Here is a 70,000-nt window from a genome sequence, read left to right on the forward strand (position 1 = left end):
CCAGACGCACCGGTCCGTCAGCGACATGGCCTCCACCAAGGTACCGCACCATCCTGTCACAGGAAACCCTACCATCATCACATTACATTTACATTACACTACATGCGTTTAGCAGAAGCTCGTATCCAAAGCGACTTCCATCGCAATAGAATATAAGTGTATCCATTCAATTTAAACAGGCAGCAGTGTCAGACGAGGCTAACAACACTCCCAGATCAATGAGTGTGAGCATAACACCATTCAAGCTCTACCACAAGTTAACGTGTGCACTCTGACATTACCTTTACATTTATATTTAATCATTTGGCAAACACTTTTATCCAAAGGGACTTACAAGTGAGGCAGAGTACAACATAAGCAAAAAACCACAAGGAGTCAACAATGATAGAAGAGCTGCATGACCAGGTTTAATTGGTTGGCCAGACATAGTTCAAGCTAGTAGGTAGAGATAACGAGTGTGTTAACCCATTAGATTACATTTTCTTCATCAGTATATAAAACTCCATAGCCATAGCTTGACCACAAACATATAACAATAAGTGGATCACAAAACTATAACCAGAACCAAACCATCACCTTATAACCATAATCCAATCACATTCTTGTCTCTCAGCACAATCTACAACCTGCAAGCTAGACAATGTGCCCTACTGTAACAGTCCCTCCACAAAACAGGTGTAGCTACAGAATCTGTGTGTGTGTGCGTGTGCTTGTGCACGTGTGCGTGTGTGTGTGTGTTTGTACATGCATGTACGGGCCTTTGTGCGTGAAAGAAAATAATGCTGACTCAAGTCTTGTGTGACTTCTCTGTGTAGACAGTGGTGCAATTAATCTTGCCAATAATAAAAACATTAATGAAAATAATTTTACAGATGTTAATGCAAATATTATTGCAAATAATGCAACAGAAAATGGTGCAAATAACTCTCAGTGGGTCCATTCTGAGACGCATTAAAGGACAGGATTGTGGAATGGAGGTTAAACTGTTGTTTTCCAATGACAGGAGATACAGAAAGGGAGGGGGTGAACAAGAGAGGCACAGCGAGAGAGAGAGAGGGAGAGAGAGGGAGATGGAGAAAGAGAAAGAGAGGGAGAGGGGTGAGGGAGAGAGAGAGAGAGAGAGGGAGAGGGAGAAGGAGAGGGGGAGAGAGAGAGAGAGAGAGAGGGAGAGGGAGAAGGAGAGAGGAAGAGAGAGAAAGAGAGAGAGGGAGAGGGAGAAGGAGAGAGGGAGAGAGAGAAAGAGAGAGAGAGAGGGACAGCGAGAAAGAGGGAGAGTGAGGCAGGAAGGGGAATTGGTCCTGATGCTGATGTCGTTGCTGTAACCTTGGTTGCTACAGTACAGAAGCAAGCTCTGCCCTTCCCTCCCAGCCATTGGCCGGCTGCTCTGACCACAAGGCATTCTGCTCAGGTATCCACCAATGGCAGCGCAGCAGCCCTCCCTTAGCTTTCTGACTTAAAGGGACAGTCTCGTATTCCTGTTGTTTTGCTGAAAAAAAGGCAACGGAGGATTGTGTCAAATTTCTTCGATCAGAGCTGTATTGTAAGATAAATTTTTCTGTAAAGCACAATTTCCGTGAGTGTGCGTCAGGAAATCATATCTCCTTGCCTGTGAGACACACAGGCAAACACATACACGAGCACACACAGACACGCTCATGCATGAGCACGCACATACACACACGCGCGCACACACACACACACACACACACACAGACACACGCGCGCGCGCGCACCCCACCGCACCACCTGATTCGCCTGCAGACTGTTTGCAGTAGCCCAGGCAGGCAGAGAGAGGACGACAACAAGGAGGAAGGAGGAGGAGGAGGAGGAAGAGGTAGACGCTGAAATATGGGAGGAGGAAGGACACAGTGAGCTCGTCAGGACACACAGCAGGCAGGCCCGGCGTAGGGATCGGAGCGTTCCGGACCCCCCCCCCGCCGAAGAGAAACACGTCGGCTGCTGACTCACGCATCGGAGAGCGGAGCGTGTTGTTGGGCAGGCGCGGATTACACGGTGCAGGCCAGCCAGGGCTTTTTTTTTTCCCCCCTGCTGTCAGGACAGAGGGGGAGGCGCTCGCCCCCCAGGCCTGCTTTGGGGGGCGTCCGTGTGGGGTTCGCGGACAGACAGGAGGGCCGATCTGAGCCGGAGCCGGAGTCGGAGGTCTGCAGAGCTACGGGTCTCCTCTGCCCGCGCTGTGTCCTTCAGACGGCCGAGCACCCCGCCGCTCTCTCTCCTCTCTCCTGCCTTTAACGTGCGCTCGATTCCGGAGGGGGGGTGCCGGGGGCGGGGGTGGGGGTGGGGGGGGTCAGAGGGATGCGGCCTCCCCGGGTGCGAGAGCGGAGGGGGCGGCGCGGCGGTCAACAATAATCACCCCCTGCCAGAAACGCAGACTCTGACTTCTGACCTCTGACCTCGTACTCCGGCCCTGCGGCCCCAAGCTCTCCACCCCCCCCGCTCCGGGCGGCCCCCCCAGCGTTCTGGAGCGCCCCGCCTTGCCCGGCCGCGCCCCCCCCCCCGCCCAGGACCCTGACCACACCCGCGTGCTGCTGGGGCTCCAGTAGCGCCTCTCCCACGCTGCAGTCCTGCTCCGCCTGCCTGTGTCACTGCGCCGCCCCACCCCCTGCCCCGCCCAACGCCACCCCGCCCAACACCGCCGCCGCCGTCAGCATGGGCATGGCGGAGGCCCCGCACCCCGCCCCCTCGCCCTGCCCCTCCCCCAGCCGCTCGCCCGGCTGCACCCCACTTTGGCCGCGGGGCAGGGGGCCCGGGATCTTGCTGGACAGGGCGGGCCGCGGGCTCGTGGAGGGAGGGGTGGGGGGAGCCCCCGACCTGTTTCTGGAGGGCGGGGGCCCGGCGGCCGAGGTGCGAAGGGCACCCCTGATGGACCTGTTCTGCGAGACCTGCTCCAAACCATGGCTGATCAGCTGGTGGGACCAGGTAGGACTGCGGGGGGGAGTGGGGGTAGGACAGGGTCAGGGGTCAGGAGGACAAGAAGAGGGGCAGTTAGAACTGAGGGGGCAATTAAGAGTCATGGAGGTAGTATATCGAACTAGTGGGGTTGAACAGAACCGGGGGAGGGGCATTTAGGACTCGGAGAAAGTGCCATGTAGGGCTGGGTGAGGGGGCAAAAGGATGAAGAGAAGGGCAATCAACACCAAAGGGGCAATTAGGAGTCGAGGAGGTGGCATATAGTACTTGTGGGGGTGATAAGAACTGGGGGAGGGGCATGTAGGACTGAAGGAAAGAGAAGTACGACTTGGGGGACAATTATGACTGGGGACAGGGTGTGTAAGACTGTGGGAGGAGCATGTTACAATGTGGGTGGGGATAGGACAAGGGGAGGGGTTAGTAGCACTTGGGGAGTGGCTTACAAGATTGAGGGGCAAGTAAAACTGGAATTGTGGCCATGAAGGACTGGTAGTTTGGCCTATAGAATGAGTAGATAGGGGGCATTTAGGATTGGGGGAGGAGTTTGTGGGACTGGAGGAGGGGCATAATAAAGTCAAGTAGGCTACTGTAAAGTTGTAAATTAAAATTTCTGAGGGTGTAAGTGTATAAGTGTATATGAAAGTCTTTTAGATTTGACAGTATGGTATGGATGAAGATGTGTACTGTTAGAAGCTGCCGTCTGTTACAGAGTACACTAAGTCTGAAGGTGCATTGTATTTGATTGGGCCTTTTGTATAAAATAGCATTTCACACAAAGGTGTATTCCTTATGAAGCACCTTCATTATATTGTAATTTCACCGCACGTTTTTTTTTAAAACAAGGCATGTTTATGTGTGTGTGTGTGTGTGTGGGTGGGTGGGTTTGTTTGGGCCCGTACATGCGTGTGTGTGCCTATGTAGAGTGTCTTCTACTGTCAGGTCCTCTCCACAGTGTACATTATGTATGGGCTCGGCAGACGCTCTGGTCCAGAGCCACTTATACAGGTCACATGGTACGGCTTGTGCATTTATCCTCATGGATGCTCACTGAAGCAATGCAGGCCAGGCACGGCGCTCAGGGATAAAACTGCAGAAACCCAGCCGGGAATCGAACCCGCAACCTTAAGGCTTCCAACCTGGCTCAAATGTATAAAAATATATACTGATACATACGTACAGAATCATGTGCATTCATGTACACAGATACGCATACTCGTGAAGACTCATTCACACAAACCCACACACACACACACACACACACACGCACACAAAATGCAGTTGCACAGATATACATGCTTATGGACAGGCAAGTACTTAAAACACACACAAATGCACACGCACACACACAAACACACATACACATACATAGAAACACACACAGAAACATGCAAACAGACACACAAAAACACACACACACAGAATAACACACTCGCATACAGAATTACACCTGCAATAAGACTGTGTGATGAGTATATATGTGTGTGTGTGAATATCTGAGTGTCTCCATGCATATGAGTAGTTTATTGTATGTGTGTCTGTGTAGTTTGTGTATCTGTGTGCGTGTTTCAGTGTGTGAGCCGGCTCTGTCTGTGTCTGTTGGGTGGCTGTTGCTGTATCTAAACTGAACGTGTGTGTATGCATTTGTGTGTGTATGATTGAATATGTTTATATGTATACTAGTGCATATATGTGTTTGTGTGTGTGTATGTTTGTACATGTATATTGTATTATTTGTGTGTGTTATTGCCCAAGTCTGTGTTCTGTGTGTAAGTGTGTGTGTGTGTATGTATGCATGCTTGTGTTTCTTTGTGTGATTGTATGTATTCATTCATGTGTGTTAGTGCCTTATTTGTGTGTGTGTGTGTGTGTGTGTGTGTGTGTGTGTGTGTGTGTGTGTGTGTGTCTGTCTGTCTGTGTATGTGTGTGTGTGTGTGTGTGTATGTGTATGTAACATTATGTGTGGGACAGTTTGCCTATGCGTTTGTAATGTTTTCTGTGTGTGTACAAGTGTGAATAGTACTTGTGTGTGTGAGAGTGTGTCTGTGTATTTGTCATTGTTTGTGCATGTGCAAGTGTGTGAGAGAGTGTGTTGTCTCTGTGTTTGTCATATTTTATGTGTGTAAGTGTGCATATAGAATGTGTGTGTGAGAGAGTGTGTTATCTGTGAATTTTCATGTTTTCTGTGCAAGTGTATGCATGGAATGTGTTTGAGAGAGTGTGTCTGCATATTTGTTGTATTTTCTGTGTGTAAGTGTGTGTGTGAGAGAGAGTGTTTTATCTATGTGTTTGCCATATTTTTTGTGTGTGTGTGTGTGTGTGTGTGTGTGAGAGAGAGAGAGAGAGAGAAAGAGAGAGAGAAAGAGAGAGAGTGTGTTTTATCTCTGTGCTCATCATGTTTTCTGCATGTAAGTGTGTGAGTAGAACGTGCATGCGAGGGAGTGTGTGTGTCTGCATATTTGTCGTGTTTTCTGCGCGTGTAAGCGTGTTTGTGTGAGTGCGTGTGAGGGAGTGTGTCGTCTGCGTGAGCTTGCAGACGCACGTCGGGCACGCAGGGTTAGGTGCACAGACGGAGGGAGTTTGACCTTGAAAAAGGTCAGGCCCCCCTGGCTCCCTGCAGGTTCCTCTTTCAGATTGTCATCTAGTCAGCCACCCCTCTCCCAGCAGGCCTCGGGACCGATTAGGAAGATGCAGTTGCTAGGGAAACCTCTCGGGTTGCCATGGAGATTACTCTGTGTGAATGGATTGGTCACTAGAACAGCAAGTCTGTGAGGGTCTGTGTACGAGTGCAATGTGTGACTGTGTGTAGAATGTTGTGCATGTGCTTGTGCAAGTGTGGATGTGTGTGTGTGTGTGTATGTGTGTGTGTGTGTGTGCGCGCGTGCGCATGTGTGAGTATGTGTGTTACGGTGTTCGTGTTTGTGTGCTTGTGTGTGTGTGTGTCTGTATGGGTGTGTGCATGTGTGTGTCATGTATTTTTGCATATCTGTGTGTTTGTGAGCACATGCCTGGTTTTGTATGATGTATGTATGTGTATGGTGTATGTTTGTGCTTGTGAGCACGTGATCAGCCTCTGTGTCAATGTGAAGATGTGTTTGTGCATGCATGAATGTTTGTGTTAGTGTGGGTGCGTGTCACTGTGTGTATGTACGTGTGTGTGTGTGTGTGTGTGTGTGTGTGTGTGTGTGTATATGTGTGTGTGTGTGCTGGTATCTGTTATCCATTGTTGCTGCAGCCAAGCATTCGTCTGACCCAGATTCAGGTACCAAGAAGATGCAGCATCACTGCATGGAGGGGGAGGGGAGGGAGAGAGCAGAAAATGCCTCTGTTCGCCTGCATGTGTGTGTCTCTTTTACTGCCAGCGTATGTGTGGTAGCCGATTGTGTATGTGTGTGTGTGTGTGTGTGTGTGTGTGTGGAGGTGACCTACAAATAGGTTTAAACTGCACGATCATCACTAACAAAACAACTTATCCACCAAAACAAATGTGATACTTTAAATTGTATTTCCATCAATAGTATCATAGCTGTGATTACTAACATTCCTAATCCCTCATGCTGTCACCTTAGCTGGCATTTTAGTACAATTTTCGTGAAATATTAAATATTTAATATTTAATGTTCACTGTTTATTGCCTCCCGGGACACACAACAGAGATTTCCTGTTCAGAAGCTGAAATAATAATTTCATAATAATTGTCTCCTTATAATTATCCAAACAAGATCAAAGCTGTACCTTAAGCCCCGAAGTCCTGCCGGCTGGTGCAGGCTGTTTTGTTCTCCAGAAACACGTCCCTGACTTTCTGAAGGACAGTTACACAAGACAGGCTACGCCCCCTTTTTAACTGCCTCTAGCTTTGTGGGCTCAGCTAGGACTGGAGTTTTCATATTGTTTGACCGCTGAATGACCGCAGAGCTGTGTTCCTGAGGTTGAATCACTGAAAGACCAGAACCAAAGTTTATAAATATATTGTTTTGGAAAAGCCTACTTGTATACTTCTACTAAAGATAAAATATATATATATATATATATATATATATATATATATATATATATATATATATATATATATATATATATATATATATATTGCCCTATCTGCAAATTGTAAGAAATTTTGCTTGCTTAATGTAATTTAAAAAGGTGTCTCTCTGACAAGGCCCCTGTGATCATTCTAAATAGGCCAAATGAGTTTTCATTTCTAAATATTGTACCTTTCACTTGAATTTATTTATTTTTATTTTATTTATTAAATTTATTTATATAAGGGACCATGTACAAAATACATTAACCTCAAAAAGAGGAAAGATGCTTTGTACCAGATTTCGCTGCTAGCTAATTTCCATCTGCAGTCCCTGGGCAGGTGGAGGAAACAATAAAACACAAAACAAAACCTAACATCACCACTACAAATAGGCCAACATCCTATTCATACCCACGCAGGCACACGCAGGCACACGCAGACACGCAGACACACACACACAGACACACCATAACACACTTCATAGGAATCATATGAGGCTACATGCCATTATAAACATAGCTTCCTGAAATACAAAATTGAGGGTTGTGCTAAAAAAATCCGTAATATATGTGAAAGCTAAATTACTTTCATAAACACAATAAAAGATTAAGCATAAATGTTCAACATAAATGCGTCTGTGCAATGTTGAAGGCCTTTGGCTCCAGAAGTGCATCTCCGAATAGATTAGTATCACATTTGTTTGTTTTTAATCTAAAATATAGATAATGCATTTATTTCCATGATCTCCATTGTAATAGTAACATCAATTAGTATACAATGCCCCTATCAGAGCATGTTTACAGCTCTGGGAATCTCTCCAAGAAGGACATATAAGATATCAAAAAAGTAAAAGGGCAATAAGACTGATTCCAGCCATGAGACATGCCAGTTGTGGAGCCAGTCTAAAGATCCTTCTTTAGACCTGGGAGAAGGAGTTGGAATTTGATTGACGTTTTTTAATAAAAAAAAAAAAAAGATTACAGATGTTTACACTGATACAAGGTATTTTTTCACAGAAAATCATGAAGGCATGGGAACAGCTAACCAGTAACAGCTAACCATCGAAAGTAGACTCTTTGAGCATGTGACATATTGGTAGATAAAATGTTATTACTGCATACGATAATCAAAACAATATTAATATGAAATAATTTTTTTGTGAAAACAAAACATCATTATCTACCACCAAGAGTGAGTAAACAGGCTCATTTGAGCTTGTTTTTGCTTGTTTGGTTGCTTTTCTGTTTTGCTTTGGATCAATGCTGCAGAGATTCTGTGCTGATCCTCTGATGTTTGCATTATCTGGAAGGATCAATGCCATTCACTGAGCCCACTATGTAGGACAATCCCTATACTATGCAGATAAGTAAATTTGCACAACATCTTCTCAACATTGCTTTGAAATCACAAGTCTCTGCATCATAACAGACTAAGAGGGCATCTCTGACTTCACATTTTAACAGGGTGGTGTTTTGGGATAATTTGCACCAAAAGTGACCATTAAGGCAAAAAAAACTCACATCACCCCCGATAGTTTATTCAGACTAAATTTTCTAAAAGCAAGAATTTCCAAGTTTACTTTTTCAGAATGCTTCTTGAAAAAGACTCACAGCCTCAATATGGTCATCGAGTTTGCCTGGCCGATTCTGCCAAGTAATTCAGGCGTCTGTGTGCTCCAGGGAATTGTAGTCCTTTTCACAGTTTAATTGTAGTTTTTTTTTTTCTGGCATGAAACCACAGCCATGTTTTAAAGGGGTTCGTCTCTTCCAAGGAGCACCTTACAGGTCACAGAACCAATGCGCTGACTAAAAAAAATTTAGAAATGTTTCATATGTTGTCAATGTTCCTGTTCTCACTTTATTGTTTTGCAAACGTTCCCCACAGATGTTAGAAACATTCTCCCGAAATGTTACAGATGTGCCATTTGCATCTAACTCTCTCCCCGTGCTTGTGTATATTTTATTGTGCGTGCCTATTCCGTTTGGTTCAGTAAGTCTTCATTTTCCCAGTGGGCAATGCACTGTGCAGACAGAGCCAAACATGGCACACGCTGTTCAGCATGATGAATTATGACACAAGATCATAAAACATAGTCAATCAGGTCATCCCCACACCCTTACTTCATAAGTACTTACATTTACACATTTACATTTATCTATTCAGCAGACGCTTTTATCCAAAGCGACTTACAAAAGTGCATGCAGTAAGTATAGCGACAGTACGGGGACGGGATGTGTATAGTTACAGTTCCAGTGTACAGTTACTTAGTACCCTTCGTAGCTCTTAGTACCCTTGTACTAAGTCCCAACTCTTGTGAGACACACGGCTGCTTAGAAGGTCCCCGTGCAGACCCTCGTCACTCACTGCGTAAATGGGAATGGCTGGGATGGAGCCTGAGGTGGCCAGCCCAGCACTTTGTTACGTTGCACCGTACTCCGATGCGCATCTACTCGGTCCCCCCCCGTCCCCCCCCCGCCGTAAATCTGGAGTTCTGGGAACAAACAGTGTGGATAAATGACTGCGTTTTGTTTACTCCGGAGGCGGCGCCAGCGTTTGGATCTAATCCTGCGCTTTTATGGCTAATGCTACCCGCTACCCTCACCCAAGGACGGGTGTGACTCACGCTCTCTCTGTCTCTCCTTTTCTCTCTCTCTCTCTCTCTCTCTCTCTCTCTCTCTCTCTTTCGCTCTCTGTCTCTCTCCCTGTCCCTCCCTGTCTGTTCTTCCTTCTGTGTCTCTCTCCTCCCTCTCCCTATATTTCCCTCTCTTCCTGACACTCTTCTGTCCCTGTCTCTCTTTGTGTTCCTCTCTCTCTCTCGCTTTCTCTATCTCTCTCTCTCGCTCTCTCTCTCCATGTCTCACCCTTTCTGTTCCTCTTTCTCTCTCTTTCTCTCACTCTCTCTATCCATGTCTGTTTCTCTTATCTCTCTGTTCCTTTCTGTCTCTCTTTGTCTTTCTCTCCCTCTCTCTTCTTTCTTCTTTTTCTTTCCCTCTCCCTCTCTCTTCTCTTCCTCTTTCTCCCCTCCAGTTTAAGAGAATGCTAAACCGTGAGCTGTCTCACCTGTCTGAGATGAGTCGCTCGGGGAACCAGGTGTCAGAGTACATCTCCAGTACTTTCCTAGGTGAGTGAGTGTCCATCTGAAGCTTCACCACACCGGTACTACAGACATGCAATTATTCCCCTACCCAGAACAGCAACCACAAATGTTCAATTATTCCACTACCTCAAACCACAACCACATGTGTTCAATTATTCCTCTAACCCAAACCACAACCACACTCATGCAATTATTCGTTTATTCCTTATACCACATGCCATACATTTAACCCACATCAGAATCCCATCACTGTACTGTACCTACACTTCTTACAAGTCCACACCTACTCTATATACCTGTATTCCACACCTGTATTCTGTACCTGTAGCTCAAATATTTACAATCTCTGTGTGTGTATGTGTGAGCTCCCATGTGTCTGACATGTGAGCTGTTAGATAGGCAGAATGAGGTGCAGATTGTTTTGTGATGTCGGACATGTATCCGCTGTTCCTCAGATAAGCAGAATGAGGTGGAGATCACTTTGTAATGCCTGATGTGTGTACTGCTCCTTAGATATGCAGAATGAGGTGGAGATCACTTGATGAAGTGGAGGTGGAGATCGTTTGGTGATGTCTGACATGTATCTGCTGCTCTTCAGATAAGCAGAAAGAGGTGTAGATCACTTGATGTCAGACATGTATCCGCTGTTCCTCAGATCAGCAGAAAGAGGTGGATATTGCTTTGTCATGTCTGATGCGTGTGCTGTTCCTCAGACAAGCAAAATGAGGTGGGGATTGTTCGGTGATGCCTGACATGCATCCACTGCTCCTCAGATAAGCAGAATGAGGTGGAGATCGTTTGATGATGCCTGCCGTGTATCCGCTGCTCCTCAGATAAGCAGAATGAGGTGGAGGTCGTTCGGTGATGCCTGACGTGTATCCGCTGCTCCTCAGATAAGCAGAATGAGGTGGAGATCGTTCGGTGATGCCTGACGTGTATCCGCTGCTCCTCAGATAAGCAGAATGAGGTGGAGATCCCTTCGCCCACTCAGAGGGAGCAGGAGAAGCCCATGTGCCACATCAGCGGGGTGAGGAAGCTGACCCACAGCTCCAGCCTCTCCAACTCCACCCTGCCGCGCTTCGGAGTGCCCACCGAGCAAGAGGAGGCGCTGAGCAGGGTGCGTCTGCCTCTCTGAACACACACACACGCACGCACACACACACACAAGCACGCACACACACAAGCACACACACACACACACACATATGCCCATCACATAATCACATATATACATGTCCATTTCTCTAAACAAATACACATGCTCACATTGACACATACACATCTGTCTCTCTCAACACACACTAACACATACACATCCATCTCTCTAAACAAACACACGCTCACTCACTGACACATACACATGTCCAACTGTTTAAACACGTACTCTCATATACCATGTCCATCTGCCTAAACACACACACATGCACGTGCGCACACACGCACGCACGCACGCACGCATGCACGCACGCACGCATGCACGCACGCACGTACGCACGCATGCACACACGCACACAAGTGCGCGCACACACACACACACACACAAGCACGCACATGCTCTGTACTTTCTTCATGTTCTTCTGTTTGTTTTGTCTGCTCTCAGGAGCTGGATAACTTGAATAAATGGGGCCTAAATATCTTCCGTGTGGCAGAATATTCCAACAGCAGACCACTCAGCTGCATCCTGTACGCCATCTTCCAGGTGTGTATGCATATATATATATGTGTGTGTGTGTGTGTGTGTGTTTGTGTGAGACTGCAGCTGTGTAAGTTGAATGTGCATGTGTGGTTCAAGTAAATGCATATAGACCCCTGTGTAAAAGTGCACATATGAGTGTAATTGTCTGTTCATGAGTGAGTGTAACTGTGTGTGTCTATTTGTCTCCATGTGCAATTATGCATGTAAGTGCAGATATTTGTGAGTGTATGTGACTATGAGTGAATGTGTGTTTCACTGTGTGGGATTGTGTTCATACCTGTGTATATTTAACTGTCTGTGTGTGTGTGTGTGTGTGTATATCTGTGTGAGTATATGTAACTGTGTGGGAGTGAGTGTGTACCTGCATGTGTTTAAGTCTACGTGTGTGTATCTGTGTGAGAGTATGTAACTGTGTGGGAGTGAGTGTGTACCTGCGTGTGTTTAAGTGTGAGTGTGTGTAACTGTGTGAGTGTATGTAACTGTGTGCATGTGTGTGTGTGTGTGTGTGTGTGTGTGTGTGTGTGTGTATATCTGTGTGAGTGTATGTAACTGTGTGGGAGTGAGTGTGTACCTGTGTGTGTTTAAGTCTGTGTTTGCACACAGGAGAGGGACCTGATGAAGACGTTCCGGATTCCGGTGGACACCTTCGTCACCTACGTGATGACCCTCGAGGACCATTACCACGCCAACGTGGCGTACCACAACAGCCTGCACGCTGCTGATGTCACACAGTCCACACACGTGCTCTTGTCCACGCCTGCCCTGGACGTGAGTCCCAACAGCAGAGCCGCGCACTGAACCTAACCGCACACCAGAGACTAACCGCGCACTGAACCTAACCGCACACTGAACCTAACCGCACACCAGAGACTAACCGCACACTGAACCTAACCGCACACTGAACCTAACCGCACACCAGAGACTAACCGCACACTGAACCTAACCACACACCAGAGACTAACCGCACACCAGAGACTAACCGCACACTGAACCTAACCGCGCACTGAACCTAACCGCACACCAGAGACTAACCGCGCACTGAACCTAACCGCACACCAGAGACTAACCGCACACTGAACCTAACCGCACACCAGAGACTAACCGCACACTGAACCTAACCACACACCAGAGACTAACCGCACACCAGAGACTAACCGCACACTGAACCTAACCGCGCACTGAACCTAACCGCACACCAGAGACTAACCGCGCACTGAACCTAACCGCACACCAGAGACTAACCGCACACTGAACCTAACCGCACACCAGAGACTAACCGCACACTGAACCTAACCGCACACCAGAGACTAACCGCACACTGAACCTAACCACACACCAGAGACTAACCGCACACCAGAGACTAACCGCACACTGAACCTAACCGCACACTGAACCTAACCGCACATCAGAGACTAACCGCACACTGAACCTAACCGCACACCAGAGACTAACCGCACACTGAACCTAACCACACACCAGAGACTAACCGCACACTGAACCTAACCACACACCAGAGACTAACCGCACACTGAACCTAACCGCACACCAGAGACTAACCGCACACTGAACCTAACCGCACACCAGAGACTAACCGCACACTGAACCTAACCGCACACTGAACCTAACCACACACCAGAGACTAACCGCACACTGAACCTAACCACACATCAGAGACTAACCGCACACCAGAGACTAACCGCACACTGAACCTAACCGCACACTGAACCTAACCACACACCAGAGACTAACCGCACACTGAACCTAACCGCACACCAGAGACTAACCGCACACTGAACCTAACCGCACACCAGAGACTAACCGCACACTGAACCTAACCGCACACCAGAAACTAACAGCACACTGAACCTAACCACAAACCAGAGACTAACCGCACACCAGAGACTAACCGCACACTGAACCTAACCACAAACCAGAGACTAACCGCACACTGAACCTAACCGCACACCAGAGACTAACCGCACACTGAACCTAACCACAAACCAGAGACTAACCGCACACTGAACCTAACCGCACACCAGAGACTAACCGCACACTGAACCTAACCACACACCAGAGACTAACCGCACTCTGAACCTAACCGCACACCAGAGACTAACCGCACACTGAACCTAACTGCAAACTGGGCACACTCAGTGGCTCACACACTGCCTATATTATTAGCAGTAGTAGTGTATGGTTGTAGCAACAGTTGTTGTTGCTGCTGTTGTTGTTACTAAGAGGGCCACTTAAAATATAAAAATAGAGGAAACGGCCACTATGTCCATAAAGATGAGAGCTATTCAGTTTTATAGAGGTGCTAGACCTTGGAAAGTTGAAGGTTCAGGAGAATCAAACGTTTCTAGTCTAAATGTGCTTTGTGTTAAATGTATTAAATGTACTTTTAGTACAGCAACATTGGGCTAACCACCACACACGGCAACATGTGCGTGCTGTGTGACAGAAGAAAAATGTTTCCTTATCTTTCTCACTATACGTCAGTTTCCCCGAATTTGACTTTGAAAGAACATTTTCAAGGTCGAAATGCTTTATTGCTGTGGTGTGTTACATATTCCCAAACATAAACATTAACAAAACAGTAGATCATAAAGTACAGCAATCAAATAAAATATTGAACATTTATAACTAAGCATACATATGTATATATATATGATTAAATGGATCTCCCTTCTGTTTCTCTGCCCCTCTCTCTCTCAGGCTGTCTTCACTGACCTGGAGATTTTGGCTGCTCTGTTTGCAGCTGCCATTCATGATGTGGATCACCCAGGGGTCTCCAATCAGTTCCTTATTAATACCAGTGAGTCAACTGCATCTAGCATAGCGTGGCTTAGCTCAGCTCAGCTCAGCTCAGTTCAGCTCAGTCCATCATACCTTACCATAGCATGGTTCAGCTCAGCTCAGGCCAGCTCAGGCCAGCTCTACACAGCATAGCTTAGTTCAGAGTATCTTGGCTCAGCTCAGTTAAGTAAAGATCAAGAACCCACAGTTTAGTACAGCATGGCTCAGCTTAGCTTAGCTCAGTCCAGCTCAGCACATCACAGCTTAGTACAGTGTGGCTTGGCTCAGCTCAGTTCAGCATGTTACGTCTTAGTACAGCATGGCTCAGCTCAGCTTAGCTCAGTCCAGCTCAGCACATCACAGCTTAGTACAGTGTGGCTTGGCTCAGCTCAGTTCAGCATGTTACGTCTTAGTACAGCATGGCTCAGCTCAGCTTAGCTCAGTCCAGCTCAGCACATCACAGCTTAGTACAGTGTGGCTTGGCTCAGCTCAGTTCAGCATGTTATGTCTTAGTACAACATGGCTCAACTCAGCTCGGCTCAGCTCAGCTTAGGATCAGGATCTGAGTTCTGCCCTCTCCCTCAGACTCAGAGCTGGCGCTGATGTACAACGATGAGTCGGTCCTGGAGAACCACCACCTGGCTGTGGGCTTCAAGCTGCTGCACGAGGAGAACTGCGACATCTTCCAGAACCTGACCAAGCGGCAGCGGCAGAGCCTGCGCAGGATGGTCATCGACATGGTGAGCACCTGTCCGTCAGGCTGACCCTCCAATGGGCATCCCTGCCACAGAAAGAGGGGGTGGGCCCAGCTGGTGATGGACAGTATCTGTCCATCAGGCCAGTCTACAGAGATACGTGCCTTTCAGCATAGATATGATTTTCTTGAGCTTCTTTTGTCTACTGCTTGTATTACTTCTATTTGCTTGTACTTGCTGTTCATTTCACATGTAGTATGGCAATGTGTTTTGGTGTCTTGTGATCTAGTGACTATGATGTATGGTAGCTTGTGTCCTTGGCTTCCCTTAGTTTCTAGGCTGTCTAGTCGAGTTGCACAAGTTAACTTGTGGTAGGGCTTGAATGGCGTTATGCTCATATTTACTGGTCTGGGAGTCCCGTTAGCCTGGTCTGACACTGTTGCTCTTTCAACTTGAATGAATACACCTCTGTTCTTTTGAGCTGGAAGTTATTCTGGATAAGAGCGTCTGCTAAGTGAATGTAACACAATGTAATGTAATGATAATTAGTTCAGGTGTGAATTGGGTGGAGCCCTTCCTTTGGTAATTAGATAAGGTGTTATATAGATGCAGTCTGCCCCTTTTTAATTAGGGGTGTCAATTTGAACTTATTATTAATTACCTTATTATTACAAGTAGACAGACTTATGTTTAGTAAGACCTGAGAGGCCATTGCTTATCATGAATTTTGGCCAGGATTTTTTGTGCGTTATTAAGGTAACTGCAGAACATTGCTAAGTAAGTTACGCACTGCAGTAACATTTCGTTAAAATATGTCAGACAATGCAGCAGACAATGCATTTGAATTCATTTTTAATTTGTTTTCTTATTTGTAAAAAGAGAAATTCCCCCTCACCTGTTTCTCAATCTGTCCTTATCCCTGTCTCCATCTCCCTCCCATTCCATCACCCTCTCACTCTCTTTTTCCATCTTTCCTCATTCCCCTCTCTCTCCCTCTCTGTCTCTCTGTAGGTGTTGGCGACAGACATGTCGAAACACATGAGTTTGCTGGCTGATCTGAAGACCATGGTAGAGACAAAGAAGGTTACAAGCTCAGGAGTGCTACTGCTGGACCACTACACTGATCGCATCCAGGTGAGCTCTGAATCTAACACTGGCCATGAAAAGGTGAGCTCTGAATCTAACACTGGCCATGAAAAGGTGAGCTCTGAATCTAACACTGGCCATGAAAAGGTGAGCTCTGAATCTAACACTGGCCATGAAAAGGTGAGCTCTGAATCTGTCACTGATGATGCACAGGTCATATATGTGTGTGTGTGAGAGAGAGAGAGAGATAGAGATAGTGAGAATATGAAAGGGAAAGGGAGAAAGAGAAATCGGCATGTTGGTATACGTGTGTGTGTGTGTGCGTGTGTGTGTGTGCGTGCGTGTGTGTGTCCGTGTCCGTGCTGTCTAATTGCAGGTGCTAAGGGACATGCCACACTTTGCTGACCTTAGTAACCTGCAGGTGTGTGGGGGTGAAAGGGAAATACAGACATCGGTGTGTGTGTGTGTGTGCGTGCGTGCGTGTGTGTGCGTGCATGCGTGTGTGTGTGCGTGTGTGTGCGTGTGTGCGTGCGGGCGTGTGTGTGTGTGCGTGTGTGTGTGCGTGCGTGTGTGTGCGTGTGCGTGCGCGCGCGCGCGTGCGTGCGTGCGTGCGTGTGTGTGTGCGCGTGTGTGCGTGCAGCAGACAGAGACAGCAGCAGCTGTGTGAGTGACGGTGAGGGCTGTCCGACCGCAGGTGCTGAGGAACATGGTGCACTGTGCGGACCTCAGTAACCCCACCAAGCCGCTGGCAGTGTACAGGCAGTGGACGGAGCGCATCATGGAGGAGTTCTTCCGCCAGGGTGACAAAGAGCGAGAGAGAGGCATGGAGATCAGCCCCATGTGCGACAAACACACTGCGTCTGTGGAGAAAAGCCAGGTACACACACACACACACACTACTTACTCACCAGCACACACACACACACACACACACACACACACACTACTTACTCACCAGCACACACACACACACACACACACACACACACACTACTTACTCACCAGCACACACACACACACACACACACACACACACACACACACACTACTTACTCACCAGCACACACACACACACACACACACTACTTACTCACCAGCACACACACACACACACCCGTCCATCTGCTGATGTTTGTGTGTCTCTGCTCTTACAGGTGGGCTTTATTGACTACATCGTGCACCCCCTGTGGGAGACATGGGGGGACCTGGTGCACCCGGACGCACAGGAAATTCTGGACACGCTGGAGGACAACCGGGACTGGTACCAGAGCACCATCCCCCAGAGTCCCTCTCCTCCCCCAGACATCCCGGATAGGGAGCTGGGGGCCTGTGTGGACAAGTTCCAGTTCGAGCTGACCCTGGAGGACGACGGAGAGGGGGGGCCCGAGGAGGAGGACGAGCAGGAACCAAGTCAGAACCATGTGGCGGATGGCTGCCCCCGTGAGGAGGAGGAAGAAGAGGAGGAGGAGGAAAACAAAGAGGAAGAGGAAGAGAAGGAGGAAGATCAGATGGAGCTGGAGGAAAAAGAAGAGGAGGAGAAAGCTGAGGAAGAGGAAGAAGAGGGAGAAGAAGAAGAAGAGGGCAAAGAGAAGGAAGAGGAACAAGAAGAAGAGGGAGATGGACAGGAAGCGGAGGGAGAGGAACAGGAAGAGGAAGGAGAGGAACAGGAAGCAGAAGGAGAGACAGAGGACACAGAGCAGGCGGTTGGAGAGAACGGACTCTCAGAAGGAGGCCCAGAGGCTGAGGAGGAGACAGATACATGAGGAAGGATCAGACTTACTAACTCCCTACCCCCCCACTGCCACAAGCCTCCCCCCCTGCAAAATTCCCCACTGCCACAGACTCCTCCCCCCTTCCCTTTCTCCTCCCTCCTCTGACTGCCATTGATGGGGTAGACTGCCTCTAAATGGGGACTGCATAACGGGCGTGTAGGGTGTGGGCTAAGTGTGTTAGGATGGGTGTGTGTGGATGCATAAACCATGTGCGGTTTGTAGACTGGATATGTAGTTTGTGGGTATATGGGAGTCTAAGCAGAGTGTGCTTGGGGGAAGGGGGTATAAACTGTGTGTGTGGATGTGTAGGCTGAGTGTTTTGGCAATAGAAGACTGGGTGTGGAGGGTGGAGTAAGGGTGTATATGACAGTGTAGACTGGATGCTAATGGGGGTATGGTCCCTGTGTATGGTGGTGAGGAAAGCGGGGGGGGGGGGGGGGGGGGGGGTGAAGGCCTGGGTCTTTTGGGTGTAGACTACGTTTTTATGTGGGTTGTAGATTGGATATGCATGAGGTGATACTGAGTGTCTGTCGGGGTTGCAGACTGAGAGTGTTTGTAGGGTGTGGACAGAGTGTGTTTTGGGGGGGGATAGAGGCAAATCCATCCCCACACCTTTATGGATGACAAACCAAGAAGAAATCTGACATGAAATAATAAGACAGAAGAACATTCATGTTTATTTTTTAAAAAAGGGAACAAAAAATAAGGACACAACTATATACACGGCAACTGTAGATTTGGATTATGGTGGTGCCATCCAGTGGTATTTTTGAGGAATTGCGCACAGAGAAGAACTTAAAAACCTTATTTTATCTGCCATTGAAGACAATGTAGCACTCTGGACTTAACACATGCATTCAGCACTTACAGTCACAATTACTCTCTCTCACACACACGCACGCACACACACACACACACACACACACACACACACACACACACAAACACAACTGCACACACACGCACATACATTTGTGCACACACTCACTTTGTACACATATATGTACACTCTCACACACTCATACACATATATTTGTGTGTCTGTATGTATATTTGGGGGATTGGGAAAAAGCCATCTCTATACTGAGTATTATTGTGTAGGATCAATACATCTTTCTTCACCTGGATCACAATTATCCTAAGCAGTTGTGTGCCGAACAGTGTTTGAATTGAATTTTCCATTTTTGTCGGAAAGTAGAAGCTACAGGGACATTTCAAAATGAGGAAGAGGAGATGAGAGGAGGAGTACTTTGGGCACCGTCCCCTCTTTTCCATTTACCAGCAGTGCTACCAGTGCAATATGGCGGCGTGCCTTTCTGAAAGACTGGCTTGGACTCGGAGCTGTGGGGACTCAGTGACCGGTGAAAAGAGAAGTTCATGTGGTTTGCTGTCGTCTGTTTTATTTTCTGATTGTGGCGTTTTAAAAAAGCTCTCCCTGTGTTGTCTGTTAGTCCTGTCACATGCTCTCACCGTGAGAAGAGCTCAGCAGTAAGTCTTCCTCTGCCCCCTAGGGGGCGCTGGTGTCAAACACAGCTACCATGGGCAAAGGCTCTTGGTACCTGAGGGGGGGAGTCATTACTTTTAAGTGACTTGCTCGGTCTTATCAGATAACAGAATCATGAGTCTGGGAAATGAAGAGCACAGTTGTTTTGGGTGACACTTTCTCCTTCACGCAACACACACACACACACACACACACACATACATGTGCAAAGGCCATTCCTCTTTCTTACTCTCTCACATACACACAAACACAAACATGCAAAATCACTGACAGAGATGTGCAGGTTTGGAGTGAATGCCTCTTTATCGTTCATTGAGTGTAGGTGTGTGTGTGTGTTCGTGAGTGTGTGTGTGTGTGTTTGTGAGTGTATGTGTAAGATAGTCCAAACCATTCAATAGTTCAGAGTTTCAGTGTTCAATATGCCACACATGACACAATATGACGGTTTTGTTTCTGCCGAAAGGACATTTAAACCAATCCATTGTCAACTGATCTGAAAATGGAGTTTTGAAGAGGTTGGCTAAAAATTCTGTACACACACACACACACACACACACACACACACACACACACACACACACACACAATTCAGACAAAGACTAAGCCTCACCCAAGCTGAATCACTGAAACTACCACACTGAATCTGACTCACTGCACCTGAATCAGACTGACAGAATCACAGTGACTATCACAGTGAATTGCATTGAGACCGAGCCACAATTAATCTGAATCACTCTGAGACATACTAGTGAAATGGGGATCTCCGTGATTGGTGGAACTGGGTTCTCATCGGTCTCTCATTGGCTCACACTCTATCTGACTTGTGTGCAAAGAAGCTAATCAGTGCGTTTGATCTATTACTTGCATGGAGTTTTTGTGAAAGGCTGCAGATAAATTTTAATGGGAAGTATTGGGTCCTATTGGGCAAGAAGCCTGTCCCTCATTTTTTTTTTATATATACCAGGCTGTATGTGAGCTGGCAAGACGACACAACAAGTTTAGCGAGACATGCAGGCAGGTAAAGCAGGTGGAGCTGATGGATACTAACAATAAAAATGTATGTTTATGGAATAATTTAAGCATGTGAATGATCTGTCTGTGCTTTGGCTGTAGCAATCCCATCTCTGAGGACTGGTGTCTCTCTAGCCATCATAGTAGGACTAGTATGTCCTGTGCTCCGTATGTATCATTTAACCCCCGGCTGACTGTCCTCTTCTGGTCAACATACTCGAAATTAAGCTGCAATAGCATTTGTCAAGAGAGAGACAGGACTTGTTAAGAACAACTTATACAAGTAGTATTACGAGACTGCACTGTCTAGTAAAGACAGCTGTTAGTTAGCTAGCTTGCTAATGCTAGTTCACCACCTGCTTTTGCTGGAGCTCAAGGGTTACTCTCACCCCTGACAGGCTTCTGAAATTAAATTAAATTACTCAAAGGTTTTTTTTTTTAATAAAATATTCTTTATTTAACCCAATAGAAAAGGAATGCAACGGGTTTGCCACACTCTCAGTGAGGTGCTCTTGATCTTTGCCGTCTGTCTGGAGTGAGTGAAGTATGTAGATCTGGCAAAAGAGACAGGCCACTGTGCTATTGGCCTCACGGCTCCAGAGGACAGCTGAGATCTGCAGAGATTTTAGTCATTCATAAACAGACTGCAGGTCTGTTTAACCAGAGTGCACCCTAGTGCACAGACACAGACTGCCACAGATGCTACACACAGACACAGACACAGACACACACACACGTACACACACACACACACACACACACACACACACACACACACATTACCCCACTGCATGTGCTTGGTGAAAAAGGTGAGTGTTTTTCTGTGAATATGTAAAATACCATCAGAATAACATATAAATATATATAAAGTCTTGATCAACTCAAGCTGAAGGAACCTGCCTTCCCGTGTTAGTGAGAAGTTTGCTTAAACAAAAGTAACACATCTTTACCCAAACGTTTTCACCCATAGGTTTACTCCTGAGCCAAATACTTCCTATGGAATCTCCATTTATGTGTGCTCCTGAAAAAAAATAACCACACACACAAAGATTGCCATTTTAACACAATACTGTAGCACTTATCTCTTATTAATTACAACTGATTCCTTGCTGCCGTGCTTCTTAAATGTTGAAAATAACCTACAGAGAAAAATAGCAAATGCCTCAAATGTTTCCTTTTAAAGTGGTCATGTACAGTTTTTATTTTTGTATGGTAACTTTTTGATGTAATGGAAGACATTCTATTATGATTATTAATAATATTATCATAATTATAATTACTACTACTATTGCTATTATCAATATTAGGGCTGAAGGAGTTTATGTACTATATTACTGTTGCTGGGTTTGTATATATTGTAATGTTGGATTGTAAATGATTAATTGTATAAATGAAAAATGTATCATTTTTTTTCCATCAATATTGAGCAAGGAATTGATATGTACTCCCCCTGCCCATGTTTTTTCTGTTTTACGCTCTCTCTCTTTCCTTCCTTTTCTGGACATTGAACAGTGTAACTCTGGACCAGCACTTTATTGTCTTGGCTGAAAGTAGAGGGGGAGGTGTAACAAGGGACTCTGATACTGTCTGTAATTTCTGCACTTTATTTTCTGTGAATGCATCTTGTCTTTTTTTTCCCCCTCCCCCATCTCTTATAATGTGGTCTGAACTTGTGCATATAAGCAGCAGGGATTTGCTTCTCTCTTTACATGTGTGTTTGTGTGTGTGTGTATGTGTGTCTGTCTGTCTGTCTGTCTGTCTGACTACTTGTCTGTGTGCATGGTTGTCTCTTTGTGTGTGTGTGTGTCACTTAGTCTGCCTGTATGATGTGTGTGTGTGTGCGTGCATGTGTCTCTCTGTGAGTCTGTGTGTTTTTGTGTGTGCCTCTCTGTGGGCCTATGTGTGTGTGTGTGTATGCGTGTGCGCGTGTGTATGTGTGAGTGTGTGCTACTCTGTCAGTGTGTGTGTGTCTGCGTGTGGTGATGGAGGTGTCAGTCTCCTAAGATTAAAGGCATCACGTTTACCAAAGAGGAAATGGAAGCAGACAGTAGTTGGATGTAAAACTCATGTTCTGTTGGAAATGTTGTATGTAAGATCTTATGACTATTCTCATTACTCACCAATAAACATTCTGTATCATTTAAAATAATTTTGGTATTCAACCTCAAGCGCACAAGATGAACACCTCTTTCAGGTTGTGAATGTTTGAAGGGTCTGATCACAAGCAGTAATTCAGCTTGGTACGAGAGGCGTTTGCCCAAAAATTCATTTTCTTTACCTCTGCATAGCAACTCTATTTGAACAAGAAATGTTGCTGATGAAAGTGATGTGAAGTGATTAGTGACTAAAATCAATGTAACTCATCCTTTTTTTATTTTGGAATTGATAAAGTGAATTACTTTTAGCTCTTTTAAGATGATGTTCTGTCAGCAGAACAAAAAGGTGCAAATTTTGTCACCTGGAGAGGAGCTAGGTGGTCTCAAGGGAGATTCATGGTGAATTTAAGGTTTTGAATTTTTTAAAAGGCCCAATGAGATGGATTCTAGGAGCCATGTCAAACCTCTCAGGACATGGGTAGACATTAAAGGCACATTTCACACTGGCACTACATGTTTAATTTTCACGCATTAAGTTATTAATACATTGAATATCATAGCAGCATTAGTGGTGGAAGCAGAGACACTTGTTCAAGACCAATTCTGTGTTATGTTTCTACATGCACTCATGACAATAGGCAAAAGAATGAGCCTAGATTCTTTGAGTGCCTTAGCTGATGTGTGGTGTGTATTTATATATATATATATATATATATATATATATATATATATATATATATATATATATATATATATATATAAATCAAGTCCGTTAGATAGTCCTTTCAAGGATAATTTTAATAATGGACAAAATGAAAAGCTTGAGCAACACACTGCTCTCATGGAGAACATTTGCTTCTACACGTAAGAGAGGACCAACTTACAGACAAAAGCAAAGAGTGAAAAAGGTAATATTGTAGGCCTACATACAGCTTGTTGCAGGATGTACAGCGTCTGGAAATACAGAGAGGATGAAAAGACGAGAAGCGGCTTATGCTGACCCAGAACACAAGGGAGATGTCAGAGTAAAATAAGTAAAAACTATGATTAGAAAATTAGGTTTGACAATGTCAGAGACGTGGTGCCAGATTTGTATTTGAACAGACTGTGTGGCAGTGTGAAAGGTAGGGACAGAGCAAAAACACGCATACAGAGAGGCTCCACGCTCATAAACAGCCGTGGTATTCCTTTTTTACGACAGGGGGAGACAAAATAAAACAGAAAACCAAACGGAAACAAACCACAACGTAGAGAAAGAAGGCTTACACATACAAAACCCTGGTTACACAATAGTGTATGGCGATCACCTAGACAGCAGCTCTGACTGTGCTGGTCTCTCTACAGAGGCACAGGAGGACTGACTACCGCTGCTAGCGAGCAGCAGGGCTGATAACCAAGCACCTTCAGATGGGTGTGCCTGTAGGCGAGCCTCCTGCTGCTGAAGGTCCTGCAGGCCGCCAGGACGTTGGAATAGTCAGAGCACCTGACAAAGGTACAGTGTGCTCTGTCTGCAGGACTCCTGTATTTCCAGGTAATGAGTTTAACTAAATAAGTACAGTGAAGTATGTTAGTTCATAAAACCCATGTAATCTGATTGGCCAACTTAGCGTTGTCTGTTACTGAAAATTGCTTTACTTGACATATTAAACCGTAATCAATAACAAACTATCGTTCACTGAAGTACAAAGCAGACTAAGGGTGCACGGTGTAGGTAGTTAGCAGCTACCTACTACACATATAAACATATCATCATAGTTACCTAACTAAGGGCAGTTAATTCCGTATACTGTACATATATGGGTCTTAGCTGGGTAGTTATACACTATTTTCCTTCGCTGACCACAGCTAACTTAGTTTCTAAATTTGAAGAAATCACCGCTTGGAAATGAGCTAACTTAAATGCTTCCGTGTAGCTGCTGACCGTTACTGTATATCTCGCTTTAGCTTCACGGCCGTGCGCGGACCAATAAATCGCCGTGTGTGGGGTGATGGCATCTACGCACAAATTTAACATGCGCTTGTTTGGGTCTGTTATCGAATCCCTGTTAGATAGCTGAACTACGTTATTATTTCAGCGTTTATAAAAGTCAGTTAAGACTGCTGCATATGTAAAGAAGTGATGGTATTTACAGTTTACCCTTAAAATGCCCTTGATAGCAAGATTACAAACCAGGGCGACGATGGCAGCGACTGGCCGCAGACAGCGCCCATCAGAACTACTGGAAGCTGTTCCTCCAAGACAGAAAACAGCAGAGAAACATGGCCACCAAATGGACTGGTATTTCAGAAACTGTACGTTTAATGTTAGCTAGCAAATCGCTTTGTATAAAAATGAAAAATAATTTAGTCTAGCTAGCTAAGTTAGCTGGACTACTCGCTGTTTGCTATGGTCGATTTGTGTCATAGTAAACCCATCAATGGATCTCAAGTCTGTCGAGTTGTTAGCTAGCTAACTAGCTGGCTACTTTGTAGCTACTATTAATATATCCAGTCTTTACGAATCATTTGCATTAGAATAGCTACAGCTGGAAACAACATTTAAAGTCAGTACTGATTTTTTTGGTGTCATTAAAATTATACAGGTGATGGAATGTAGCTAATTGATTCGTTGGTGTAACGAAGACATTTGATATAACCAACCACCTGAGTCAGGTTTATAGTGAAGTCTATTTGTATGACATTTAAGCTTCTGATGACCATTTAAAATTAGCACGACTGGCTATATAACGCACTTATACATGAATTGAATCAAACGATGCAGTCATTAGTGCTGTATTTGAATCAGTAATTCAGTGCTGCAGTCAGTAGTACTGGATAAGCAGTAGTATTGGAGTATAGTCAATAGTACTATGGTGTACTCAGCTGTGTTCAGTGTATTCAGTAGTGCTGTGATGCCTTCATTAGCACCCTGATGCAGTCAGTTGTGCTGTGATGCAGTCAGTAGCACTTTGATGCTGTCAGTTGCGCTGTGATGCAGTCAGTAGCACTGTGATGCCTTCATTAGCAGCCTGATGCAGTCAGCTGCACTGTGATGCAGTCAGCTGCAATGTGATGCAGTCAGTTGCGCTGTGATGCAGTCAGTAGAGCTTTGATGCTGTCAGTAGAGCTTTGATGCTGTCAGTTGTGCTTTGATGCTGTCAGTTTCACTGTGATGCAGTCAGTAGTGCTGTGATGCTGTCAGTTGTGTTGTGATGCAGTCAGTTGCACTGTGATGCTGTCAGCTGAAGTGTGATGCAGTCAGTAGCACTTTGATGCTGTCAGTTGTGCTGTGATGCTGTCAGTTCAGCTGTGATGCAGTCAGCTGCACTGTGATGCAGTCAGCTGCAATGTGATGCAGTCAGTTGCACTGTGATGCAGTCAGTAACACTGTGATGCTGTCAGTAGCACTGTGATGCTGTCAGTAGCACTGTGATGCAGTCAGTAGCACTGTAATGCTGTCAGTAGCGCTGTGATGCAGTCAGTAGTAGTGTGATTCTCTGAAAGGCCTCATTTTCTCGAGTGGTTTGGATATTTGAAGACTTTTCATCCCCATGAGTATGACAAAAATAACAGAAGCACACCAGAACAGTGAGATTTTTAACTTTTATTTTTTCTAGCATGAAAAGTACAAATAATCAAACAATTCCATGAAAAAGTCTTAAAGCATCCTCAGCTGAAATCCCAGTAATAAATATTCTAAACTAACCACACGCTTTTCTCTTTTTTGTTTTTTTGACATTTTTGCTGTTGTTCGTTTGATCTTGTATTTAAGGTTGACATTATTTTTGCTTTTGTTTGTTGGTTTTGCTTCATTTTACCAGTTCTCTGACACAGACTCCATCTTGCATTGTGATTTGATCGTTTTTTGTCCTTTTTTTTTTTTTTTTTTGTTCAACCATCCAAAGAAAATATTGAAAATTTAACATTGCAAAGTAATGGCGTTTTCTCTCCTGTGTCAAGGAAGCAGAAAACGGAAGTGTTCCAAAAACAGAAGAGCTGCTGACCCCAGAGAAGGCTGTTACTCAGGTGATCACACTAACACCAATCAGAGTAGAGCTGTCATTGCCCCTCTACCAATCAGAGTGGATTTCTCAGAGTTACCCCTCCAGTCAGACTCTCCCTCGCTGTCTTCAATGTTACAAGCACTGAAAATCCCACCCCCAGAACCCTAGGTGTTTAAAACATACTTAGGGTTAACTGCAACGAATGTAGCCTAATTAATACTCTGGACAGTACTAGAACTAGACTAATACATGACCTACTAAGGTACTAAACTGGAATAATCTGAAAGTGTACAACATCATTCAATGCACTTTTAACATATTTTAAAAATCTGTGCTTGGACACAGAATATGAGTGGTGTTCACTATGTACTATTGAATCAGTATCAGTGAAGGTTTGAATGCTAAATTTAGGGTTTCATACTTCTGCAACATTTCCTAACGTGATTGCTTTGCCACTGAACAGGTCACCTAAGACCATTCACACTGTTGAGCAGCTATAACCATTTAACTGGCCTTCTCAAAATGCTGAGTGTGTTAGTCTCACTGTGGCTACAGGTCACAACACCATCCTCTACTTGTGTTAGCAAGCCATGTTTATCAATGTAAAGACAACAAATATACTCTTCAAAAGTGCTTCATTACAGTTTACACTGAAATTTTATTATAAATGCATATTATGTTACTAGGCCTTAAAGCATGAAATAATATATTCCCAGCTTTCTATTTATCTGGACATTCCCTGACCACCTCTGCAAAATATCACACATTGTTCAATTTATCTCCATGGCCCGTTATACAGATGTTTGCTTATCATTTGTCTTTAGTGCTCCAATTGCCTGATGCATTCTGGGAATTTCATCCATTCCCTTCAGTGGAGTGATACAATTTCCTGAGTCCTCAAAAATTGATATACGTTAGTCATAGAATGACATTTCTTCTAGGGGCATAGCCAGATTTGTTTTAATTAATCAATTGTAGGGAGGTTTAACAAGGTTCACAGGTGGAGACCATGGTCATTTGCACTTATTGTGTTGCTGTATAAATCTGAAGAGGGTTTTATTTTAGTCTGCAGCTACACATTAACTTCAGGGATAACGCCATGCAGATCCACAATTTATGGTTCGTTGCAACTAACCCCAGTTGTCTGTAACACCAAGGCATCCAAAACATACCTCGAGGTATGAGCCCAAGAGATGAGACTCTAGGGAGTGGGTAAACAAGACTGAAAGTGTTTGCAAAAACAAGACTGTGAATGGAAGAAAAAATTCATTTTATACAAACATGAAAGATGAAAGAATATAAGGTTCAACAAGACAAACAGAATACAGGTAGTAAAGTCATAACATCTAGCACACAGAATGTTTCTAAATATTTGTAAGACTACACAATTCAATTTTTTGATTTTTTTTTATCAGTGCACTCTGCCTATGGAGAACATATCTCAAGCATAATTTTTGAGTTGTTTTTAAGATATTTTTGTTCCCTTTTAGAAAAAAAAATGGCGGAACCACATATCAGCAAAAATTAAAAAAGTCCTTAAAACTTGCAAATATAATTAAATAAACCATAAATATACACAAAACATACTTTTATACGAGGCAATAATAATAATAATGATAATAATGATAATAAATAGTTTTTAAGTTAACAATAAGTTAAAACTACGAGCTTAAAGTCACCCAAATAATTACAAGTTTGTTGGCGCTATCTTGTAGTAATTTTCCCATTTTATATATATATTTTTTGCCGCAATAAAAGCTACCACAGACTTTTACAAACACAATTGTACACATTTTTTATTTAAATAAAGGCAACTAATTCTAAAATCTGCAAACTTAAGAACGGCAGCTAAGTATTTAAACAATGAAAGCAAAGCCATTCAAATGTGTACTCAATGGAAGGAAATAAATCAAGCCTTAGACCCAAACCTACAGTTAGGCTATATTAACAACACAAAGACACTAAACCAACACATGATTCTGATATGTAAAACAAACCTAGAAACCAAAGCCCTCTATTCTGAGATCAACGCAGGATAATCCGAAGAGCACGTGATAAACCCAAAACACACGTGATAAACTTTAAAAAAAAAAACAAAACTAGCATAAACTGAAAAACACAAGGTAAAAACCAAATAACACAAGATAAATCGGAAGTGACGGAATAAACCGCAATTCACGGGAATAAACCGAATAAGACAGCATAAACTGAAGAACATTTTGTGAAATGAAGTATCCCTTGAACAATCTTGTGTTGTTGCAATATTTGAAGATAGAAAAAAAAAAGGTAAGAGTTTGCCATTTTGGATGCCGAATTAATCGTTCGCATTAACATGACTTCATCAGAACACTATCAGGGACTTAGGAAGTGATGGTGTACATTTCCAGGGATCAAAGCTTTTAGTGCTAATAAACCTACTTAAACAATTTTTGTCTTTTGTCTTCTTTTATTTGATCCTTTTGCTTTTCTGCAATTTCAGTATGACGTTTACTTTTTTAAAAAATATATATTTCATGTTCTAAGAGTTAATATAAAAACAAAGCTCATTGCACTTGCTGTTCTGTAAGATTTTTTTTTTTCTTTTTAAACGATGAACATTGGTATGTCAGTAAGGTTCTGTTTCCTTTTGTTTTTACCGTTAACTGGAGATGTGAGGTCGGGAGAACGGTGACCTGTGAGGTAAAGGTGGATCGGCTGGATCTCTGGCCCCTCCCACCTCCGCCCCGGCAACTGTGAACGCTCTGTGTCTGTGCATTCCCAGGGAATCACAGAGCCAGAGATCATACACAGAACAGAGGGCTGTGTCCATCCATCAAATGTGGAAGTGAAAACAATTTCAGAATGCATTTTGTTTAGGGGAATAGCCTGAAACGTTCTTTTTTTTCTTCTTGTACTGACTAAAAAGTTTTTTTTTTTGTTATTTTTTGTTGTTTTTTATGTTTTGTACTGAACAATCAAGTGTTCTTGCAAGACAAAACATCTTGCCCGCCCCACCCCCCACACGCACAACCCCATCTTTTTTGCCCTCGTTTCTTAAAACACCCTAAAAGAAACAATGTGGTCTGTCAAAATATTTTGTAAGCTCAACAATCAGTAAAAAGTCTCAACAAGTTCTTTTTCCTTTTTTTTTTATAAAAATATATTTATTTCGTACGTAACCCTCTCACCTCAAAGAGATCGTCGTCCTCTTTGGCTAACTCAGCGATATTTAGAAAATCAAAATGTGATTTCAACACAGTTAACCATTTTTATGTATATATATTTTTTGTCTTTATATATTTTTTTTCCTGGACTCCTTCCCACCACAAATGTGGAAAATATCTTTTTTATTCTAATGAATGTTCCCTTTTCTCTTTTCAGTTAAAGTAAAAAAGAGGGAGGAAGAGCTAGAATTTGAACAGATGGTTACAAAAGCATACTATATCTTATATTTTACTATACATCATATATCATATCATATGAAATACTTTTTAGCTATGTTTTTTTCTGTTGTTGGAGGGCAAATTTTAAATTGTGTTTAATTTCATCGGGGAAGATTTTTGATGTTAAGTTTGATAGGAGATTGAGCTGAAGATATGGCTTCAGTGTGAAAATTGGAGCAGATTTACAGTGTCAGGTCTGTGATAATACTCCTCTACCAAGCCAATACTAAAATGTTGCCACAACATTTTTGTTCTTCTACCAACCGAGCCTACAGCAAAACGTTGTCACAACATTTCACTCCCCTACCAAGCCAACAACAAATGTCACAACATTTTACTCTATCAGGCTAACAATAAAACGTTGTTACAGCTCAGCTGTGTTCTGGTGTAGTTGCTGTGTTTTTGTTGCTATTCAACATTCACGTCAGTTTAGCAGACCAAACTATAAACATGCATGGAATTCTACTGACACCACTGCTGACGCAGTGCAACAGTCCATTCTATGCGTGTGTGTCTGTGTGTGTGTTTATGTGTGTGTGTGTGTGTGTGTGTGTGTGTGTGTGTGTTTCGCATTTGTGTGTGACTGTTTCTGTGTATATAAGTGCACGTGTTTGTGTGTGTGAGAGACTATCCAAACCCATGGGAGGGTGAATGTACTAGGAAGCTCAGTTGCTCCCCCTGCAGGTTTTAAGGAGTCGTGGCGATGAATCCCTCTCTGCCCCCCCGCCCTCCCCGCGGCTCAGGCCTTGTGCTGCTTGCTGGTCTTGAAGGAGACCTGCAGCACACGGTCGCCAAGGCGATAGCCGTTGAGGCTGGCGATGGCCATGGCCGCCTCGTCGTAGTTGGTCATGGTGACGAAACCGAAGCCCTTGCACTTGTTGGTGGTGAAGTCACGGATCACCTTGACGTTTGTGACGGCTCCGAAGGGCCCGAACAGCTGCCAGAGCACGCTCTCGTCTGCCTCCGGGGACAGGTTGTAGACGAAGATGCACCAGCCGGCCCCCGTGGGCCCGGTCAGGCTGACCCCCGCCAGGCTGCTCATGCTGTCGATGGTGATGGGGGAGAACCTGGGGAGGAGAGAGGGAGAGCTAACATGGACGTCACTCTGAAGTTCCACTTGGCACAGTGCAGCCAGCACGCGTGTTGTCCTGTATTCCTCTGACTGTTCCACAGTTCCAACAAACCAGTCATGCGGCCCTGGCTGCTGTGTTGCCATGACAACCCATTTCGAGGCTGTCGTTTTATTTTATTTTATCCTTTTTTTTTTTTCTCTTATTCTTCAAAAATTTCACACTATATTCTCGGGGACACAGACAACACACCGCAGTCTCTCTGTGAAAAAGGCGGAATCAAAAACCCCGACTAACTGTCCAATGTTTCTGGAGAAACGGGATGCAGGAAACACAAGTATTCAACGAAACACAGAGAAACCTATAAAAAGGAATAAAAAGGTAACACGGAAACACAAGACTGACAGATCAACACTGGAGCGTAGAAAGACAAAAAACTGAAGGAGATGGAATCTGGTGTACCAATGCTGGTGGAAAAAGAGGAAATAAAAAAAACTGAAACTGAAAAGTTAGTTCAATTAAGCAGTAAATCAAAGTAAAGGAAATGTAAAACAAAGCCATGCTAGAATTTACTGCTGCGCCCAGTAATCTTACCCTCACATATTTAATTATAAAGGAGACACTGTTGTTTTGATGAGAGCTCTACAGGTGAGTTGCTCTAACAGGACAGCTGTGTGGCAGTGGTTAGTGAACTTTATCTCTAGGCAGACGATTGCTGGTTTGAATCCTAGATGCTGACTTAAACTGAACTGATTATAAATGGATCATATGTCTATAGTAGATGTGGAATTTGGATTATGGTGTCTGCTGTCTATGGTGTCTAATCTAAGTATGTGTGGTGTTCTGGGTGCTCGGTTGCTTTAATGGGAATACAGGAAATTTCTATTGCCTAAATGCAGTGGTGTTCCATAGGTTTCTAACCTTCACTCCAAATCAGGTAACAGCAGCTTAACTGGAGCCATTATATGGACAAGAACTTGAATCAAGGTTCTATTTGTTTTTAAAGTTGCCAGTCTTCTGCTGGTGTTTCTGAAATTCTCTGTGCCATGGATCTCAAGGATTAGAAGTGGACACCATTTGCCTACTGGGAGTCACATATATCTGTTTTGCTTTTAATCAAGTACTGGTTTTGATTGTATATAATAATTGGAAAATAAAATAATTGGACTACTGATTTCATTTGTCATTCTAATTGGAGTGCTTGTTTTGTTTGTCACTCTAATTGGACTACTGAATTTGTTATCATAACTGGACCACTGATTTCGCTCTAATCAGGGTGCTGATTTTGTTATTTTAATCAGAATATTGATGTACTTTGTTACTCTAACTGGAGTACTGAATTTGTTACTCTAATTGGAACACTTATTTTGTTTGTTACTCTTACTGGAGTACTGATTTTGTCTGCATTCTAATTGGATGTTAGCTGTTGTTTCTTGCTGTAGTCGTAGCTCTAGCTTTGTTGGTTATTTTTATGGGAGTACTGGTGATGGCAGCAGGTGTAATTCCAGCTGCTTTGTTTGATTCTGGATGCTTTTGAATGTACACCCATATATCAGCTTTTACCTCTTGACTCCGTAGCTGGCGTTTAGTAAATTGTCGAGTCTGCAATGCAAGAGGGAGAATGGAGGGGGTGGAGACGTTAGTAGAAAGTTCGGAAGAGGAAGAAAAAGGAAATGAAAAAAAAATAGGTCTTTCATTTAACATGCACCTCTTCCCTCTAAGGGCCAGGCAGGGCAGTAATTTGTTACACATTGAACCTTTTTTCTTAAAAATATGTATATACATATATATGTACTGTTTATCTGGTATATTTCCATGTCTTAAATCGAAGGAGGGAAAACACTGCAAGCTTAAATGAAAGTCAGAAAGAGAGAGAGAGAGAGAGAGAAAGATGAGATAGTGATTTTTTGTCACTGTTGCCAGGGCTGCACAAGTCAGAGTGGAAGGAAGTAAGTGGTTATACCTGTGTCAGGTGTGCGATAACTCTATGTACCCCTTCCTCACAGTTGCACCCCCCCATCCCCCACCCACAGGGTTCCCACTCACATCAGGTGATTGATTATTTATCATGAGTCTTCAGTGGCCTTTTAAAGACAAATGTGAAGATGAAACCTTCAATTATTATTGTCATGGTCCCATATTTGAAGAGTGCTTTGGAGGTGAAACTGCAAGAGGGAGGGGGGATACTTTTTGAAACAAATTGCTTCTGAAATACTTCTTTGAAGCACAGAGAAACACTTTGCAGGTGCTCCTGGTGCTGAATAACTGCCTTCAGCGCTTTTTGGTATTGGCCATTATTGTATGAGCCAATGAGCTACTGGCACTCTGACATAGCTAGACTTGGTAGAAAAAGTCATGATGATAGTGATTTAGCGAAAAATGATGGACATATTTCTCTAACAGTGAAAGAGAAAAAAAAAAAGGCTGAGAATTTTTTTTGATTTGATTAGATGTTTTTATGAAAAGTGGGATGTCTGGCTACTTTCCATGACATTCCAAGGTGAAGAATATTTTCCAGGATAGTGGGAACCCTGCCCTTGTTCCCTGACCCTTAACCCCTGACCCTCTATACCGTGCCCCCTGGGCAGGGTAGTGCAGTACCTTATCCGCTGTGTCTGGTGGTGCAGGGGACCGGTGTAGCGGCGGGCCGCGGTCTGGTACAGCTGGGTCAGCAGAGCCTGGCCCGTCTTCTGGCTGGGGTTGTTGGCGAACTTGACGGTGATGGGCTCGGCTGCGCCCAGCGGCTTCTGCCCGTTTAGGCCCTTGATGGCCTCCTCGGCCTCGTTGCGCTTGTCGAAGCGGATGAAGCCCACGCCCCGCGATACGCCTGCTCCGGGACACAAAGCAGACCCGTGTTAGCACCTGAAGAGTGGCAGACCCGTGTTAGCACCTGAAGAGTGGCAGACCCGTGTTAGCACCTGAAGAGTGGCAGACCCGTGTTAGCACCTGAAGAGTGTGTGTGTGTGGGGGGGGATTGTGCTCATGGCAGGAAGGAGGAGGATGGTTACGGTTAGGGTTAAGGTTGGAGTCATGATTAGCAATAGATTAGAGTTAGTGATGTGGTTAGGGGTAATGATAGAGTTAGTGTCAGTGACGTTAGGGTTGGTAATACAAGTAGGGTTAGGGACATTGTTAGTTAGGGTTAGTGATAGGGGTAGGGATAGTGATAGGGTTAGGGTTACTCATAGAGATAGGGTGAGGGACATAGCAAGGGTGTGTGATAGGAGTAGGGTTAGTGACATAGGGATATTGAAGTGGTTAGAGTTACATTACCCTGTGTTTAGTTACATTACTATCTGGGTTAGTGATAAAGGTAGGGTTAGTGATGTAGTTAGGGTTAGTGATAGAGTTAGTAACGTGTTTCGTGGTAGTTATAGAATTAGGGTTAGTGATAGAGGTAGGATTAGTGACGTAGTAAGGGTTAGTGATAGGAGTAGGGTTAGTGATAGAGGTAGGGTTTGGGACATAGTTAGGGTTCCTAATAGAATTAGGGTTAGAGGTAGGGTTAGTAATGTGGTTGGGGTAATGGCAGTGTTAGGGTTCGTAACAGAGTAGGGTTAGGGACATAGGGGTTAGTGACAGAGGTAGGGTGAGTGATAGTGAGGGTTAGTGAGAGATTTAGGGTTAGTGATGTAGTTAGGGGTAGTAAGAGAGTTAGGGTAAGCGACTAAAGCAGGGTTAGTGGTGTTAGGGTTGGAGACGTAGTCACAGTCAGGGTTAAGGCTGTACCTGTGACCTGGTCCACCAGGATGCGGGAGGTGATGATGCGGCCGTACTGGGAGAACAGCTGCTCCATGTCCTTCTGGCTCATGGTCTTTGGAAGGCCGCTCACGTACAGGTTGGCATCGCGGATGGAGGCGGAGCTAGGGCGGGCGTACGACACCTGCAGCAAAGCGGGGCGGATCAGAGACGTGTCACCTACATCAACAACGCGCCACCAAGGTTGCGTCTCCGTGTCTGTGGCCTGCTGCACTGTTCTAAGCTTTGGTACCGCTGTTAGACCACACCACCTTCTGCCGAGACAAACCGCACCACCTTCTTCAATCAATCAGTCAATCAATCAACCAACCAAACTGTATGTTACAGGACATTTTTCCTATTTTTTCCCAAAGAATATATATTGACAATACATTTCAGCGAATATATTTTTAGATCATTAAATATATTTTTGTAAGTTATTGCTGTTTTGGATAATGCAAAATATTTCAGATTTTTATGAATATATTTTAATTGCATTTCCAATATATTTTGGACTGAATGGCATATTTCCTTGTGTATTGCAATATATTTCATGTCTGTATGGGATATAGCTGTCATGTCACAAGGCTCTGGACACGTTATAATTTCAAGAAAGAATAGAAAGAAAACAAATGCAAAGGTCTGTGGAGTTCGTAGTGGAAAACAATCCCTGGCCCCAGGAAAACACAGTTGAAGGAAAGAGTGGAACAGAACAGAAACAGCAGAATATAATCAGATGAAGGCTTGTGCGTGAGGGGGTGGCCTGCTGTGGCTAGTCAGAAGAAATTTGCATTGAAGTCAAAAGTATTAAACTCGGCCTTACTTAATTACAGTGGAAAGGGTCTCACTGTGGAATTGTTGAAAAAATTAAAGACACTATAGCGCTTACCAGAGTTCGAGCTCTTGCACTCTGGTAAGCGCTATAGAGTCCCACTGGCAACTAAAGCTGTCTTTAAAAAGTCGTTTGTCCCATGTGCAGTAGATATTCTAAATACAACTGGAATTTAAGACATGCTAGCCACAGAAATGGACAGTGTTTTTTATGGATTGTGTTTTAGTGTATTTATTATTGACTATGTTTTATGTTGTATGTTTTAAATGGCTTTGACCTATCTTATATGTATTGGTGAGCCAAAGGAAAATTTCCCCCCCGGTGGGCAATAAAGATCTATTTATTTATTTTTATTTATTTTATTTGAGTTGATTTTATGGTTTGTTGGTGGGGTAGGTGGCTAGTCAGAAGAAATGTGGAATTAAAGACAGAAGGACATTCAGATCAGCCCAAATGAATTAAAACAGGAAAAATGTAAAACTTCACTGGAATTGTTGTATTGGAAAAAAATTCGAAGAGGCTTTATTTTATGGTTTGCTGGTGTGGCTAGTCAGAAGAAATTTGGATTGAAGACAGGAAGGCATTCAAATCAGCGTAATTTGTTTAAAACAGAAAAAAAAATCCAAAACTTCTTTGTGGAATTGCATTTCAAAATTTTAAAGAGGTTTTATTTTGTGGTTTGTTGGTGCAATGTAGCTGCCATCATTAGCCTTTCCTAATAGTTTTATGTAATCACCACAGTGTTCTCAGAGCCACTCAAGACAAGCAGCACTGGGGAGAGTCAGGCGCCGTCAGTGTTTCAGCAGCTGTGGCCTCCCAATATTGGGGTGCACTGCTCTCGGGCTTGTCTGACATTCAGCACCCTGTAGAAGTCAGTATGCTGTATTCCAATATTGCTTTTTCAAAGTTCACTTTTAAGGCAAGCAGAAATCCTAGTCTGTGAGCTATAAAACTGTGGAAACATCCTTGATGTAAACTCTGACCACACTAAACATTTTCAAAAATATGAAAAAACATACTCTGTATCTCTGCACTGAACTGGAAAATGGAAAGATCTGAAATACACTGGAGGGATTATCTTTAGTGATTAGAAAAAAAAACTTATTAAACTTATTATGTAATCCTTCTTTCATTACCGCAATAAAAATTACGCCAGTAACATTCAGAGTCAGCATGTCTCCAAATGACCCAGGGAAATGTCACGTTCTGACCTCAATGCGCTACATCACCTACAAGCACACATACGAGCAAGTCAACATACAGGACGCATTAACGGACTGTGGTGACTGGCCACATATCCCATACACGCTCCACCTCTTCTGGTAGCTGATTTTTCCAGCTGATTGAGTCTGGAGAAGGCCACTGCCTGCCTTGTGAATTTTAAGAGATTTGATTTGCTCTGGCACTGCGGATTGCAATTTAAATGTCTCCAAAGGGGGTGCCTGGGTTAAACGCTGACATAATAGAATCAATACGCTCTGATTACGAACCCATTAATCTTAAACCAGATCCACTGTCTTTATGTTCAATCTAACCATATGTATGATATTGATGAAAGTTGATCCGCACGGTGCCCTCTCTGACCTGATGCCAGTAAATTTCCTTTGAGACAAATCCTCCTTTATTTTCTGCTCCGGTGCTGCCATTGGTGTGGTGTGGTGTAAATCATTTCACCATGTTGAATGGCAAAACCAAGAGGGCAAAACTGCTTATCTCCAGAGCTGGCAGTCAGCTGACTAACCTCCTTTCACAACACGGGGATAACTGCCATTCTCATTTTCTGTTACTTCTTTAGGCATCAGTGCCACCAACTGTCTGATTCTGGTATTGCATTTGTACCACACTGCTGTGATTGCAAAAAAAAAAAACAACAAAAAAAAAACAAATCAAAAACCTACCCATATTAGCTGAGTAGCCTGTGATCTCAGTTCATATTTTCATAAAATGGTATCTCAGACATTAAACCTGAACTGTATTTCCCATGGGACTCATCCTCCTTGCTCTCGTTGTGGTGCATGCATTTTTGTTGCCAGTGATATTTTTTTGTATTTTGTGAAATTCAATAAATCTGTGCTTTCACTCCTCTGTACCAATCTATACCCCTCTATACTTCCCCTGTCCCCTCCACCATGTCCTTTTAACACCCCTCTATGGCCCCCTCTACTCCTCAGTTCACTCCCTCGTAACCCACCAAACCCTGCTACACATTGAGCCCCCCCCCCCCCCCCCCCCCCCCACAGCTCCACTGCACTGATTGGCCAGGATCCTAGCTCTGCTGAGAAGGATAAACCAGATAAGATCAGCGCTTTCTCATGGTCCGCTTCAGAAATCAATAATCACCCATCAAAGAGGAGATCACCACATCTTTTCATTGCCTAAGTCAAATGCAGTCTCTTCCTTTGCCTCTTCAGCCCACTCTGTGTCTGTGTGTGTGTGTGTATGTTGTGTGTGTGTGTGTGTGTGTGTGTGTGTGTGTGTGTGTGTGTGTGTGTGCGGGTGGATCTGTGTTTATGTTCCTTAGCAGCTTTCTGTCTGTTCTATATATTTGCATGTATGCGTGAGTCAGTGTATGTGTGTCTGCTTTGTGTGTACATCCGTGCATTTGTGCCTGTGTGTGAGTGTGTGTGCAGATGGTGTCCCCTGTAGCTCAGTAAGGCCCCATATGTCTGTAATCCTGTAATTGGCATTCTGTACATCTCTCCTCAAACTGAGGTGTGACTCCCAGACGCGCTGAATAAGTGACAGGGGGGAGGGAGGAGGGGCAGGGGTAGGGGTGGGGTGGGGGGGGGGTGTATGCATAGTGTTTAATCTTCCTGTTGGTTTTTGTTCTTGTCTTCAAACTCCACCCCCCCACCCCTGCTCCCCATTCAGATGGGGGACAAAGGCACTCCCCATTGACCCCAGATCTCAGACAGATGGGCTCTCGCCTGCAGTGGCCCCTCCCCCCCCCAGCCCTCCACGGTAAGTCCGCCTTAATTACATTTCCATGACAATACCCCGCCTTCTGACCTCCTGCTCCCTCTTTCTCTTCTTCACACTTTCTTTGTTTGCAGGGCCACCGCCCCCCCCTCCCTCCCCTCCTCCATCCTCCCCCCAACCCCACCCCCCTCTCATTGCAGGCTTGGGGGAGTTGCCCTCACCTTGATGGTTTTGGTTTGGAGCTTGAGCCCGTTCAGCGTGTTGATGGCCTTGTCGGCGTCGTTGGGATCCACGTAGTTCACGAAGCCGTAGCCCAGACTCTGCCCTGCAAACGGCAGGCGGACACCTTCACTCTCCAGCTCCTGCTTCCTGACGTTACTCAGGGAGCAGTGGGGTGTTACCAGCACTGGGGAATTTACTCAAAAAAACAAAAGGACTACTGCCTTACTGAAAATGCGAATTAAGTTAGTGTAAAATGAAAGCAAAAGTGAGAAGTATTTATTGGAAAAAAAATACTTCAGTGGCTGAATTACAAAGTAGGTTTGGGCTTTCATGGATTGTGGCTGGTTTGGTATACCTATCTGAAAGACAATAATGCAAATAAACCATAGGATAAATTTTCTTGAAATTTCATGTGTGAACTACATAACGCATAAATCGCATTTTTTCTACAAAAACGCAAGTGGATTGTCACAGTTGTTTCCAATATACATTGTCAACAACAACATAGGTTCTGTAGAAGGACAAAAACAGACTGCCTTAACCAGCAAAAGGAGTCATTTTATTATGAACACTTAAAAAAGTGAGCAATTAATGAACAAATAATAAAAATAAATAAAACATGGGATGGGATTAGGAATTTTTACCTGAAATTTGATTCACAGATGTAAAATAATTTGTGGTTCTGATTTTTGATTCAAAAGACATATCAATATGGATTCCTTTCCTTTATAAAAAAAAATACTGGTGATGAAATAAACTGTGACACAGTTTCAATGCCTGTGATTGTGTATCAGTATGTAAAGGTGAGGGAAAATATCTGTGTGTGAGTGTGTGTGTGTGTGTGTGTATAAGTTGTCTGTGTGTTTTGTCTATGTCTGTGTATTAGAGTGTGTATGCATTTGTTTATGCGTGTGTCTGTGTAGGTGGTGTGCACACACGAGCATTTAAATATGTGTGTTTGTGTGCGTGTGTGCTTCAGTATGCGCAAGTATTGCGTGTTTGAATGTGTGTGTCTGTGTGTGTGAGCATGCACGTGTGTGTGTGCACACCAGTGTGTTTGAACATGTGAGTACCTGTGATCTTGTCTCTGACCAGCTTGCAGGACTCAATGTCCCCGATGCTGCCGAACAGGCTCTTGAACTCCTCCTGGGTCATGCTCTGCGGCAGGTAGTTGACGATCAGGTTGGTTTTGCTGTCGTCTGTGGAGCTGCTGCTGCCCATCACTGGCCCGTTAGGGAGGCTGTTTGCGGTGGGACCGTTAGACACCTGAGTCTCCATGGTGCTGATTATCTGCTGAGAAGAGAAATCAGACACACTGACACACCCGCACACTGAGGTGACACAGGCAGGTACACACACTCAGACACACACGCAAACACCCTCAGGCGTCCACACAAAAACGTCCACACACATGCACACATGCACACTTAGGTGCATACACATACACTCAAGCGCTCACACAGACACACAAGGATACACAAATACACATACACACACACACACATTTGAGTGCTTACACAGATATCACAAAAACATGAAGGTGAACACGCATACACTCACACACACACACACACACACTCAAGTGCTTACACAGATATCACAAAAACATGAAGGTGAACACGCATACACTCTCACACCTCACACATACACATACACAGACACACTCGGAACAGAAATTTGCACACGCACACACACACATACTGTGGGTGCCTTTGAACAGAGTGCATTTCAATATAAAGAATTCAATTCATGGCGGAAATAACCCACAGGAATAGCTACAATGGCGTCAGAAGCTCCAGCTCTCCTACAGAGGAGCCCAGGGGATTCAGGGTATCTATAATTCATTGTTTTTCATGGACGTGGGTGAGTGCAGCGATTCTATATTTAAACGGAAGTCCCGCAGTTACGTTGGTGTGCACCTCCAGTCTCCCTTCTTCTCTCTTTCTTTTAACATCTCTCCCTCTCCCTCTCTCTCTCTCTTTCTCCTTTTTAACCTTGATAACTTTTTTTTTTTTTTACAGGGTCTAGCTCGAGAGCCTGGTTCCCAGGGCAACAGCAGCCTGACGACAGTTGCCATAGTGGCTAGCTTTCTGACTTTCAGCTAAACACTGTGCACAAGGGGGAGGACGAAGAGCGAGGGGGGGGGGGGGAGGAAACAGAGGCATTGTGTTGTGGGAGACACCCATTGCCAGACACCAACACACGCACACGCTCCTTCCTCAGACACATGTGCGTTTGTGTTTTAAAACTCGCGTGTGTGCGCGTGCATCTATGTGTGTGTCTATAGCTGTGTGTCTGTTTCCGTGTGTGTCTGTGTGCACGTATACACTGTACATCTTCATGTGTGGACCTGCACGACCATTTTTATCTGCATATGTGTGCATGTGTGTGAGCGAGTGTGTTTCTGCATGTGATCCGTCATCTGCCATTCTCTCAGTGTGTGTGTGTCTCCCTGAAGTAAATAAGACAGGCTTTTCCCTCCTTTCCTGGGGTTAGTACTGCGAGGATAGCTGTGAATGCATTGTGTTGTCTAATGTTGGTGGTAATTGTCGTCTCAATGCACGATGCCCTGCTACCTCACAAAGGTGGCTTTTAAAACATCAGTCTTTCAACCAGAAGAAAAGGATGTTTTATAATCGAAACTCAATGGTGCTTTTTTTTTCAACGTGTAGACAAATCTCTCAGTGTATTGTCATTGTTACACAGGTTACCAGTAGACCTCCTGGTAGAAGGAAGCCAAAACGCATCTGTTAAAACTGATTTAAGCAAATTACTCTCCCCTTTCCTCCTTCCTCCTCTCTCCCTCCCCTGCAAGACGTGCTGAGCCAGATTGAGGTGGCCATTATCGACTATGAGGAAAGGAAACACAAACAGCAAACGTTTCCCTTTAAAATGGCTCTCTTCTCCTGTGACCTCTGTTGTAAAATCTGAATGCACATCGATCAAGGACACTCTGAGATTTGAGTGTACATTAGATGGTGTGATCTAAGGGTGGATTTGCAATGTGCCGGCCGGGGTGGGGGTGCGGTGGGGGGTAGTTGGCGTGTTCTGAGTAATGTGGTACTTATGTCATTTTTTTTTCCCACGTAATGCCTTGGCAAGGTAGCATTCTGTGACACAGTGAGTCACTCGCCCTGGTTTCCAGCTTCCCGTCTCAGCTGCTTTGATGTGAGCCGACATGGCCGACCGCATCTCAGCTCGCTGAGACTCGCACGCTCGGAGCTCACACGCCGCTGCCCGGCCCCAGAACGGCGTTTAGCACGTTAGCCTGGGAACCAATGCATGCGACTCTGTGCAGTAGCCCATACATTGCAATGGAGGCAGCGGCCCCTGTCATTTCGTGGTTCCTGTTGTTGAGGGACCCTTAAGAAAAAGATAGTGGATGTGCTCATTATATGCACATGCGGTATGCAGCCAGGATGGTAAAATGTTTTTATTTGAATGTGTGTGTTTTTGAAGATGAGCTACAATTTCTACATGAACGAGCCTGCGCTAGCTAGCTAGGGGCTGGCTGTTTTTAAAGACTCCGGTTGTGGTGTTTCATATAATACAAACAGGCCTACTTGTCCTTGGCCCATCTGAACTTGAGGTGAACCTAATTCTGCACCTGGGCTTGGCTAACATACTGTCAACATGTGTGCATTTTCTGTAAAAACACCTCCAGCTCACCTCAGATATAGCTGACCTCTTGGGACGACTGCTTTTTTTTCCCCCAACTGTTTTTGTCTCAAATAAACAAGTCAATTCTCTTCATTAGTGGAGTAGGAGAACTTGTGCTCAATGCATAATGCTCATCCAGAAAGACCAAAGTCCAGCCCAACACAGCTGAACCACTGATCATCCTAGCCGAATCACTGCTCACCCCAACAAAATCACTGCTCAGCTGACAGAACAACTGCTCATGGTGGTCACACATCTGTTGTATTGTATTATTTCTCATAAAGCAGATGTCTATATCAGGTGACTTACACAGTTTACATCTGACATGTTTTCCATTGAGACAGCTGGCTATTTGCTGAAGCAATCCACATTAAGTATCTTATTCATGGGCACAACAGCTGTGCCTCACCCAAGATTTAAATTGCGAACACTCTTTTGTTCTTGACTGACTAGCTGAATGACTAATTTGATGTATTAGATTCAGTGATGTAAGAAACTAACCGTTACCACTGACCATAACCAGCCAAAGACTAACCATTTTACAGTGACAACTCCTAACAACTGACAAATGAATGCTAATACCTGACAACTCCCTGAACACTGGCAAACCAAAGAGTCAAAGAACCTGAACATTATGCTTCCAGGGCAGAGAGCCTGAGACTGACACCCTTCAACACATATGCACACACATATAGGCTCAAAAACATATTCTCCCTCTCTCTCTCTCTCACACACACACACACACACACACACACACACACACACATCTCAAAGAGTCAGCGTGGTCGTGAATCAGCAGGATTAGGAGACAGACCAACACATGGCACACAGTGCTATGCTCCAGGCCGGACGAACACGGCCCACTACAAACAGCCTCTGGGCAGCAGTTAACCCAGCCCTCACATAAATTATTTTTGTTCTCACACCCACATTATATTGGTAGCACGTGTAAGCATCACTGAGTTCTTAACGGAGAAGTCATGGGTTATATTCCTGGCTGAAACAAACCTATCTTTGCAGTCTCTCTGGAGAGCTGACCAAGGGATACGTACCTCCACCTCAAGGGCCAGAATAACTAAATTACCACAAACTAGTGTTCCCAGTATACTTCTGTAAGATGTTACCAATGCGTGGACACCGAAAGGTGGGAGCACTACATTTTTGGTTAATTCTGTCCAAAATGGGGTGATTTTTTTCACTGTTATTTTTATCATTCAGTAACGAGCACGCTGTTCATACTTAATACTAATACTACTATTTAGTATGAACAACTACTGTTCATACTAAATATGACACGGCCATGGATGGGATTCAAGTCCCTTAATGTAGATTACATTACTGTTACAGCATAAAAGCTGTTAGGACCACATCCAGAGAAAATTCAGCATTTACTGCAAGCAGCGCCCGTCCAGTCCAAATAGCTGTGTTCAAAAGCCTTGTTTTTGTACATCTATTCTCTGTCTTGTCCTCCAGAGCTTCAAAACTCTTTCTTTTTTTTTCCAACAACAAAAAAAAAAGATATGCGCACTATGTGCGTGCATACATATTAATGTCTTTTAAACGTCTTTTTTGCTGAATAAAGGGACTGACACAATCGACAAAAGCGCCACCCGTTCCTCCTCCTCTCGTGCTCAGAGACGACAGCGGCATTATGAATATTAATGCGAACAGGGAGGCTTTGTGTTGCCACGAGGCTGCAGAACAATGAGCGTCCGCTAGCTTTCCCCACATTATCTCTTCCAGGGAGTTTGTAACAGCATTAACCACCGCGGGCCGTTATTTGGCGACAATAACCGTCATGATTCAGCTGCAGGTAAAAAGACCGAAAGGATCTTTACGATTCAAGCTTTATATCCTGTGGGGGTTTTTTTTCCCCCCACAGAAAAAAAAAAAATCAAACACTTCAGCTACACCTCAATCAGATGTTATCTCAGAAGCTATCCTTATGTCCTCTAACTTTTACACTACATGCGCTAAATGCCCATACTGCTTTTTCCAACTGAACGTACCAAGTATGGATTTGTTCATGAGCCTGACAGTTCTAGTTTGTACTAATTTTGTGCCATAATTCTGTGCCAAGTCAAGCCACGCTACCAGTGCCATAAAAAAGAAGAAGCAGGAAAAAAAAAACAGAAAACAAGAGAATCACAAGGGCTGCTGTGAGAGGTGACTGTGTGGTTCAAAACTGACATAGTGAATGTGATGCCAAGCGACCACAAGCCCATGCAACACCCTGTGTGTTGAGATAAGAAACTAGCAATTAGCAGCACTTTTGCAAGTAAGATGATATCCTGGCTAAGGGCTAATCAGTGCTGTAAACAAAAATAACATCTGGGCTGTTTGATCCTCTACTCAACACCCCCTATCCCCCAACACACACACACACTTGCTTTTTTAACTTCCATGTGTTCAGTCACTTTCATATACATGAGGTAATTTTGTCTACATTCTTTATAATTTTGTCCTATTTCTATGGCCTGGCCAGCAACAACAGATGGAAATTAGCTTTCAGGATGAAACATCACAACCATTTGTTCTTATGTTGAAAGTTGTACAAGGTCCTTGTCAAATAAATGAAATTCTGAAATGCATAGCTAGTTATCTGAGGACAGTTTAATATTTAGCTCCCATAAGGCATCAGCTAGCTAGCTGGATTTCAGTTTCTGAGGTCATGGGAACTGTGGATGCTTTTTAATTTAGTTTAAGAACTATCTTTGTCACATATTAACCAATATTGAAGTGTATTGTAAGCAATGTTAAAAGAATGATAGTTGTCATTTATATCAGACTACCGTTCTGAGAGTAAACTGTAGCCTTTCCATTAAAACGAAGAGAGAACATTTGGTCCAGGCACTCGGACTAAATATGAAAATAACTAGAAGAAAACATATTTGGCAGGATATATGAGTACATGGCCTTGATGTAAACAGTTTAAAACTCACTGTTGCGATGGTACATTTCCCGTGGCTTTAAATCTAGGACAGAACAGCCTCATCAACTTGAAACATCCAGCAGTCAGCGTACAAAGGGTGTACACTGAAATGTGGAGGTGATTAATGGCCAGCCTCCATAATGGATTATCCTGAATTAAATTGAGTAAGGGGGTGTACTGGTGCATGCTACATTGCACAGGCCAGGCAGATCCTTTAGATTGCACAGTGTAAGTATCGTAAATTTACATATACCTCATTGTAGCACACTAAAGTACAAGTATGCCCTAACCACCACTATTTTATGTAAACAGCTCCCTTGTAGCTGTATATCCAGCCAGTAGTAAAATCTGTTTTTCCAGTACTGCATCAGCCTAATCACACCCCCTAAATTTAAAAAATAAAGAAAATTAATTATTTCAGGTTACAACTGATTAAGATTCTTAGATAACATTGGCTGGTATGCCAAATAAATAAATGCACAAATATGTACTTTGTTAGGAATTATGCATGTACTGCCATCAGCTGTAAACCTCTGTGAATACAAGTTCCAAAATAAAGAAGACACATACTTGGTTGAACAAATACATAATCATTAACCTGGCAGTGGTGTTTTGTAATTTTCCACCGGCATCACATGGAAAATATCAAACGTGGTGCAGGGCACAATGACCTGAAATGTTGCATGTGTTCCTCTTATGTGAAACGTTTGATTTTAATGTGAAGCAGTTGCGTAAACATTTTTTTTTTTAATGGGTGCTACCCGTAACTGTATTCTTCTTATTGACGTCCTTCAGTGTCATGGCCGGAGCTGACTGTGCATTACAGGACACTGAGAGAAGGAACCCCCCCCCCCCGTAAGGAAGGTGTACTCGCTGTGCCCTGTGCTGTTCTTCTCTACCAGACCCTGAAAATGCAATCTGCAGCTGCTGCAATGTTGCATATTGGGAATTACATAGCCAGTATATTCATATTCCTACATGACATGGATATTATGAAATGTTAGCATCCAATGATAATGATAATAAGACTGATCCTAATAATAATCGTCATCTTTATCATCATTGTCACCATTTTCATCATCATGTTTTAATCTGCAGGCAAGTGCAAGCTGTCTGTGTCCATTTTGAAATATATATATATATATATATGTGTGTGCGTGTGTGTGCATTTTCCTTGCATAAGCAAGATAGAGGTGGGGCTTTTCAAATCCTATCTCTGCACTGAACAATAACAATGCATACACAACAAAAATATATATATTATTCGCCCTGTGTGATTATTATATATTATTATTATGTGCATTTGACTGACAGGCACGTTAGTCAGATTCGCTTTTTTAAACGGTAGGACATCGGATACGTTCGTTCCAGTCTTCATGTTCTTGAAATGTGTCGCGTCTGACATCTGAGTCAACGGTGCGTGCAGGGCGTGCGCGCCGAGCACTGCGGAATCAGCGTGCATGACGATGCGAAGGCCTGAAATAAATCGTCCTAGTCCCTCCTTCGCTATATTAAAGGCATATTTAAATGACCAATGTTCCGAAATTGTTTCAAAAATACATACGATTGCGTATATACCAGTATGTTCGGTTTCTAGTCACCTATTTACATTTGGGACTCGGCCCATCGGCCTCTACCTGATATTATTATTTATGTACAAAAAAAGCTCCGTTTTTTTCAATTATTTTCCCCCGTGCTCGATGGAAAAGCGGTTTTAGAGGCGACACCTCTCTCTTTTTTCTCTACTCACCAATACATAAAGATACGGTTGAGGAGCACAATTTTCTGAATAGTAAGACACTGAGTTTAAATGAACGTAACGGATGCAGTAATCGCAATGCCGAAAGCCCCTTTCAGATTGCTTCGCAAACATTAACATTGTCTTTCAAATTCAAATCGAAGGGCCTCTCTGAATTGCTCACCGTCTCCCTTTTTACTGACACTGACGGAACAATATCAATGCGCGGCGGGCTGCTCGGAGCCAGACAAAAGGACTAATTTATTCTACCTGCTGATAGATTGCAGGGGGGACTCACCCAGTAGTTCAATTAATTTACAAATTGCTCCCAGCTCAAGAGCCCTTGTCGGGCTCGGGAATCAGTGACCACTAGAGGCGCGTGGCATCGTTATGTCCTCGAGGATGTGGGGGTCAAGGACATACAGTGGTGACACGCCCAAACCCGTCCGCTAAGGAAGCTTACACTGCGCATTTCAGCCCTCGAATGCATATAAAATTGTGGCTCTCATTCGGTGTTTAACATATACCTGAAACCTGAACTCGGGTATTTTAGGACTGTGGTCCCTCTGCATTAGCTCCGCAGATATCTCGGGGTGGTGTAGAGTGTTTGTATAGAGGCCGTGTCTGTCTCCATCGGTCCCTCTGAAATTTCCAGCACATTAACCGAGTTGCATCGCAACGAGAGCCCTGAGGAATTCCGACTTGCCCGACAGAAGGCGAGCAAGGAGATGCACACATCTCTCCTCCGTCTCTTTCCTTCGTTTCCCTTTCTCTTTCTCCTTCTCCATCCCCCCTCTCTCACTGACGCAGCTAGTTTCCCCTTGTTCTGGGTGGCTCTCAGCTGCCCCTTCGGTTCATTGTTTCCCTTTGTCTCGAGCCTCCTCGCGAGCATCCTTCCTGGGGCGCGAGGCTGCTCTCTCCTCAGTGGCGCAGTCGTCCCCCTAGCACGCGCAGCCCTCCCCGCTGCCGCACGGCGCGCGGCCCCCCAGCCTCGCAGCTTTGCTCCATTTCAGAAACTGGGCGTGTTATTGTGTGGAAAATGGGGCAGGGATGGGAGCTATTTTACCTCCGTTAGCGCGACACGTTTATCAGATTAAACGTCCAAGACGGAGAGAGGCTAATCATAAACATAAAACATAAGGGGAAAAAATAATTCTTGCTAATTGGCTAAGGGATACGCCGCTATGACAATATAAAATGCCAGAGGAGAGTACGCGGAGCATGTTAAATCCCCGCAGAAAGCACGTACAGCCAAATCGTCGCAGGACACAGTCATTGATTTAAGCCCCAGCGCCGCGCTGCATCGCCATATATCACATTACTAATACCCGCGACTGATCGTTAAATCCCATCACTATGCGCAGTGAGATCAGCGCCCTGTGTGATTCTTATATATTAATGTTGTTCAAATATCACTACATGTACAAGTATGTTATTTTTTGATTCCCACAACCAATTAACAAACAAAAATCACATACACACACCTTATGTCCTTTCCCCTACTGGATGTGACAACACACAAACAATGGTCACCTTGCAATCCAGCACATAAAAAATACAAACCACATACAGCTATTTAAGTGCCTGTGTTTGGACTGCCCTTTTATGTTCAGAGTAAATAAGCTTGCAAGAGCTATGCTTTTTTGTACTCCATGCAGAGAAAAAAAAAATGAGATATACGTACTGTAACCATTCTCGATGTAGAAAGAGGGATCGGGTCCGGAGGATGGGTCTTGGATAGCCGCTTGGCTTTGTGACAAGATATTCAGGATGCACAGAGATAGTATTTGATATTGTACAATAATATAATTTTTTTTGTTGTTGGTTTGTTTTGGGCTTTGCGTGGCACACAGAAGAAAATCAGCTGGCTACTAGGTCGATTGAAATTTAAACAAAAAAAAAAAAGAAAAAGAAAAGACAGTCTTCTCCAAAAAAAAAAAAAAAAGAAATCTCCGCCCTTGGTAGCGTTGTGTCCGTCTGTAAAGCAGAAAGGAAGGGAAGGCGTCTCTCTGAGCAGTTATTGTCCCCAGCAGGTTTTTTGGTGGATTGGGTGTGTTTGGTAAGCAGTTCCCAATTCCTTTCTCAGGCTCCTTCTGTCTCTGTGCTGCAATCTTCTGCTTTATGTCTCTTGCCTGCCAGGGCCTCCGCTGATTGGCTAATTGAGCTGGGAGGGGAATAGTGACACGGCAGCCTCTCCTGTCGTCCTCTTCAATAGAGCACTGCAAGCCAGCCCCTTCTCTCTGCCTCCCTTCTCTTAAGCCCACCCCCCCCCTCTCTCCGCATCCACCCCTCGAAACACCCCCCCCCCCGCTCTTTGCACCCCTCCCTCAGACCACTCCTCTCTCTTTGCATCTCACCCTCAAACCCTGTCCCCCCCCTCTCTGTCCCCCACCCCGAAAACAATTCCCCTCTCTCTGTACACCACCTTACAAGCACCCCTCTCGTACCCTACCTCAAATATTTCCCTTCTCCCTCTGCACACCACCCTCTAACCACCTTACCCCCTCCCTCTGCTTCCACCTTAAAATCATCCCTATATCTCTCTCCACCCCACTTCCAAAGCCCCCCCCCCACCCCTTTGCTCTTTGCCCCCGACATTCACAACCAACCACAGCCATCTTTACCTTTTGCCCCTCCCCCTACAAACAAACAGAGGAACCGTCACTTCACCTGCACTGTGAGAGCAACAGCGACCTCCACACACACATGCACACACACACAAACACACACACACACACATACAAACACACACATTCATACATACATGCACATGCAAACACTAAGACACACTTATGCATGTGTGTACACATGGACAAACATTAACACAGGCACATATTGTACACACACACACACACACACACACACACACACTCAATCAAAAATATGTGCGCACTCACGCACTCACACACATACAGATCCTAATCTCAAGAAACTTCCTAGGTAAATAAAGGTTAATAATAACACAAAATATGCAGACACACACATACACAGGCACACGCTCATAGGCACACACTTCCTCTGCCCATCACTTATATTCTTATTACAGTGAGAGGAATATGTCAACAGGAAGGAGAACGAGAGAGATGGCGAGAGGGTGGGGGAGCAGGATGGAGTGCAGAACAGAGGCGGATAAAGACAGGAAGAGAGGACGGATGCCTCTGGTCTTGACTGACAGAGTTCAATCCGGGTTGACAGCATGTCACTCCAGGGCATACTCCGCCACATCACGCACACTGGATATAGTTATCCAGTTTTATTCTCACTAAATCATATTCTCTGCACTGCACACTCACCCTCACCTCAGCACTGGGGATTACAGGATGCATTGTAATCCAGGGGTAGTATTAAGATATACACTAAATATGTTGAAGGAAGGATACTGCTAAGATATAGACAAAATATTCAGAGGAAGCGTTAACATTAATATATGAGCTAAACATGCTGGAGGAGAGATAGGATTAGGCTGTAGGGTGAATATATTGAAGGATGGATACTATTACAGTATTGGCTGAATTTATTGAAGAGTTGAGTTGTTGCTCCCTCTGGTTCCCCTTCTCACATCCCATAGTATCAACCCCCAACCCCCCCCCCCAGGACAGCATGACTCACAGATGGCCTATTTTTGCATAGGCCCTCTATAACGACCGATGACCTGTGGAAGAGGAAGAGGAGGAGGAGGGTGAGGAAGAAGTGAAGGCAGAAAAAAGCAGTAAAATTGACAAGTGTGGGTAAAAGTGACTTGATTTCCACAGCACATTGGATTTGGGTTTACTGCTACTGATTGGTTATCTCCAGAGGCCTGGGCCCAGTCGAGGCTGAAGGTGCTTTTTAATGCTGGGACTCTGGCTCGCTGAGTGTGCCCGTGCTGGATGCTGATTGGATAGAGGAGGGAGTGATTTGGGAAGAAGGCTCTTGTTCAGCACACTGTGTTCTCTGTGAATGTCCAGCTTATCGGCCTATGCACAGTGGGAGGCATGGTGGAAGTGTCTCCACTTTGTGAACGGCTTCCATTCCCTTTCGGGGAATCATTTCCACCTTATCAACCCAACCAGCACAGCTGTCTGTGGTCAGATGCACCTTCTCTCCACACTCTTGATACCACTGATCTCAAAGCCTCCTGTACCTGCACACTTGGAACGTGTCACTGCAGGTTTAACCGAAGCACAGAATCAGGTGCTGACACACACGTGTGAGTTTTGAAATCGGGAAAATTGAACTTCGTGCCACCAACACAGGACTGGACAAAAAACGTCTTCGCCAAAAGGCACTCCCCACTGGGTTACTGCTGTAGCTCTACGAAGTTATAAAGCACTCCACAGAACAACATAACACTTGCAAAGCCATTAATAGTTTCTATCAGGCTGCCCAGCTATTTGTTCCCACTTATCTCTCTTCCGCTGTTTGTAGCGGTAGATTTGCGGATGGATTAAAGAACGCCTCATGCTCTTGCCACAGCTTAAGAAATTGCTCATTTTCTGTTGTCATCTTCAGCCTGGCACTCCCTCTTTTGCTTTCTGTCTTTCTCATTTCAGGATTCTCTCATTGGGGTTTACAGGAAAAGTGTTCTTACAGGAAACACTGACGGGTTTCAGAAAGCAGCAGGTTTTTTTTTTTTTTGGCACAGAACATTATTATTGGACGAACAGTTATTATTGATCTTGTTCATTGGCTGTTGGGAATCCATAGCTGCTCCCGAAATTCTGCTCTCAACAGCAATAGGCAAAAAATGCCAAAAATGCTTGATACGCACCAAGGCTGCTGGAGGAACAGTTATCCTCGTTTGTAGGACGTGCTACACAATCATGTGCACAGTTTCAGAATTGTGACAATGCTCACAGCAAACTCAGAGGGTCAGTTGAAAGAACTAAATCAGGATTAACATCTGTAAAGCATATGCTGATCTCTTAATATTTTATGTTTGCACACCTCTTGCTCTCCACGTTGCAGATGCTGGCCCGATGGCCATTCCCAGAACACAGCTTTTCGTAATGAATATTTCAACTCTTCTCTGTTGAAATTAAATCAGACTCAGAGCCTACAGACACCTTTGGATCATGGCTCAAGATGTACCATCCTGGATTGGCACGTGTCTCCTTGTAAAATGCCTTTTGCCACTGCTCGGAATGACGTCACTATGAATCTGTTTTTTATAGTATTGTGCTTGAGGTTGAAGTTTTTCTCCATTTTGTGAATGAAGGGAGTGGTCTCCTTGTAGCTCGCAGCGGCATCCTTGGCCTGCTGTTGCCTGGGTATTCTGGTATTCTGGGATGGGCTGTGATTTGCTGCCATTTTGAGCGTGCTCACATCACTCTTTCAGGAGCGTTCTGTTCGGTTTCTCTTTCCTCGGGAATGCCATTAGCAGAGGAGTCTTCTGTTTTGGATTGGAAGCATGTTGTTGCTTTTTTCGGTATTTGATGGCTTTCTGGGCTGTGCGGGTGGGATTTGTAACAGCTACCTTTGTTTCTGTTGTGTGTATTGTACATGTGGTGTGCTACTGTGCTCCTTTCAGACAGTCCGTTGAGTCAGTTAAGACACATCACTCTATTTTACTCTTTCTCTGTGTCTTTCTCTGCCCATCTAGCTCTCTCTCTCTCTCTCTCTCTTTATGTTTCTCTGCCTGTCTTGCTCTCTCTCTCTATCTTTTTTTGCGCATGTCTCTCTCTATCTTTATCTGAACATCTATCTCTCTCTCTCTTTTTCTGTGTGTCTTTCTCTGCCTGTCTAGCTCTCTCTATCTCTCTCTCTCTCTCTCTCTCTCTCTCCCTCTCCCTCTCTCTCTCTGTCTCTCTCCCTCTCCCTCTCTCTCTCTCTCCCTCTCCCTCTCTCTCTCTCTCTCTCTCGCTCTCTCTCCCTCTCTCTCTCTCTCTCTCTCTCTCTCTCTCTCTCTCTCTCTCTCTCCCTCTCTCTTTCTCTCCCTCGCTCGCCTGCAGCTCTCCTGGAGTCAGGCCGTAAATTTTACATAATTGCCTTACATAAGTAGCCAGCTCAGCTTGGAGCTTGGGATGGTATTAGCGGAGATGAATATTACATGAGGAAAGTGCTCGTTAAGCGCTAATAGGAGGATAGAATGCAAGCCAGGACGCCAAAGCACTGGCTGCAGAACCCCCCCCCACCCTCCACCCCACCGCACCCCACCCCCGTCTGTCCTCACCACCCCATCCGCAAGCAGGATGACCCCCCCACCAGTCCCCATGTCCCCTGGAGCCCATCTGCCTTTCCAGACCAGCCCCTTCTCCACTGCTCTGTACAGAAGCCAGTCTCCACTCCTATCCAGCTTAAGGCTACATCGTACTGCACTGTCTGGATTACATTTTTTTTTTTTTTTTGGGGGGGGTGGTCTTTATATCTCCCCATCCACCTCTCCCCATGTTTTACTCTCCCTCTCTCTCTCTATCGCTGTCTCTCTCTCCCTCTCTCTCTCTCTCGCTGTCTCTCTCCCTCTCTCTTTCTCTGGCTGCTGTGTGGAGTGTAGAGTGCTCCATTAGCCACAGTTTTTTTATGCCTCTTTGTGCGGAGCGCTAAATCAGCACTTCAAACAGGGGAGAGCAGGGGCAGGGAGCCAGAGTAATTATCCCCCCCCGACCACCCCCAACCCCCCCATCACCCAACTCTCAGTCTGAATGGGTTAATTACCCAGCCTGCTTAACTCTGATTCTGAATGGGTTAATTATCTGCTCCCCTTAACTCTGATTCTGAATTGGTTAATGACTCAGCCTCTTTTGATGCCCTTTTTTTCCCCCTTGCTACCACGCTGGGAAAAAGGGTGTCTAAGCTGGTCCAGGTACTCTTACACCTCGTACACCTGGTTCTCCTGGGTAGTGCTGCACCTTGACCCGTGTGACAGAGATGCTGTGGCGTGACCTCTCTCTGTCTCCGCCTCTCTTTTTCCACCCTTGCTCCCTCTCTTTGTGTGTATCTCTCTCTCTTTCTCCAGCACGCGCTGTCTCTTTGTCTCTCACTCCTCCTCTGAGGGTCAAGGGTCACTTGGAGGTCTGGGGGTTGGTTTTAAGAGTTTCTGGCCTTATTTCTGCACCATCAAAAAAAAAAAATAGCATACACGGTTAGATTTAACCTGTTGCTAGGGCTAAAAACTGTTGATTTCCTTCAGTTCTGCATGGGACTTCTTTACCAGTTCTACATTGTCGTTTCCTCCGCCTCCTTTCTGGCCAAGAACGTTAGAATCGGACAACCCCATTTCCTGGTTTCATGTTTTCGATCAATGTACACTGAGTGCAACCGACCCAATGTAGAAACCGAAAGGGAAATGAATGTTTAGATCACTGCAAGCGACTTAATTTAGGATTTAACATGCATTACATGGTACAAAAATACCCTTAAGCCCAGTACGCACGGTACCGTGTTTTCAAAAATTGCAAATGAGTGTACCGGGGGTTGCCAGGGAGTGAAATTTTGGATAATGTTGAAAGCATGTGCGCTCTAGGGCAAATCGGCGCAGACATTTAGCTTCTCAATATCGTGTCACGTATATGGCCTTATTAACCGTTCAATCTTTTTCTTCACTTTCACACCTGATGCATGTATGGTGGGAAATTCTGAGAATTTGATCAGCATCTATTTATTTATTTGTTTATTTTTGCCAGTTCATGTCAGCTATGACTACATCGTCACCGATGAGAAGATGCGCGATATAAGTGTATGTCTAAACTGAAGAAAAGGACAACAGCACTCGTCTGATTTTATCAAGTTGTTGGTATGGTTTATAGTCTGGAAAGCAAACTGCTGATGAAGATGCCATATTTCCATAATATATTCACATCATTGACTGTTTCAACCAGGAGTACTCAAATATAAGTCTTAGAGGTCCACTTACCAAATTTCCGTCAAAGGTCCAGAGAAAGGCAGGTCAGTCAAGTCCCACTAAGTACAGAACTATGTACAAAAACAATAAGTCCCCAAAATTCCCAAACTATGTACAAAAAGCGTTGTAGTTTTAATAGGAGAAGTTTAGTTTTGTGGTTCTTACCTCTGTGCTCTGGGGATAATTTCAAAATGTACATGTTTGGTGTCATAGTGGCGCTTAATGTTGCCACTCTTTGCAATGGCCACCATCTCAATACAAATTAAGCACATTGGTTTCGTGCTTCCCTCGTGGGAGTATAAAGGTGTATTTTTCAGCCCACACAGTGTTAAACACCTGGTTTTCACTATCAACCTTTCTTTTCTTGGTATTGGACAATTTTGAACACGCCATTTTTACTCTTTCGGCATGAATGCTTACATCTGTGAACTGATTGCCAACGCCGATGACAAATGAATGGTTGATAAATTGACTAGCTATCTGACATGAGAGTCAATTGTAACGTTGTCATAGCTGCTGTTACAGCTGCTGTGATTGGACCTGACAGAAGACGAAATGTGAACATTTCGTGAGAGTCAATTGTGAGAGTCGATTGTAACGTTGTAACGTTGTCATAGCTGCTGTTACAGCTGCTGTGATTGGACCTGACAGAAGACGAAACAACACCTTTGTTAACTGACAAGTCTAAGGAAATAATAACTCAACAAATAACATTTCCACTAGGGCATAGCATAGCATGGTGTAGCACAGTTTCACTAGGCCTGAAAGAGTGCATAGCACAGCTCTACTGGGCCTGTGTAAGAGCATAGCACAGCTCCACTGGGGCTTTAAGAAAACAAGAGAGCGGAGCACACACGGCTCCACTACAGCAGTTAAGAGAGAGTAGCACAGGCATAGATCCTCTACAACTGTAACAGAGTGTAGGCACAGCTCTGGCGGGCCATATTAACACAGTCTGGTCACATCCAGACAGGTCACATCCGTGCGTTGGATCAAACAAATAAGAGATACAAGACTATACTAGAGAATAGAGAAATGAGACAAGTGGTGAGGCGAGTGTAATGCAAAGCTAGCTGTCCCAAAACAGGGTCCCCAAGACAATAAGAGGGGAAAAAATCCAGAGGAAATGCAGAACCGCTCCCCGTCCTGAAATCCTCCACCACTCCTCCACCACTGGTCAGCCATCTGTCCCTCTCCCTCTCAGGAAATTGAAAAAGAAAGCACATGGCTGACATTTTCATTCTACTTGCGCACTTTCTGTTCCTGTATACATGTTCAGTGACGGCGGCAGTGTAGCATAGTGGTTAAGGAGCAGGATTTGTCATCGAAAGGTTGGCGGTTCGATTCCCTACTGAGCCCCTGCCGCTGTACCCTTTGGCAAGGAACGTAAACCACAGTTGCCTCTGTAAATATCCAGCTGTATAAATGGATAACATTGTAAAGAACCGTAACCTATGTAAGTCGCTCAGGGTAAGAGCGTCTGCTAAATAATGTAATGTAAGTTGTGTGGGATGGGTGTCCATACAGCCAGGTGCTTCAGTAGCATTCAGGAGGCCCACCATGGCATAAAACCTTCCCCTCACGGATCGCTTGCCAGCTGCCGGGGACAAGCTCAAAAGCAGAGACACGGTCGCCCGAGAAGGTGATCCACGTCCACCCCACATGCAACTGGCTGTGAGGCTCACGTGCCCCCCTTTCTCTTAAGTAATCGCCTGGCGATGAAGCCACCGTTTTTTTCCGCCACCTTTGAAAAAAATCTCATTAGTTCTTTTTTTCCGCATGCATTAATTTGCATTATTCTGTCCCACATCCAGCGCCCCCACAATCAGAACGCCCACAATTCCATATGCACTGAACACTGAACCGTGCACCTGTAATTTTTCTCCGCTTCTGACATTCGGTGCGTGCGGCTACCCATATCTGCGCTTATTAAATATCTTCGGGCATAATTTTGTGCTCTGCTGTGGTTTTTATTGATGGTAACCCCTTCTAAAGTCTCCACACAATACAGCTGACTTTACTAGAAACAAGGCAAATTATATTCTCTCTTGTGACCAAGGTATTTTGGTGACGTTTTGAATGTCGTCTTAAGGCAGATCGTTGTAACACAGGGACAGTCAGCATCTGCTGCATTGTATTGTATTACCAAATAATAATTCAGAATTCAATGCATAAGCCTTTTTGCTGATGAGGATATTGGGGAACTGATCTTTGGCTTGGCAAAGAAGGAATCACACCTGACCACAGGCTAAATGTTGTTGACCCCCCCCCCCCCCCCCCCCCCCTCCCCAATTTTAACATCATATTCAGGAATAAAGGTGACCAGAAGGTGGAGGAGGGATGCTCTGAACAGCTGAAACAAAAAGGAAGTGGTAAGTTACGCTTTCGTACCTGTGGATGGAACGTTTATACTTGTTTGATTGTCTGAAAATTGTCCTCCGAAACCTTTGTTCGGAAGGATGATACTAGAGTTTCATTTTCTGCTGACGAAGCGTAAACATTAGGCCACTCGCGCGATTTTATGACATCATCTCTAATACATGTCATTCAGAGTCTTGACCGACATGGTTGCCATCACGACATTCTTGGTGATGCAATAACTGTAAACAGTTTTGCGGCTTTCAAAAGAACACTCCGTGGTTATCTTGAGGTGGGAGGACTGAAATGCAAACAAAGGCAAGTTGTTCCCTTTCCCATGCAAGGCCTTGCCGTCAGCACACTGAAGACCCCGATTTCAGCCTTCATCTCTGTGGACGCCTGAAAGCCGTCGGGGGTTGTTTGAGGACGGGCAGCCGTGGCTGTTTGCCCTGTTGCTGCTGCTGCTTCTTAGGCTTGCCGGATGTAGATTAGCCATTAGTGGATCAGAGTGGATCTGTCTGTCTCTCGCTCTAAGACTCTGCACCCTCCCCTGAGGAAAACCGCCTCTGTGACCGGGGCCCCAGCAGCTGATTGAAATGGATTGACTGGTTGATTGAGAGCAGGAATGTGGTCTCTCGAATAGAAGGAGAGATGATGGGGAGTGTGCACTTAAGGGAGAGGGGGAGGGTATATGTGTGGAGAAACAGAGAGAATGACTGACGGAGCGAGAGAGGCAGTATACCCCCAGGAAGATAGTATACCTGTACAGAGGTAGTATACTACCTCTGTATACCTCTACCCTGTATACTTCTAGTATACCAGAGGTAAAATATAAGAGGGAGGTATGGTCTTTTTCTCTCTTGTACATGTGCAGAGAAACAAAGATAACAAGAGAAAAAGTGAGAGTGGGAGTATACCTACAGAAAGATATTATACCTGTACAGAGGTATTATACTCTATCCAGAGGTAGAATATAATACAGGCATATTCTTATTTCTCTCTTGTGGAGGTCATGCTCCTGCTCTTTGCAAGTGTAAACTCAGAATGGTTTTATTCCGACAGTGATTGGCAGGGCAGCTTGAACTGAAGGCCCTGGTCTCAGCTTTGCAGCTCTCTTGCCACTCTTTCTCCTCAGCAACCATTTCTCCCTACAGCCTCCTCCCCTGGCTACCAGCCACAGGTGTGCCCAGTTAGGTGGTTTCTCAGCACCGCCGCAATGGGAAAACAAACCCTAATTTCCCCACACCTTGAAAAACAGCGGTAGGAACGGAGATGCTAAAAAGCGCCCCCCGGTCCTTTCCGGCGGACCGGTGCGCACCACTACCGGTGTGTCCACCGGCGGCCTCACCCCCACCCCCGCCCCTCGCCGTCGTGGTGTTCTTTTTAAATCCCCGGTGCTGGCAAACCCTCGGATCTGTCCGCCCCCGCTTCCTCCCGACCTCCTCATCCCTCCCCTGCAGGCCCGTCCCCGCCCTGCGCTCCTCCACCACTGGTCAGCCATCTGTCCCTCTCCCCCGTCGGTAACCCGTCTCAGAAATCCCTGCCGCAGCTCGGCACATATGGCCGCGTTTGCCCTTTGATCCGGGTCCTCTCAAGGAAAAGCTGGGCAGGAATCTTGCACCTGTGCAGTTGTGCTGGAGGCTGTCCATGCTTGCAAGTGGAGGCGGAGGTAATAAATTGTGATTGTCATTTTGTTATTTAGCAGATGCTCTTATCCAAAGCGACTTGCATAGGCTACAATTTTTACATGTTATCCATTTATACAGCTGGATATTTACTGAGGCTGTACCGAGGGGTACAGCATTAATGCCCCAGCAGGGAAGCGAACCAGCAACCTTTCGGTTACGAGCCCTGCTCCTTACCAATACTTCACTCTGCCGCCCTAAATCAGAGCAGAAGCAATGATTGCTATAGCGGCTGTATTTGTGTGTGTCTATTGCAGTGGTATGGTGTGCCCTATAGAAGGTTCTTTTCTTTCAAACGGCACACGCCTCCCTCCCCACCCCCCCACACCCCACGCCCCCTGTGGTGACAGGACGGGTCCCATTAAAGAACTGACAGCTGTACTGTGACAGATGCGGCCTAGCGCTGCCTAAAAGCCTGCTGCTCTCCTACTGGGACAGCCCCCACAGCAGCTCCCCAGAGGGCAAGGACTGCGGGAGAAGAGGGGCATGGGGGAAATTTTCAGTGGATTTTGTTTTATATGTATTCATAAGCAGTACTGTAATGTTCCTCCATTTCTTCCACCTGAGGGTTGACAGAGATGTATGATTTTGAGAGCAGAACTTGTTTACACATATGTTTACAACGCTGCCTATGTATACCTTGTAGAACTACATATTGTTATTATTACTAGTGAGAGATCAACAGTGGTTTGACTCATGAATATGTGAATTTGTGTGTTTATTGTGATTGTGTGCATGGGTGTCTGTGCTGATGAGAGGTGTGTATGAGTGTGTTTATATGTATATGTGTGTGTGTCTATGTGGGTGTGTGAGAGTCTATGTGCCTATATATGTATGCACACTTTACTGAATATGTGTGTGTGCCTGTCTGCAGGTGCATGTGAATGTCTCTACTGGTGGGGTGTTTGTGTGCATGTGTGTGTGTGTGTGTGTGTGTGTGTGTGAGTGTGCGTGTGTGTGCATGTGTGTGTGTGCATGTGTGTGTGTGTGTGTGTGTGCGTGTGTGGGCGTGTGTGTGTGTGTGTGTGTGTGTGTGAGTGTGTGTGTGTGAGTGTCTGTGCTGGTGGGGTGTGCTGTTGGCAGAGATGCATTTGGGGGAGCAGGTGGGAGGCAGGCAGCTGGGAATTGGAGAAGAGTCTGAATGGGGTGCGAGTGACTGGGGGAGGAGACCCCATCTGGGACCAGGGTCTGGAGGAGGGGGGAGGGGGGCAGGCAGGGAGGGGGGGGGGGGGTCAGGGCTTTTAAAGAGATCTATTGGATGGTGTGTGAAATTCTCCTTTGTGTTCTTTGATAGTGCAGTTTTGCAGATGGGGAGTTGACAATAGGCACAGGGGCTGTGGGAGCAGCAGTACTGTCTCTCAGAGGGGGGGTTGAGCCCAGGGGGAAAAAAGAGAAAATAGCAAACATGATTTTTTTTTTTTTATTCAGGATTAAAAATCACCTCATTTGCTGCTTTCATCCACTCAGGAAAAGCAGTGAAAAGCCATATGCACATTAAAAAAAATCACATATGAACACCAATTAGAATCTGGCTTGGCTGATTTTTTTCAAAGCTGATCATCAAATCAACTGCCCAATTGAGAAATCTCACAAGGGAGGACAGAACTGAAACAGCAACCAGTGAACTCCCAGCATGCAAATTTGTTTGAAACGGTCTTAGAAGCACATAGAATAACCCTTACTATACTCTACAACCTAAAATTTAGAATTTTAATGATTAAGCTGTCAGAAAACAATACTTTTGTAACATCAAATAATGAGTCTGGCATGTAACCAGAAAGAGCAGACTATCCATGTTGGTTTAATTATCAAAATGCCAATATTAATTCTTATTTGCTCATTTGTTAATAAAAATTAAAAACAGACCATAGAACTACCATATAAAACAAACAAATATTTTCATGTCTGAAAACCATGCTAAACAAATGTGACATCTGCCATTGAAATGAAATCAATATGAGAACTGTTTTACTGTATTCTCAAGATGTGAAGTGTGACGCGTAAATATTATAATTAGGCCCTGTATTGTGCAGTCTCCAACAGGACCTGAGAGGGGGATAGAAAGAAATCAAAAAGGTTGTTGGGGGGGGGGGGGGGGGGGGGTCAGTGAAGTGAAGTCATGAAAATCAGCTCAAAATATATTTAAATATAATTCACATGTGCAAAATGCAAATGTGTTCGATTTTCCATGAGACCTGAATCAACTGCAGCATCAGATGATGGCGAACCAAAACAAATTTACAGATTCTCTTTTTTTATTATTAATAAAAACAGAACGAGAAATAAATAATGATCTCGGTACCTGGGACTTCCTGGTGTTTTCACATTTAAAAATAGAATTACCCGACCGTTTTGCACAGCTGGAAATTAGACACGTGGAAAGGTTCTCTGTGGCACTGCGGGGGGAGCAGAGCGCCCTCATGGCTGCAGGGAGAAAATGAAGGGAGAGAGCCGCTTTCTACGTGTTCGGACGGCTGCGTTAGGTCACAGCAGCTCTCTGAAACCACGTTAAATCGTCCGTGATTAAACCGCGCTTTAAAAAAAAAAAATTATTCTCCTCGATTTCTGAAACGAATTGGTTTCTGGCCTGTCCTCCCGGGATTGGTTCATGAGTCTGTCACGGTTCCACCACTCAGGGTGTGTGTTTACCGCAGGAACCCGCAGTAAATGCACGGAGGAGCATTCTAAATCTGTCATAGCACAACCGTGAGCCGCCAAAGGTAATTGCACTGCACGCTGAACATGCACTCTCCGAACAACCAATGAAACAAAATGACCTATGAGGGGACTGCAAAAATGTATCAGTCAAATGAGCAATCAAAATGCAAGCAAGTAATCAAAATGTATTCTGATAGCACATTTTAACAATACAATTGTCAATTATGTTCTTCTGTGGTGGAAATATAACGCAGCTCTAAAATGTACGGCAGATTTGTTTCGTGTTTTTTGCCGAGGCACCATGGTAATTGTGTGCTTGTGCAAAGCTTTTACGTACATGAGAGCAAGGCCTACCTACATACGTACCGGATGCAGTGAGTGTTCGAAAGACAAAAGCAATCATTCTCATCTAATCTGAAGCTCATTTCCCTATGAATTAGTTTGTGTGTGTGTGTGTGTGTGTGTATATGTGTGTGTGTGTGTCCAATAGGTGCAATAAAACATCTGCTAAAAAAAGCTCTGTTGCTGCATTAGTGTGCTCTGTAGGGGGGGGGGGGGGGGGGCACCACCTGGTCTCCATAATGTTCTTTGCTTTCTTTGCTAACTTGCATTTTGACCACTTTGTCCCGGTCCAGTCACGGAGCCTTCCCTCAATGGAAGGATAACATTGACTTCATTAGCGCTGGCAACAGTGCTATATTGATGCAAGCTTTAATAAAGTTTAGGGAACCCCACTGTTACTGGAGATACGAGTTTTCTCAGGGTTTTAAAATATGTTAAATACGTTTCCCAGGGCTATATTTACTGAAGGATTGCAAGCGTGTTTGGCAATTTTAAAAGGACTTTAAAGAACCTGCAAAAAATGTGTACGTGATTTGTGTACCAGAGTGGGGCCATGCTTGCAATTAAAAACTCTGTCCATGACAACAGGGAACTTAAAAGGTAGAATGTGGCTTTGAACAGAGCCCTGTTCCTGGGCCACGCCCAGCCGTGGCTGATCTTAATGGTAGCCACTCCTGCACGCAAGAGTGCCAGTTTGGGAAATCGACGGGGATGTGAGAGTCACCATCCCGGCTCTTTTGGTAAGTGCCGTGAGATACGTATCGACCACAGTGATTCAGCATCTCAGCATAATATCTGCTCTGAAATACTGCACCTCCTACAGCACTGTGACCCCATCATTGCACTATGGGAGTGATTTAATCCCAGAGGTCCAGAGGGAACATCGCCCCCTACTGGTCAAGATATAGCAGCTCCACCAGCAACCTGGAGTCCAATGCTACAGCTTCAGCAACACAAGCAGAGAACAGGGCCGTATGGTTATGACCACAAACATAAGATGTAAATGTAGATGTCTGTATTATTATCTCAAATTCATTCTTTTATTTAGGTGTAATAAAGATCTAAATAATTTGTCATTTTGATATGATTGTCAACAGCCAAAAACTGCACCATGAATAACAATACAAAGCATTTTTGCAGCTGACAAAATATTATGCCTGATCATATTTCTGATTGATATTTAACAAATTCAGTACAGGGTGGAGTGCTATGGCCTTTGCATGCCTGAGCAGTGTATCCAAACTGAATCAGTTTGGTAAAATATTGAATTCTTTAAATGGAAAACGGGTAGTATGTACATGGTGTGAGCTATCCTGCATCAAGGCTTCTGCTAAAAATAATATATGCTGGACTGCAAAAGAGTTAGTTGAATATGAAGAGAATGATGAGTTCATTGCCTGGCAGGGCTAAGAGCTTCTGGAGAAAGGGCTGACCCAAGGTAACCCTGTCATGGATTTTTCAGTGTGTTTCAGGGTAACATTTTTAAGTTCGAGTCCCCTTTCGCTGCATAAGTTCACGGCTTGATAATAATAAATTTACATAATATTATCAAGTGCAAAAATAATCGGTGTAGTTTTATTTGTATTTTTTTCTTTATATAAGCATATCTGTAAAGGTGATCTACATTCACAATGTAAAAAAAATGAAAGTTGTTTGCAAGGAAAGATGTTACCATTTCACAGTAAGTTGTAGAGAACGGTCTTAAGCGGTACACTTCGATTTAAGATTTTTTTCAAGCCACTCCAAAACATTAAGCTAATTAACATTAATTATTATAAACCACCAATTTGCCTATTATTATAAGTTTTAGCTTCTCATTATCAACTTACTTTTGGAAAAATAAGTGATAACTAATAAGTAGTAATGTATTTAATTGTCTCTGATTATTACGAAAACAATACCTGTGTGTGCCTATGGAATGAAAGGTATAATCGCCTAGCAGAACTCTCTCCATGGTGCTTATGGAACCTGTGCAGAACTCTCCGAGGTGCTGAATAAACCTGCAGTGTAACTCTCCATGGTCCTGAAGAAAGAAAAAAAAAAAAACCCCTGCAGTGTAACTCTCCGTGGTGCTGAACCTGCGGTTGCGCTTGACGCAAGGCGGCTAAATTCAGGTAGCCCAGTTTGGTGCAGGTCGACATGATGCTTAGGATATCCTCTGTGTGCAGAGCAATGGTGAGAAGGCACCCCCCCCATAGGAGAAAGAAGGAAGAAAATGCAAAGGGAACCAGGCTTATTGGGAGCACCTGTCCCACGCTATACCCCCCCCCCCCCCCCAACCACCACCGCCAGGCCAGCAGCCAGATACACTGTCAGTCTGCCCTCCACGAGAGACTGGGTGAACACTGGCTGTAAGCCATAGATGCAGACTGCAGTCTGATTTACACAGACATTTACATTGAAAGCATGTGCTCAATGAATTCGAATATGAGAAAAAGAAAGAGGAAAAGAGAGGGAGAGCGAAAGAGACAGACAAAGAGAGCAAGAGACAGGGGGATGGGGGGAGGGCAGTGCATTCCGCCCCCAGAAGGGAACATTACTGCCCGTCTTTGCCCTTTCTGAATAATTCATGAAGAGAGACAGCGAGCGAGAGGAAGTGAGAGACAGAGTGTGAACACAGACACAGAGAGAGAAAGACGGAGAGAGAGGGGGAGAGGGGGAGAGAGAGAGAGAGAGAGAGAGAGAGATCACATTAGAGAGGAGACTCCTCCAGCGTGTGGCTGAGAATGGCGTGACACAGACATGGTCGAAGGATCGTTGATCTGGGAAGGTCTGCTAAAAGCGTACGGTTATGGCAGGACGGTGCCAGATCAAACATTTGCTAGCAGTCTCCATTGGGCATGCTGCGTGCTCAGCACTGAGTTGTAAGCTCAACATGATTTATTTTAAAAAAACATATTCAAAGAAATGTGATTGACAGGTGAGCGATGACTGGACTGGACTGGCCAGCATTTACAATATTTAGTGAATTTAAATTAGCTGATTAAGTGGTGAAATATTACAACGACTATATGACATTCTGGCATAGGGATAGTGTTACTATCCCCAAGAGATGTCCGATCCCACAACAGCTTCCCTATAAGAACACACGGAAAATATTTTTGCGCAAAGATTTGCTTTGGACTTTGGTTTGGACTTCAGTCTTTTTAGTGGGTCTACTTTTTCAAGGTGCACAATGGGCCAGTGAGTGAATCTCATCAAAATTATTTGTGTTCGTGATTTTGAATCAGTCAGATGAAAAATGGATGCAGGTGATGCAATGATTATCACAAAGACATGAGACACAACTGGGAGTAACAGAAGACCTAAATCTATGGAGGGTAGGATGAATATTAAAATGTATAAACAAAATGAGCATATACTTCAAGGTACACAATGACATCAGATGATACCTGGAGTGCCAAGTCCAGTCACAGACACCATAATAAAGGTTTTTTAGACATAAAAATAAAAGAAAAGTGCAGAGAAGAGCATCAATATTAAGTATCAAACGACAAATTATTAAGAAAGGGCTAAAGAGACCATTGAGTGATATGATTTTTGAGTTGTTTTTTCCCCATTTCTAAAAGGGATTAAAGTGGATTTAAGACTCCTGACCAAGATGGCACAGGTGGAAATTACTTATGTAAATGTCACGCAAACACTCATACAAACATTTATTAGCTAAAATGACGAGAAATTAACCAAAACAGTGGATGTAGATGGAGTGAAATTCCTACCCTGAAGGTAAGTACACACTATCATATAGTGTGTACTTACGTTACACACTATATGATATTGTCTGAAAACGTTATCACCTATGGAGGTTATGGTATATGGTATAGGTTTAGATTATATTAAAATGATTATGTTTGCTGAGTAATCTCTAGTCTCATTCAAGCTGTATCTCTAGTGTACCTTCCTCTCTATCTAGCCTATCTATCCCTATTTTCTATTTTAAAAAGCACTTTACACTAGTGTCGCACTTAACTCAGTATCTTACTGACCTCTTGTAATACTTCTCGATAACTACTCTTAGCGATGCACTTATTTGGAAGTCGCTCTGGGTAAGAGCGTCTGCTAAATGACGTGATGTAATGTAAAAATGATATTGTCTGAAAACATTATCATCTATGGAGGTTATGGTATATGCAGATTCAGATTATGTTAAAATGATTATGCGTGATGAATAATCTGTGGTCTGATGAATAAAAGAGCCCAGAGGCTCAGCAGCTAGAGGGGCTTTGACATGCTCCTTCCACAAGACTCGAAAAACCAGGTGTACAATCAATGCTCATTATTTGTACTGCAAAACCCTGAACCCAAAAGACTGACCAAATAAAACGTCTCCTCAACGGTTACACAGACAGACAATGAGGTGAATCTTGAGTTTTGAAACATTCTTTGAAACATCACGCTAAAAGCGTGAGAGCTATTAAGAATATTAACAAGACATCTGGTCCGGCGGGAAGGGACTGTCAATGGCACCTTGCGAGGTATTACAGAACAGTACACAGCAGAAAATACAAAACATTTATTTCTCTTCAAAAACAGTGAGGATACAGGGAGAAATACAAATGATCGTTGTTAAGTGACCATTTCACACAACGCTTAACATGGACGGACAAGTAGCTGAACCTGCAGATACACATCGGGAACAGTTACCACACAGATAAAGATACACAGTTATACTTAAATAATATAAAAAGATTATAAAACAGATGTATACTCAAAGGCTTCTTGATAGGAAAGGAATGCAAAAAAACAATTTTTGGGATATATATATATATAATTTTTTTACAAATTAGTGAGTATTCAGAAATATATATTATTGCTTCCATAGGCTTGGTCCAAACACTCCATGATACTGTTCTGATAAATGAAATGTTGCTGTTGAGTTATATCATTTACATTTCATATTTTGGCACGCATTACATTTCCATCCATACATATTCGCCAGCTCGTACCTCACTTCACCCTCCCCCAGCAACGGCAAACAACCAGGACACCGTGAAAAAACACACACCACACTTACATTGTGATAATCTCCGATCCCCCGATTCGGTTACCTGACTGATACTCTCCACTGTCTACAGTACTAGTCTAAAGTTTGGACACACCCGATTAAGATAATGGGGAAACCTGCATTAAAGGGCATTTTGTTCTTAGTCTTAGACAAAGACTTGATTATATGCTTGAAATTTGTTTCTTAGACAAACATAAATAGAGAAGTTGATGCCTACGCATGAATTTTCTTCAAAAAAGTTTTTAAAAAAAATATTTTTTGGCTACCTTGAAGAATATAGAATATAAAATTTGGTAAGAATTGATTTGTTTAACACATTTTTGGTCACTGTATAGTTACCTTTGTGTATCTCATAGTTTTGATGACTTTACTAGTATTCTAAAATATGAAAAATTGTAAAAATAAAGAAAAACCCCTCTATGAGTAGGTGTGTCCAAATTTTTGACTGGTACTGTATCTCTGTGGGAAGCACTGAACGGACACGATAGTACGTTTGGGACTACAGCATCAAATCCCTCGTAGACCATAGAGCAGCTCCTGCCAACTCACCGATTCCCACTCACACTGACCGCTAACCCTCCACACTAACTCCTATGGCTTGGCGCTGACCCCTCTAAACCCTGTGACTGAGTCCTGGCATCCTGTGACTGATTCTTAAATCCAGTCACTGACTTCTACACCCAGCCACTGAATCATTCACCACTAAACTTAACACATGCAGTAACCCCACTTACACTAACCCCTACACACTTACACTAACCCGTATACACTGGCACTGACCCCGACACACCTGGACTGGATCACATAATTCCACAGGAAGAAGGACCTTTCTGATACCTGTGCTCTTTAAGAGATGCCTCTGGTGCATTCCACAGAATCCTGCATTGTACAGAATTCTTCACTGATGTTGTCCCTGTTCAGTGAGAGAGAAGCTGCCCATACAATACTTGATTGCTGTAACAGTTTAAATGTAGGAGCCATATAAACAGTCAAGTAGTGTATTTGTATTGCATATTAATTTTGTTGTATGGGGTGTGAATGTATTATGGGGGTGACTTAAATCGGCATGACAGTTTTGGTTCCATGTTTTGAAAAAGGAACTATTTTTAAACAGACATAGAGGGAATTTGGTGGTGAGGAAACCCAGGCCATGTGTCCTAACTGATCGGATTGGTCTGAATTTTACCCAAATTTTCATGATATTGCCACACAACTCAGATCCAGTCCTTTCATTTGTATAAGCCACAGTGCCTGCTTCCTTTCTGCACTCCAAACACTAACCCAGTCGTCTCCCTGGAGATTGCATGACCTTTCACCCAAGAGAGCAGTGATGTAATACTACATAAGTGATAACAAAATTTTATAACAAACACTCATCCACACACACACACACACACACACACACACACACACACACACACACACACAAACACATACACATGTGCGCAAATAATACACAATGGTACAGGAGGTGTAAGCAGGAGTGAGGTAAGATCCAAATTGTGCTGCTGTTACTTAGTTTCTCCTGCAGGGGGCGATGGTCCCAGGTGGTGAGCTTTTGGTGACACCTAGAGAGAACAGGACAGATTAATTTAACTTTACAAAGCAACTTCGGTTTAGGCATGCGCTCTCATTTGTGTTAATTTGGTGGTGTTCTTCTGTGTAAATGTACAGGAAAAAGACTAGTTTCAAGCCATAAACAGATGACTTATTGACAGAATTAAGATGCGTAATATCTTTGTCTTATTACGAGGAAGCAGGGAGGTAGTTTAAATCTCAAAAGGAATTAGAAAGGTTGATCGTGGAGGTAATTTCCTTTTGAGTCCTGCAAACAGAAAAAAGGCAACGTGGAAGATAATATTTCTTCTCACAGAGTGCCTTGCATAGAATAAGAGACCTGTACTGTTCCAGCTCTTAACCACTAAGGTTTAAGTTGAGTGCATATGTTCATCTAAGGTTTTAGAAGGGGTGCCAAAAGTAACAGCACTCACAGGGGAGGGGGGTTTGGCAAAGTTGAGGTGGGCGTATAGGAGCACCGCGATGTCGTTCTGACAGGCCTCAAGAGCAATGGACAGGGCAGTGCTGCCATCCTGGAAAATACAGACAGGAAGTGAGGACGAGAGACAGAGAAAAAACAGTATGATGCTCCTGTTATCTGTGAGTGAGGGTCAGGCTTAATTTGAGAGGGTAGAGAAACCACTCTGATGTTCCTGGTATCAGTGAATGTTGGTCAAGTTAAATATTTCGGGATAGAAATTACTCTGATGCTCCAGTTCTCTGCGAGTGTGGGTCAGGGTTAATTAGAAGGGGGAGAGAAATCACTCTGATGCTCCCGTTATCTGTGAGTGTGGGTCAGGGTTAATTAGAGGGGGGACAGAAACCACCCTGATACTCCTGTTATCTGTGAGTGTTCATGAAGTTTAATTACAAGGGGAGAGAAAGGATTGATGCTCCAGTTATCTGTGTGTGGGTTAGGGTTTATTAAAGGCGGGAGAGAAGCCAGTATGATGCTCTAGTTTTCTGTGAGTGCTGGTCAGGTTTCACTAGGAAGGGAGACAAACCACACTATACTTCCATTATCTGTGAGTGTGGTTCAGGTTTAATTACAGGTGTGAGAGAAGCCACCCTGATGCTCCAGTTATCTGTGAGTGTGCGTCAGGGTTAATTAGATGGGGGTAGAATATACCCTGACACTCCAGTTATCTGTGAGTGTGGGTCAGGTTTAATTAGATGGGGGTAGAATATACCCTGACACTCCAGTTATCTGTGAGTGTGGGTCAGGTTTAATTAGATGGGGGTAGAATATACCCTGACACTCCAGTTATCTGTGAGTGTGGGTCAGGTTTAATTAGGAAGGGGGAGAAACCACTGTGATGCTTACGTTATCTGTGAGGGTGGCGTCGCAGCCCGGGACA

The 70,000-nt window shown here is 44.2% G+C and overlaps 3 protein-coding genes across 14 annotated transcripts in view; 1 reads left to right on the plus strand and 2 right to left on the minus strand.

Moving 5' to 3' along the window:
• The window catches only part of LOC118772722 (cAMP-specific 3',5'-cyclic phosphodiesterase 4C-like), a 76,412-nt gene extending 57,934 nt beyond the window's left edge, over positions 1 to 18,478 (plus strand). Inside the window, exons 8-17 of the mRNA XM_036521289.1 lie at positions 1 to 40; positions 9,977 to 10,070; positions 11,000 to 11,163; positions 11,647 to 11,745; positions 12,346 to 12,510; positions 14,458 to 14,557; positions 15,124 to 15,278; positions 16,245 to 16,367; positions 17,014 to 17,196; positions 17,474 to 18,478. The exon at positions 1 to 40 is cut by the window's left edge and continues 73 nt beyond it. Of these exons, the coding sequence (XP_036377182.1) occupies positions 1 to 40; positions 9,977 to 10,070; positions 11,000 to 11,163; positions 11,647 to 11,745; positions 12,346 to 12,510; positions 14,458 to 14,557; positions 15,124 to 15,278; positions 16,245 to 16,367; positions 17,014 to 17,196; positions 17,474 to 18,082 (1,732 nt within the window). The 3' untranslated portion in view covers positions 18,083 to 18,478. The remainder of the gene's footprint in view (positions 41 to 9,976; positions 10,071 to 10,999; positions 11,164 to 11,646; positions 11,746 to 12,345; positions 12,511 to 14,457; positions 14,558 to 15,123; positions 15,279 to 16,244; positions 16,368 to 17,013; positions 17,197 to 17,473) is intronic.
• Positions 18,479 to 30,668: 12,190 nt separating this feature from the next.
• Positions 30,669 to 49,414, minus strand: LOC118775633 (ELAV-like protein 3). Of its 10 annotated transcripts, none has more exons than XM_036525684.1 (7): positions 48,903 to 49,414; positions 39,962 to 40,178; positions 38,888 to 38,991; positions 34,907 to 35,060; positions 33,779 to 34,007; positions 32,741 to 32,779; positions 30,669 to 31,174 (listed from the first exon to the last, which is right to left on the minus strand). In XM_036525684.1, exons 1-7 carry the CDS (start codon positions 48,909 to 48,911, stop codon positions 30,847 to 30,849), a joined length of 1,080 nt encoding a protein of 359 aa, XP_036381577.1. In that variant the 5' UTR covers positions 48,912 to 49,414; the 3' UTR covers positions 30,669 to 30,846. The 10 variants fall into 10 exon arrangements, with proteins under 10 accessions (XP_036381577.1, XP_036381552.1, XP_036381569.1 ...); XM_036525659.1 differs by having other exon boundaries at positions 30,669 to 31,195; XM_036525676.1 differs by having other exon boundaries at positions 33,779 to 34,004; positions 39,962 to 40,181.
• An 18,290-nt stretch (positions 49,415 to 67,704) lies between these two features.
• LOC118779055 (KN motif and ankyrin repeat domain-containing protein 2-like) overlaps positions 67,705 to 70,000 on the minus strand; it is a 31,497-nt gene continuing 29,201 nt past the window's right edge. For all 3 annotated transcript variants that reach the window (XM_036530935.1, XM_036530919.1, XM_036530927.1), the window contains 3 exons: positions 69,967 to 70,000; positions 69,077 to 69,175; positions 67,705 to 68,653 (listed from right to left, as the gene is read on the minus strand). The exon at positions 69,967 to 70,000 is cut by the window's right edge and continues 167 nt beyond it. In XM_036530935.1, coding sequence (XP_036386828.1) covers positions 68,597 to 68,653; positions 69,077 to 69,175; positions 69,967 to 70,000 — 190 coding nt within the window. In that variant the 3' untranslated portion in view covers positions 67,705 to 68,596. The remainder of the gene's footprint in view (positions 68,654 to 69,076; positions 69,176 to 69,966) is intronic.

This window comes from Megalops cyprinoides, chromosome 1 (assembly GCF_013368585.1).
Source record: "Megalops cyprinoides isolate fMegCyp1 chromosome 1, fMegCyp1.pri, whole genome shotgun sequence".
Classification (NCBI taxonomy): Eukaryota; Metazoa; Chordata; class Actinopteri; order Elopiformes; family Megalopidae; genus Megalops; species Megalops cyprinoides.

Bases quoted from the DNA above. Each gene is read 5' to 3' on its own strand.
- LOC118775633 (XM_036525644.1), bottom strand. The intron at 35,061-38,887 runs GTGAGGGCAACT...GCTTTGCTGCAG, and splicing joins TCCAAACCAAAACCATCAAG to GTGTCGTACGCCCGCCCTAG. The intron at 31,196-32,740 runs GTAAAAGCTGAT...CGTCCATGTTAG, and splicing joins GCCAGCTACGGAGTCAAGAG to CTCTCCCTCTCTCCTCCCCA.